The sequence below is a fragment of the Mustela putorius genome, unplaced genomic scaffold (assembly GCF_011764305.1).
Source record: "Mustela putorius furo isolate JIRA1106 unplaced genomic scaffold, ASM1176430v1.1 tig00003834_pilon_pilon_pilon, whole genome shotgun sequence".
In the NCBI taxonomy this organism is placed as follows: Eukaryota; Metazoa; Chordata; class Mammalia; order Carnivora; family Mustelidae; genus Mustela; species Mustela putorius.
In genome coordinates, this window is record NW_025421987.1 from 130,404,786 (window position 1) to 130,476,874 (window position 72,089).

The 72,089-nt window shown below is 41.1% G+C and overlaps 1 protein-coding gene across 1 annotated transcript; it reads right to left on the reverse strand.

Moving 5' to 3' along the window:
* Window positions 1–23,162: 23,162 nt before the first annotated feature.
* Window positions 23,163–55,259, reverse strand: ABHD5 (abhydrolase domain containing 5, lysophosphatidic acid acyltransferase). The gene is made up of 7 exons (XM_004774156.3): window positions 54,941–55,259; window positions 42,381–42,466; window positions 39,954–40,326; window positions 30,090–30,244; window positions 27,813–27,924; window positions 25,157–25,343; window positions 23,163–24,616 (listed from the first exon to the last, which is right to left on the reverse strand). Exons 1-7 carry the CDS (start codon window positions 54,985–54,987, stop codon window positions 24,527–24,529), a joined length of 1,050 nt encoding a protein of 349 aa, XP_004774213.2. The 5' UTR covers window positions 54,988–55,259; the 3' UTR covers window positions 23,163–24,526.
* Between the last annotated feature and the right edge of the window lie 16,830 nt (window positions 55,260–72,089).

Here is a 72,089-nt window from a genome sequence, read left to right on the forward strand (position 1 = left end):
CACACACCCCCATGCCTTCCCTTCAGAAGAGAGAAAACCAAAGCCAAAACCAGCAGTAAAAGACGGGGAGGCCCCTGCCTCGTTTTTCTGTGCTAAAAACAAAAGTAATGTGGAGAAAACTTGACCTTGAATGAGAAGCTGAGTTCCCTCAGCTCCAACCACAGCCTCCTTCTCTGCAAGGATGGTCTTCACTGTCCGGAGATGTATTCTGGTTCTGCAAAGGCTCAGGATGGGCTGGCCATGTCCATGTTTGGCCCCAACAGTTAAGCCTTTATGCGCCTGACTGGCTCAGGTGCCAAGTGCAGGCTGTGACCTTGGACCAGGTAGATGCGAGGTGCTCCTGCCAGAGATAGCAAGCCGCACGGCAATCCTTCATGTCTGCCACCCACCCAGCAACGCTCTGAAGCCCTGTGAATGGCTGAAGTTCTCAGCAGGGCTTTATTCGCCTCTCCAAACCAAGAAGGCTGAAACACGCACTTCACCATTTCCAGCTCTGCGGCCTGAACTCGTTCCCTTATTTCTGACTCTAAGCCTCTAATTCCTTTTTTATAAAATGGAGTGTGAGAACTCCATGAGCTCAGGACTTGGGAACACTGAACAGATGTGGGTATCTTTGTCCCCTTCTGCCCCCGTCCCCACCTTCCAGGAGATGGCAAACCCTCTTCTCCTTCATTCTCTACACCACACATTATTCACCCTCATTTCTCTCTCTCTTCCCCAGGGGTCAGGTTCCTGTCAGTGCTGTTGGCTGAAGGGACTCTTTCAACGCATCTGTCCACTTCCAAAATTCCAGGATCAAGGTATCTAAAAGAACAACGGCCACCCCCCACCTCGGCTACTCCCTGCTTTCCCACTTAAAGTCTCAATGGTGTCCTGGAGCTCCTAGCTGCCTTAGCTCCCCTTTGCTGATGTCCAAGTGACCATAAGGTTAATAATAACTTAAAGCAACAGAAATCCACTGTTCTGGAGTTCAGAAGTCCAAAATGGGCCTCTCTGAACTAAGATCAAAGTGCCCACCAGGCTACACTCTTTTCCCTGAGGCTCAAGTGGAGAGTCAATCTCCTGACGTTTTCCTGCTTTCCTCAGCCCATGGCCTCCTCCTATCTTCAACACCAGCAATGTCCAATCAAGTGCTTTGCACCTTCACATCCCTGTGACTTTGCCTCTCCTGCCTCCTCCCTTTTCCACATTTAAAGACCCTTGTGATTACACTGGGCCCGCCTGGATACTCTTCCTACACTAAGGTCGGCTGATTGGCGACCGAAATCCCTCCTCATCATGGACACAAATTAAGGCACTGTCATCTCTGGGGGCAGCATTACTGTGTCCGTTGCACAGGCCCAGGTCAGAAAGCCCGATGGGGTCTTCTCCGCACAGTACAGCTGGAGGAACTTTCAAAACATGAGGCAGTCAGCCATCCCTTGGCTGCCCTTGTCCGCTGATATTAAGGAAAGGATCTTGAACCAAATCCCCCAGGCCTGGACTGTCTGGCCCCTGCTTTCCCCTTTAGCTTCATCTTGGGCCTCTCTCCTCTCCTTTCCCTCCTCTGACCTACAAGCTTCAAATAGTCCCTCAGCCCCCCACCCCAGCTCTGTCCTGACACCTGGTCTTCGCAAGTGCTGTTCACTCTGAGCGAACTGTCCTTCTCTTTCCAATCCTTGTGTTGCGTGTCCTCAGCTTCTAGGATGTGGCCTAAAGGTCACTTCCTCAGGGCTTCACCCCCCTATGAGGCTGTCCACCTCTCCACCCTTGCATTTACCATGATTTGTTCAACAGCTACTCAGGTGAAAACTGCCATGGGAACAGTGTGGACGGCAGAAGGACACCCCTTCCCCAAGGATGTCCACGTCCAAACCCCCAGAACCCGTGAATGCAGTCCCTTGCTGCCAAAGGGGCTTTGCAGGTATGATCAAGTTAAGGCTCTTGAGATGGGGAGATTAGCCGAGATTAGCCAAGTGGGCCCAATGTCTTCACAAGGACCCTCACAAGAAGGCCACAGAAAGCCAAGGGTCAGATGGAGGAGCTGGGGGGAGAGAACTGGAGGTGGGCATGATATGTGCTCTGAAGGTGGAGGAAGGGGCTTGAATGTGGGGACACAGACAGCCTCTGAAGTTGAGGAAGGCCTTCGGAAGAAGCCAGCCCTGTGGACGCCTGGATTCTAGACTTCTGACCCCCAGAACTATCAGACGGTAAGTTGTGTGGTTTTAGGCCACCAGTCTGTGTTAGCCGTTTGTAGGCACCTGACCCAAACAGGCGCTGAGTCTCTGTCTACTCGACATGGTATCGCGCGAGGCCGGGACAGAGCTTCCCACGTAGTAAAGGCGTCCTGTATAGTACAGAGGAATGAAGAGCGAACCTGGCAGGAACTGGCTCCCAAAGAAAATGTCCAGCGTTCAGAGGTCATGGCCCCCAGCCGCTCACGGCCCTTCCCGTGTCTGCTTCCTCTCCAGGCTGCACCCAAAGGAAGCAAGGCAGAAAACCATTCCTTAGACCTCACAGGCGAACAACCATGAAAGGAAGACCAGGAGGACGTGCCGTAGCTTTGGGAAAGATCAGGACAGGCTGCCTCTTCCACTGCTGTCCAGCCTGACAGGGCCACATCCTGTAGCTGTAAGCCTCTGGTAAGGAAGCCAAGGAAGAGGCTCTCCTGAGGGAGCAGACTGTCCCAGGTCACTTAGTCATAGGAACAGGGAGAGCATCCAGGGCCTCTGACTGATGGGGAGGTGAGAGGGGGGCATAGCGCCCTACGATGTACATGGTCCTGGGGAGGGGCCAGGCCAGGCTGCCTAGACTGGGCACCCCGCACCCCCAGCTCCTTCGCATCCCCGCATCCCACCCTGCCCCCCCACCACCCCCCGCCGCTTGGCTGGGTGCCCAAATGAATGGAGCTCACAGCCAGAACCTTGACAGCTTCTCATGTTTGGAAAGCAGGGAAGCAACAAAGGAGGAGTGAGTGTAGCAGGAGGCCGTGGGTGGAGAGAATGAACCGCCCGTGGGGGGGGGGGGCAGTGGTGAGGTTAAGGAGGGAATCCAAACATATCCACAGTGTTTATGTCCTCAAAAATAAATGAATCTGAATATGGCAAAATGCTAACGTTCATTGAATCTGACAAAGTACTGCTCTCTGATATGTATTCATAAAGGAGTCCCACAAATTCTCTATCACATACACACTGCTTTTTAAAGAGCCTGACTGCCCACCCTTTCTCCTTTTCTTCCCATCATTAAATCATTTTCTGTGTATGTAGAATTTATAGAATTACAGTACGTAGTCTTAGTGCTTTTTAAAAATTCAATGAGTTTTCTTATCAATTTAATTATTTCAACACATTGTTCGAGTTAATTAACTTTCACTGAGTTGATTTACTTTTAAATCAAAAAAGGTTTTTAAGCTCAACAAAAAAGATTTTTAGAAGTCAACATAAAAATGTATGTTTATTGTTGAAATTGTAGTTTTAAAAACATTTATCTGCATTTTCCAATCACTGGACCAGCCACTACCCAGACGTAAACTCTTTTCAGATTTCGTATATTTCCTTTTGATTGCATTTAAGTACAAGGGGAAATATGTGATTGACACAGGTTTGTCTTCTTTTTTTCCCCTTAGCTTTGCACCATAAGCATTTTATCATATTACCAAGAACTTTTTCTAAGCATCATTGTAATGGGTCCTCAACATTCCTTAAGGTATATATACCATAAATTGTGCACCCCTCCCCACCAGCACTTAGAATATTCTGGTGTTTCCCTGTAGTGCTGAGGCCAACATCTCTGTGTGAATTTTTGACCCACAGTGTGTTTGTTTCCTCAGGGCATTTTCTAGAATTGGAGTTACCAGGTGAAAGTGTGACACACAGTGTGTGCGTCAAGCTCTTGGCACAAGCTGCCAAATCCCCACTGCAAAGGATGTGACCCAGCAATGTGGCCATTAGAGAATATCTGCATGCCAGTCAGCATAGCAAGAATTTCGGAAACCTATCTCGCTGTTGTAATTTGCTTTTCTTTCATCATGAGCTAGCTTGAACATTCTTTTGCTTAACTGCATGGAGCGTTTTCCTGATTGGCTCACGCTCTCCCCGGAATCTGTGCCCGTGCCCTGCCTGCATGCGCACGCCCTTTATCTATGAAGGACAGCATCCCTTTGTCTACTTGGTCCTTGAAAACCATTTTGTCCCAGTCTGCATTAGCTTCTGCTTCAGGTAAGCCGAGTCTTCAATTCTAGAGTGGCAGCTCGTCCTGTGACCTCAGTTCTGGGATGGGTCCAGAGGTCTCGGACCTTCCAGTTTTCCCAGCGTTCTCTGGAGGACAGGAGTAATGACTGTTCTGTGTGTCACATGTTAGGGCTGAAATCAGAAGAGACTTATTTCTTTGGGAGCTTTTAACTTCTGAATTCAACTTCTTAATGGTTATAGGACTATCCAACCATTAAAGAAGTTCGATTTGCTATTTAAAAGCTCCCAGAAAGACATCTCTAGGCCCATGGTTACACTGGAGAAGTCTACCAAACACTGAACAGTTCTAGAGCTTTTTTAAATGTTCTGCCTGAGTGATTTTCTAGATCTAATCCTTTCTCTGTTACTACAAATTTTCATTTTAACCCAAAATGTATTTCTAGTTTGTATGTCTAGTTATGTATTTTTCTTCAATATTGTCCACTAGAATATGGGCTGCATGCTTCTTAATCACCATGTTCACTTTATATTTTAGCATATTTTCTATTCCTCCAATGGAAGCTTCAATTCTCTTTCCTTTCTCTATATATTTCTGACTTTGCTGATAGAATTTTAAACATGTGCTGAGAGAAATGAAGCCTGCCTTGTACCAACTGCCTCTGAGAGTAGTGTGAGGTGGGCTCTTTGGATTTTCATTGGCATAAAAATAAAAGCAGCAGGGCGCCTGGGTGGTTCAGTGGGTTAAGCCTCTGTCTTCGGCTCAGGTCATGATCCCAGGGCTCTTGGATTGAGCCCTGCATCAAGCTCTGCTTGGCAGAGAGCCTGCTTCCCCTCTCTCTCTGCCTGCTGCTCTGCCTAGTTGTGATCCCTCTCTCTTTGTCAAATAAATAAATAAAATCTTTAAAAAAAAAAAAAAAAGGGCAGCAAAAAACCATAGGGGGAAAAATCAGTTTCCTGCTTTGTCATCTCTACTCCGTACAAAGGTTGGTTTCCCTTACTTGCTCTCTGTGGCCATGGAGGGGCGTGCTGTTGGTGCTATGATGAAACATGGCACTAGGGCCCCTTGGAGGCAGGAACCAGGTCCTAACCCCGAGCTCCTTGTCTCCCTCTTCCAGACTGTAGCACAGTCAGACAGAAAGGTCAAAACAGCAGGACAGCTAGGAAACTGTTTGGGGCAGTCACTTCAGTTCTGTTCTAGGGCCAGCAGAAATCTCAAGAAGTCCCCTCTGCCAGAATTCCAAAAACCAGGCTGTATGTCCAGTGCACCGAGGAAGCTTGTTAAATACAGACTCCTGGCCTCCATGCTGAGGGAGCCTGATTCTGTAGGCTGGGCCTCAGAAGTATTAACAAGAACCCCAAGGTTATTCTGCTAGGTGACCAGTTTTGGAAAGCTTCATTGCAGGGCCTTCCTCGGCCTCCACAAAGCTGTCCACCTATACACGTCTCAGAACCCATGAGAGGGCTTCTTTCTTTGGAGATCTTTTCTAGAAAACCAGTTTGGGGTTTTTCCTCCTGGTGTGATCAGTTCATAAACTTTCCTAATTCCCCTTCAGCTCCTGAGTACACAGCTGGTGCCTGAGCGGGACACCCACAGGACCTAGAGTCAAAGCAAGAGATGAGAAGTCTGCTTGAGTTTAATTTCTGGGCAAGCAGTATGAATGGTATCGCCATATAATGTGTCCCCAGCTCCACAGTCAAGATCAGGATTTTAAAAGCAGCAGGTGGAGAGGCTGTTGTTCTCACCAGAACCAGGCCTGTGAGTCTCCTCAGGTGATACTCATGGCCCTGCTGAGCAGGCTAGCCCCTCTCAAAGCAGCAGACTTATGCATCTCCCACCAGGACCTCCTTGCTCTACTGACCGCTCCCTATCTGGCTCCAAATCCATTTCTTTCGCCTTTTCTCATTCATCCCCAAGTCCTGAGCACCACATCCACATGTCAGGATCTGCTGGGCAAATGCCCACATCCAGAGCAGAGCTCCTCATGATGGTCTTTGCCCACAGCCGGAGCTTGTCAGACAAACACGTTTTCCATCTTGCGTATCCAGTCCTGGCCAAATGCGCTCAAAGCAGCACCTGCTTCAATCCCTTTCTTGCATTTTGTCCTGCTCTTGATCTGCAGGAGCAGCTACTGCTGAGAGAGGCCAAAGGTGAAGTCAGCTTGACACGGCATCACTGCATCACTGTGTGCCCAACTGCCCTGGGGGTGCAGGAATGGAATTCAGAGGAATCAAGGACTTAGATCTTAGTTCTGGCAGATCTTGTACCTTGTTAGTCCGTCCTCAGATGTGTGCCTCAGCCTCATGAGGGTTTTCCTTCTGTAATACTGATCAAGCCACTCCCTGCTTCCACACTGGAGCAGAGCCCCCATGAGTGCTGTGAAGTGGGAGGGCCACAGTCCATGAAATCAGGTCACCAGGTGTCTCTGCTTTCCTCACACTCTGGACAATAGGACTTCACATGATCCTTCATTCTCTCTCTCTCTCTTTTTAAAAAAAGATTTATTTATTTATTTGACAGAGAGAGAGCAGGAGTAGGCAGAGTGGCAGGCAGAGGGAGAGGGGGAAGTAGGTTTCCTGATGAGCAGAGAGTCCAATGCAGGGCTTGTTCCAGGACCCTGAGATCATGCCGGAGCCGAAGGCAGATGCTTAACTGACTGAGCCACCCAGGTGCTCTGATCCTGCATTCTCTTGACAACTACTGGGAATCTGATTTTCTTTTTTCTTTTTTACGATTTTATTTATTTGACAGAGAGAGACAAAGCGAGAGGGAACACCAGCAGGGGGAGTGAGAGAGGGAGAAGCAGGCTTCCCGCCAAGCAGGGAGCTGGATGCAGGGCTCATTCCCAGGACCCCAGGATCTTGACCAGAGCCAAAGGCAGACGCTTAACAACTGAGCCACCCAGGTGCCCGGAACCTGATTTTCGTGGAGGGCATTACCTTTGGGCAGGTTAAGTGGCTCTCCCAATTTCTTCTCCAAGGTCCTTCTACTTTCTGTCCCTCCCACCCCAACAAGGAGCAGGGTGATGCTGTCCAAGGCCTAGCGCTTAACCATTCCCAGTGTAGGATGTCTAGATTGTAAGGCTTGTTTTCTTTTTATCTTACCCTCAGTACTATCATGTACAATTGTCAGGCTGTGCACTGCACAACACCGCAGGATGCCATTTACACAGACTAAGGTGAATGACTTGCTAACCCTAATCATTCACACTTCTTGTCTCACCCAGATACCTCCTGATCCGTCTATGCAATGTGCCTCTAAGTCAGGGGTTGGCAAACTTTGGCCCACAGACTGGCTGTCTGGTTTTGTAATATCGTATTGGCACACAGCCATACCCATTCATTTACATATTATTGTCTATGACTACTTTTGCACTGAAAGGGCAGAGTCAAGTAGTTCTGGCAGAGACCATATTACCCACATTAAAAAAAAAAAAAAAAAAGAAAAAAAAATACTATCTGGCCCTTTACTGAAAGTGTGTGCCAATCCCTGTTCCAAATGGAAGGTGGATCTTTATTCTTTCACCCAGTTGTCCAAAGCCTCCAGCTGTAGCCCCCAGCAGAGGGCCTCCCCAGCACTCTAAAATCACCAAAAGGTTCAGACACACCAAGATTTGTCCATAGGCTCTTATCTCTCATTGTGCAAATCATTTAGCCTCTCAGGGCCCTGTCTGGTCTGTGGGTGCAGTGTGAGTGGGATCTATGAGACCTTCAGCCAGTTCTTAAGCCCATTTTACATGTGAAGAACCAGAGTCTGGGAGGTGATTTCTCACTGAGGTTGAGAGGGTCAGGTGAGATGGGTCACGAAAATGTTTGTGGGATGCAGCTGTCACCCATTCATCATCAATCTTCTTAGTTTCCTTTCCTTGTCTTTTCTCCCACGCCCAAAGCTCCCCCCCCCCTCAAAACCCTTCATGTTCCATATGAGAATGCAGCCAGAAATCCCTGATGGGCTCAGGAGGTGAACGGGACGTTTCTAACAGATGCTTAGTGTCCTGGGTTAGGGTCTGGAGGTCATAGTTAGGAACACCAGATATCATTCTGGAGATCTTCACACCTCTGAAGGAGTGCCCACACCAGGTGGCCCTATTCCCCAACTCCGGGTCCTGCCTCCTTCAGCCCATGTCACCCTTGTTTAGATGATCCCCTGTCCATGTGGGCCCTCAGGGAGCATTAGCCAGGAGAGGTCTCCACCTGAGGGTCGCCCCGCTGTCTGTGCTGGCCGTAGCTGAGGGCCTGCACTGAAATTCCAATCCAGAGATGGCTCAGGGCTGAGTGAAGAGAGAGGACTTTTGTTCTCTGGCTCAACATCTTCAATACCTGTATGGCTCCCATCGCTCATTCTGAAAAATCCAGAAGGAGTCCCTCCAAGCTTTCCTTGACCACTCAGTGGCAGGGGAATAAGGAGACACAAAATAAGTCAAGTGGGCTGAGAACCACAGAGGAGTCTGGGTGTGGGCAAAGCAGCAGGGAGAAGGCCATGTTTCATTACTGAACTATGAATCTCAGCACTCAGGATCGCAAGTAAATGAAGCTCTGCTCTGTTCTTATGGGCCCAAGAGGACTGTTACCAGCTCGTGTCCCCTCCCAGACACCGAGAAAGGCAGTGTAGCTGAGCCAAGGAAATCTATAGAAAGAGAATTGCCTCCATCAAGTTTCCCAACCTGTGGACCATGACTGGTGATGACAAAGAGAAAGGTCAGAGCCCACTGAGGATGCCCCCAAGGGCTGGCACCTGCCATCTAGACATACCTGCCAAGATGAACTCTTACAGGGCTCCTTTCCCCTGGCCCTAATCTCCGTCATGCTGACACAGGAGCCAGGGCAGTCTGGAGCCCAGGGCCACCAGACTTTTCCTTGTACTCTTTCTCCCTTCTCTCATTTATGCCCCCACCTCTTCTCTCCTACAATCAAGCCTCTTATAAACATTCCAGGCCCCCTTTTAGAAATTCAATTTTGTTCAATAATTATTGAGTACCCACCCTGAGCAAGGATGAGCAGCTCTAGTTAGAGGTGCCATCATCAACACAAATGTAAATTGTCTATAAACTAAAGACTACTCATTTATTTAAATATACCTAGTGCTTTAGTGAAAAGCTTCCTGTCCCTTTTTATATCTCACCATTCCCCATTTTCCTGATGACATACACCCTCAAGTAGGTTTAGGAAATCCCACAACCCTGAGTGCTCCCATTTAAGGTAACTTTCTCGGATCAGAAGTAGATCTCTAGTAACAGAGCCTGAGACAAGAATTCTGTTTTGGGTTTAAGGAAGTTCTCAGGAGAGAGAGGAAAGCAGATGGAATGGGGGAAGAAGGTGAGTACGAATGTGGTTCCCACGGGAACTCAGATCCGTGAATTGTACCACAGACTTAGTCCCACATGGAGGCGGGTGAGGGGTGCGGGTTTCTGCACCCCTGTGCCAGTCAGTCACTGGGTGCGACAGTGTAGCCTTCCAAGCAAGGACAGTCCTGTTTGGCCCAGGGCAAATATCCAGAGAAGGAGCTAGTTATGAGGTACTAGTGGCCGCCCTCCTGATGATTGGGTGTGGATGCCCAGCCCAGTAAAGAGGATCTGGGTGGAACACTACAGCACCCAATTGGGCTCACCCCCGAGAGAGCTCTCCGTGGAGTGACAAATCCCTGAATGGATAAGAAAGATTTTTTCATCTCAACCTCTCATTCCACAAACAAGAGAGCTATGGTACAGAAAGGGAGGGTGACTTGCCAGGGCAACTCAGCTCACCTGTGGTAGAGCTGAGGCAAGAATCTAGACTTCCTGACATGGCTTCATAGGGCGAGCACTGGCCTATTCTCGTGCCAAGAACAAAACAGTTACAGTGTTAATGAGTCAATTCTCCATAATGTCATCTAAAAGGCATCAACTGAGGGAGTGAACATAAAGCAGTCACCACCCTTTGCACACAGTATTTTAAAATTTATGGCGGTGTTGTTGTGGAAAAGTGTGTACATATCCCAAAATATGTTTTCCTCCCTGAGTAAAGGACGTTTAAAAGGAAGTGCTATATTTGTTCAAGTTTCTTGGAGAGAAACGTGATTCAAATGTAAATGGCTGTGAAGGGCAGGACTAGGACAATGGTCCAGATGTGAAAGGCAAACACAAGGGTATGCTGTGGAAAATTTTGTTCTTGAATGTTTAAGCTTTTATTTTTTTATATGGCATGACTTGAAATTTTGACCTTAATACAGAAAACTGCCATGTCAGTTTTATAATGCAAATTTAAAACAACCTATTCATGATGCCAGACTCTGTTTTCTCAAGACTGCTTTCATTTGCAGCAAATTGATACATTCATTCAACAAATAGTGACTGTATGATTTCATTTGAAACCATGTGCTGATATTTTGGAGCAAGACATTTACTCTGTCAACTTCAGGGAGAATAGGCAACGCTTTTTGTAAACCAAGTGTATCACCAAGTTTCCGATATCCGACAGACCTGATTATGAATACATGCAGTGACAGACAAGCTCAGAGTTGTCCTGGTGACCTCTGTTGCCTTTGCGTGATCTTCTCCCCTGAATGTGGATGAGATATGTGACTCCTTTAACCAATAGAACCTGGCAAAGCTGATGAGATGTTCCCTCTCTGGTTATAGTACACAAATGTAACTTCTGTTTTGCTGGTAGATTTGATTGCCTTCTTAGCTTATAAGCTTTGATGATAGGAGTGACCATACTGGGCAGGTTTATATGGCAAAGAAATGAGGGTGGCCTTAGCTGCCAGCCACTTGGGAACAGAGGCCCTCCATCCATCAAGCTCTATGGAACTGAATCCTCCCCAAAGTAATCATGTGAGCTCGGAAAGCTGGTCCTTTCCCATTCAAGCCTTCAGATGAGGGCACCACCCTGGCAGCCATGACAGTAGACTTGGGAAGGATCCTGAGCCAGAGGACCCATGACACCATGCCTAGATTCCTGATCCACAAGCTGTGAGATAATAAATGTGTGTTGCTTTAAGCCACTAATTTTGTGGTTATTTGTTACACAGCAGTAGGTGTGCAAGGCATTTGCTGAGGAAAATGCCAACAGAAGGGAGAGAGCTAGAGGAGGTAGGGTGGAGCTGACTTGTGTGAAAGGAGAGGAAAAAGAAAGAAGTTGGGCAAGAGGGTCACAGACAACAGAGCAGCTCCAGGAAAGTTTCTGGCAGTGGCCAGGGAGTGACCACTGAGGGAGACCTTCATCGGACAGGGACACCTGGCTTTTGAGCACCACTGCACTCAGTCACTGGCTGGGGCTACCTGGGATAGATGTGGCCTTGAGGGAAACGCAGATGGGTCTAAGGGGAGGCGCCTGAGGCTATAAGCTCCAGCGGCACCTTCCATGGTCACCTCACCCTTTTCTGAGAAGTGAGGCCACTTCCTGCAGCCACTCCTCTCAACTCCTCTCCATTCTTCAGCATGTGCCCAGTCACCAGCTGCAGAGTCTCAATCTCAGCACGCTGTATACACCATCACAGTGCTCCTAGGAATTTCAATTATGTACATATATACAAATCAATGCCTTTTAAGCTGCTCCCCTCCCCAACTTTAAGTGCAATGAGGTCAAGGAGTTCATTCATTCTGTTCATTTTATTCAGTTCACTGCCTGGCTCCCACAAATGCACAACACTTACTTTTGAATGAATGAATAAAGATCACAATTTGGGTGCCTGTGTGGCTCAGTTGGTTAAGTGTCTGCCTTGGGCTCAGGGCATAATCCCAGGGTCCTGGGACACAGCCTCAAATCGGGCTCCTTGTTCAACAGGGAGTCTGCTTCTCCCTTTCTCTCGGCCCCTTCCCCTCCCCCCGCTCATGCTTGCACATGCTCTTGCTCTTAAATAAATAAATAAATAAATAAATAAAATCTTTTTAGAAAAGGATTCACAATTTGTTTTGGTTTTGTTTTCTCTTATAAATTGCAGATACCTGAATTTAAACCCCATTGTTTTAGAGTATTTGTTTTTTCCTAGTTTTGATTTTGTATTATTTGAGAGTCTGTCTTTTTAATTGAGGGCAAAATAATTTCATATTGCTGGTATAACAAATTACCACAAAGTCAGTGGTTGAAAATAGCACAGATTTGTTATCTTACAGTTCTGGAGGTCCAGAGTCCAAAATGGGTCTCCCTGGGTAAAAATCAAGGTGTGTTCTTCCAGCTGCAGTAGGTGAGAATCCATTTCTTTGCCATTCCCAGCTTCTGGAAGCTGCCTGCTTTCCTTAACTTGGGTCACCTTTCATCATCAAAGCCAGCAATGGCTGATCAAGTCTTGCTTTCATTGCATCACGATGACCCTGACTCTTCTGCCATTGTTGCCATCCTCAAATTCTTAATATATGTTTTAATTGGAGCCTCCACATTTTCATTTTATACTGAGCCCCACAAATTACATGTCGTATTACCTGGGCTTTTGCATGTTCGAAAGTATTGTTATTTTGCTTTCACTCTTAATGATAGTAAACTGGGTATAGAATTCCAGGTTCAAAGTTTTTTTCCCTCAGAACTTCGTAGATAGCTCACACTGGAAGATGAACACCTGGGTGCCAGTCTGACTGTTGAAACTGTGTGTATTATCTCCCTCTAGAAACTTGTAGAATTCTCTCTTTATTCTCAGCCAAGGATCCTTGGCATCTTTAAGAGGTTGAAATTTCACTAGGTGATGTCTACATTTCACTTTTCCCCCCCACTATTGCTTCTCACCACCTGGGGGTACCTCAAGGACATTCATGTCAAAAATGGACTATTTTCTATTTTTTATTCTCTACTAAAATAAAATTTTTTTTAGGTCTCTCTCTCTCTCTCTGGAATGTCAATTAGATGGAAGATAGATCTGGGAAATCCAACATTCATGTCTCTCATCAGCTGTCTCTCCTATTTTCTCTCTTTGTCAGGAGGTTTCTTTGATTTTGCCTCCCAGTTACATCTCCGGGTAAGGCTTCTTCCACTGGCCAAGAGCAGCTCTCAGGAGAAAGGTCAATGTGAACCACCAGCACCAACACCAGCAGCAGCTAATTCCAGGAAAGTCCCGTAAATACCAACAGCATCTGCTCCAAGGAGTAAACTCTCCATAAAAGAAGTGTACCTTCCCACTGTTACAAGAATTAAATAATGTTGCAAACCTCATTGCACGCAACTAGTGTTCCATTAGTGTTTTTTCTTATGAAAGATGGATAATATTTAAACATAGCTTTTTAAGGTTTTGGTTCAAATGCTTTGCCTGCTTCAGCTTTCCGGATGGCCCCCACCCCCAGGCCAGCTGCAACTCCTTTCTTTGTAGCAATGCCTTTACCTTACAGTGTAATTAACAGAAGTACACAAAGAAACAAGACTCCCAAAGGGCTATGACCCCATGGGGAAGAGTCCACCCCTGACTCACTTCCTTGACTGGAGTCTCTGAGGCATTGGGTACAGAGCTGGCCTGTACTGTTATGACATTTATTTGAGCACCTTCTATCATAGAGCAACTTGTAATCATTCTGAAAAAGGTTATTTCAGCCTTGCTAAGGTGCTGGTAGCTTTGTGAGATCTGGGTCAAAACTTAGCTAGGCAACCAAGTTATTACTTTGCCACATCTGTAGTTTCTATAAAGATCCTGTCTGCTCTACACCATGGCAGACCAACCCTATGCTATCATTTATAATATCTGGCTAACTTTGTAGAAGGAAGACTTTGAATGACAAGAACTCTAAAGGGGATGAGACTACTTTGAGTCCAGTGTCCCTGCGGACCACTCATTAGCTATGTGATCTTGGGCAAGTCACTTCCTCTCTCCGAGCTTCATTTCCCTCCTTTGTAAAATGGGAATGGTTTTTGGAGATACCTTCTATGTGTGCTTTGCCCCATTCCCCACCCTGCACAACTACCTACTATCCTTAGGATCAAAGTCAAGTGTTCCTGAGATACACAGAGTGGGGAGTAAGAATGGAATAAATATCAGCTTCTTCCTTGCTGCTCCCTGCTGCTCAGGCTGTCTCCCAGGAACCAGGAAACCCTCGCCTTCATGTGCAGTTTGGCCACCGGCAGATTACCAAGAGCACTTGGGAACTGTGGTGAGGTGGCCAGCCGCTTGAATGCTGAGAGAGGGTCTCTACACCTTCCCACACCCAGGGCTTCGTTTGCAAGCCTCAGTGGTGGCTATTGTGAGTGCTCAGGCTTTCCTCCTCATCTTCTGGGTTCTCAGCAGTGGACACCTGACTTCATGGCTGGCTCCAGTCCCCACGGGCCAAAGATTAATGAATGATGAGGTAGCTGTCAGTGCACCAACTCATACATCACAGGACTGTGATTGTCAGGATTACAGACCCTGCTTCCTCAGTGTCAGCATAGTAAATATAACCCCTTATTAGTTCAGGTCGTTATTTTCAAGCTCCTTTGTTATCAGCCATTGGACAGTGGGCATAATGGAGGGAATGTGTCAGGAGCATCACCTTTTAAGGTTTGTATGGGTTAGTTTTAGGGAATCATGGAGTTTCCATCAGCAATGCAGAAGATGAAAAGCATTCATCCCTCAAGTTTTTTGCTGATTTCCAGATGAATAAGACTTCACTAATCTTATCCTATAGTCAGATAGGGGTTCTGAGTAACGCAGAATATTGCAGTACTTTACCAACTAAAGTTGCTGGAAGCTTCCTGATTTATGAGGACTTGGCATTTCTCAAGCTTTTACCATTTTGCTTTTGTTGGCTTAGTAAAAATTTACAGCACTAGGGGTATTAGATTACAATGAACCAGCATGGCTCCAACCATAAATACGAGAAATAAATTCCAGAGAGGGCAGAGGCCTTAGGAACAGTGCACTGGGAAAGTGTTGCAAGTCTCTGGAGCCATTGGTAGGCCGGGTAAGCAAGGCCTGTGAGGCCAGTTAAAGCTAAAGATAGATGGGCCAGGGGAAAAAAATAGAAAAGCTTTAGAGAGATGAGACAGAACTGGTGGCTTCCAGACGGGATATTGACTGCAAACTATATTTGGTTTTCATCTCAGCTAAGTGTAGAGCCTCATTCTCTAAAAGCAGTGCAAATACCACACCACTCTTCCTGCCTTGGCTAATTCTTATTTACATTTTTCCAGTAAAGAGAAACATCCACAGATTGCTAGATGTGGCCACAACAGGCTGATTGTGAGTAAAGGAAGTACAGAAATAACATGTGAGTGTGTCTTACAGCAAAACAAGCCTCCACCTAGCCAAGTCTCAAGCTTGTACAAAAAGAGCCCTGGAAAACAGGAGTCCCGCTTCCAGGACAGCTGGGGAACACCCTACCGGGGCCCAGCCCACCTGCTGACAGCAGCTGTCCATGTGACAGTGTGAAGCAAATACCACACGAAAGCCCTGGACAACAAACAAAAGCAAGATGTAAAATGGAAGGGACTTGATGCTAGGAGTGGGAACAGCTTTTTCACAGCTCTTAGCCTTAAGAAGGCCATAACTCAGGGCCACAAGGTAGGGAGGAGCCCAGGGCTCTGGTAGAAAACCAGGAGTTCTTCTGGCTTCAAGAACCAGAGGACAGAGTTTGGGGCAAGCACAGCCACTGCAAAATGCGGGGAGTCCTGGAAAGGAGAGAGCCAGGCAGGGGTAACACAAAGTCTGAATATAATCTCTGCCCTGATTTCTGGCAGACTACAGCGAAGGATAAAATAATTGAACTGAGACCTCAGCTGCCACTGAGACACAGCAGTTGCAATTTGAGTCCAACCAAATTAACTGCCTGATGAACCAAACAAAAAATTGACATTTCTCTGTCAGATGTATTAAAGAGATGGGTTGGGGTGGAATGGGGGTGGGAGGGCTATTGAAAATGTAGATTCCCAGGCCCTACCCACAGATCTGCAGAATGAGAATCTCTTGGCTTTAGTGCCCCAACTCCATTTGCAACAAGCAGCCTGGATGACTCAGACACAGGAGTTTGAGACTCACTTCTTTAAGCCCTGGCAGAGTCCACACCTCATGCTCAGATTCGGCCAAAACAGGCTGCAGTATCTCTTTGGCTGTCAAGGAGATGTGTTAGCTGCCTACGTCTTTGGTGCTGGCCACATGAAGCTGAGAGGTCATTCTGAAGCATAGAGGAGATGCCTCACCCTTAAGATCATCCCTGGAAATGTTTTGCTATTGAAGAGGGCCACAGAGAGTCCCTCAGCCGCCTCCTGTGGGTTAGTGCGAGGCCTCCTTCCTCTGCCATCTTTGACTCCCCATATCCCCTCACGCGGGTAGCCCCCAACCCCACTTCACGGAAAGAAGCTCTTTCTTTTCTTTTCTTTCTTTCTTCTCCTCCCTCCCTTCCTTCCTTCCTCTCTTCCTTCCTTCCTTCGATTTTATTTGACCCAGCCAGAGAGGAAACAGAAGCAGGGAGAGTGGGAGAGGGAGAAGCAGGGAGCAGGGAGCTGAGCAGGGAGCCTGATCCAGGGCTCAGTCCCAGGACCCTGGGATCATGACCTGAGCCAAAGGCAGACACTTAAACGCCTGAGCCACCCAGGCGCCCCGAAGAAGGTTTTTCAAGTCTTGCATAGATACATGTTAAAGGTCTGCTGGTGTTTTCATAAATCAGCAGACAAATAGCAAGCTACTTGGCACGGGAAGGTGAAATATCAGTCACTGGTGTCTGGCATCCTGGTCTCCACATTTCATAGTTTCCATTGCTGTATGTTCCCATTTAAACCATTCACAGATAAAAACTAAGAAATGCCTTGTAATCAACATGACAAACACAGCAGTAATGTTTACAAGGCACTTATCCCCCCACCTGGTCATTATGACTAACATGTCTGATCTTACCAAGGAAAAAATGGGTCTGGTCATTTAGCTCTCCATACCTGTCTGCTCAAGTGTCCAGTGTCATATGATGTGGTAAACCTGACTTGGAACTCTAAGCCTTCACATCTGTCAGCCTTGACCCCTCTGTCAAGACGAATGCTTTCTTTTTAATAAAGAAAAAAGTACACATTGGTTATTTTAAATTTTCAATTAGTGGGCACTTCATGGGGAACTTTAAAGCCTTAAGTGAGCATACAGAATTTTTTTTTTTTTTAAGATTTCATTCATTTATTTGAGAGAGAGAGTGAGCGAGAGAAAGAGCATGGGAGGGGAGGCAGGGCAGCAAGCAGAGGGAGAAGCAGGGCCCCCTTGCCCACTGAGCAGGGAGCCCCAACTCTGGGTTGGATCCCAGGACTCCAGGATCATGACCTGAGCCAAAGGCAGATGCTTAACCAACTGAGTCACTCAGGCACCCCCAGAATTGTTTTTAAAGATTAAAATATATAGTAGAATAAAATTCCTTACTCATTCATTTAGAAAACTACTCGCTAAGAATGGTTTTCAATTTTAAATCTGGGAGCTGATCTAATTAAGTGATCCTAAAGCCAGGCTATAGCCAGAAAACAGACAAATACATTTTAATCCCTTCTAATTTAACATAAAAATAGGAGAGAAATGGGGGTGCATAGGAGATGGGGAGAGAGAGAAAGGTAGAGCTTAACAGACATAAAGATACAGAGATATTCTAATTCAGGTGCCCCTTGTAACGAGTTTAAGCAAAATTAAACAAATGAAGAGGACAGTTTCATGTTGTGACTGTGATTCTCTTTATAACATAGACCAATTCTGACTTTATAACTCAATTTTTGATAATTAAATTACTGAGGCTTACAGTCTTCCAAACTGAACACCTGTCCCTCTTTCCCCAGCCTGAGACTGTACATCCTCACAGATAGACCCTTTAGTTATTGTCTTACATATTTGGTATTAAAAACAAACTAAGGTTTGTTTTTTTCTATTTATATATTTTTACCAAAACATAATGAATGCACAGGATCCAAAATTTACAAGAACATATAAAACAGACTTACTCTTCTTCAAATCTAACCACTGCTAACAAACTCATGCACATATTTATCCTCCCCAAAATGTCCACTTATATGAGCAAGAAACTATATCTTTATGTGACTTCAGAGACACACTATTTTATAAGTATGTGTATATTTATGTGTGAAAATATATGTATGTGTGTGATATATATGTATATCTCATGTACATACTATTTTGAATTTTTTTCATTTTATTATTTTGAAAATTTTCCAGTCATTTATAGATTTAAAGATCTACCTCATATTTTTTCAGCTTCATTATTATTGTTGGCATATAAATAAGTTTAAGGTATACAATGTGGGGTGCCTGGGTGGCTCAGTCATTAAGGTCTGCCTTCAGCTCAGGTCATGATCCCAGAGTCCTGGGATCGAGCCCCACTTTGGGCTTTCTGCTCAGCAGGAAGCCTACTTCTCCCTCTCCCACTCCTCCTGCTTGTGTTCCTTCTCTCACTGTGTTTCTCTGTGTCAAATAAATAAATACAATCTTTAGGGGGAAAAAATGTATACAATGTGATGATTTGATACACCTAAATATTGAGATCCACCTCATTTTTAAGGCTGCATAATATTCCAGTGTATGGATGACCTGGAATTTAATCATATATGGGGCTCCAGACTTCTAATATTACAAAGTTGCAATGAAAATCTTGTAGATGTTTTTGCACATCAGTCCTGGTGTATTTGTGAGATTGAAAACTGGAAACAAATTGCTGTGTCAGATAGCATTTATAATTTTACCATATAAATTACAGGTCAAAGGGTAATAGCTTTGGGGCGCCTGGTTGGATGAGTGGGTTAAAACATTTGCCTTCGGCTCAGGTCATGATCCCAGGGTCCTGGGATCGAGCCCCACATCAGGCTCTCTGCTCTGCAGGGAGCCTACTTCCCTTCCTCTCTGCCTGCGTCTCTACTTGTAATCTCTGTCAAATAAATAAATAAAATCTTTTAAAGAAAAAAAGGGTAATAGCTTTTACAGTCCTACCAATAGTATATGAGAGTTGTTATTCGCCCTTAGTTTTGCTAATATATCATCCCAACCATTCTCTCCTGCAGCCCCATCTTCCCTCTATCTCTGCTGGGTTATTCATCAGGTTCCCCCTCCAACTATTACCACTTGTCTGTTCTTTCTTCAAAAATGTCTCTACTGGCAGCCTCCAATCTTTCCGCATTCTCTTCCATCCTTAAATTCCTATTATGTAAATTCCTTTTTTTAAAAAAGATTTTATTTATTCATTTGATAGAGACAGATACAGAGAGAATGGGAACACAACACAGGGGGAGTGGAAGAGGGAGAAGCAGGCTCCCTCCTGAGCAGAGAGGCCAATGCAGGGGGTGGGGGGAAAGTGGATCCCAGGACTGTGGGATCATGACCTCAGCTGAAGGTAGACGCTAGACGCTTAACGTTAATGACTGAGCCACCCAGGCACCCCTATTTTGTAAATTCTTAAGTGTGCATAAAAATAGATAATAAACCCCTACATAAGCCTCCATGTATCTGTCCCTCAGCTTCAACATAATATTTTGCTCATTTTATTTATTTCCTGCTTCTCTTTTTCCTAGAAATCCCTAAATCCCAGTCATAATTTCAACCATAAATACTTGAGTGTATCTCTAATAGATAGGGTTTTTAAAAAACCAACAAACATAGCCATACCATTATTTCACCCAATAAAATTAGTAATTCTTCAATATCACCTGACATCCAATCTATCTTAAATTTTTCTGTATCAAAAAAAGTCTAAAATGGTTTTGTTCAAATCAGGATCCAAACAAGTTCTTTAAGCTCCCCCAGTCTATAAGTCTCAACCGTCCACGGTCTTTATTTTACACCTTCAGTTGGTTGAAGAAACTGGGTTATTTGTCCTATGAAATTTCTTTTCTGAAATACACTTTCCTGTATTTGGTGCGCTGTTTAACATGTTCAGTATCCCATGTGCTTACAAGCAGATCATCGATATGGAGGGCTGATTTACATTCAGGTTCAGTTTTGTTTGTTTTGGCCAATAATTCATCAAAGTTGGTATTGGGTCCTTGATATTGCAACACATTGGAGGCATCAATCTCTGGCTGTTCCTTTTTTTAGTAACACTAGGTTTGCAGGTTATCAGTCTGAGTCATTCAACAAAATGTTTTCCATCAACTTTTCACCTAACACTTTTAGCAACCTAGATCCATTATTTCACTAGAAATGAATTTCTTAATCCTATCATTTCTCTGGCATTTAGCTAGGATTCTCAAGTGAAGAACTTTCCCTTATCGAGTTAACCTGATACAAAAAGAGGTCAGGATAAATGCTTTTTATTTTTTCGGTTAGGCATTTTCTTTTTTCTTTTTAAGGTTTATTTATTTGATTGAGAAAGAGCGAGCTCAAGCAGGGTGAGTAGCAGACAGAGGGAGAGGCAGGCTCCCAGTTGAGCAAGGAGCCTGACGTGGAGCTCAATCCCAGGACCCTGGGATCATGACCTGAGCTGAAGGCAGATGTTTAACCAACCCAAGCTACCTGAGCCACCCAGGCAACCCCTGGTCAGCCATTTTCAAAATAATGGTTTGGTGCCCTAGTAACCTCCAAAGGTGACCCAGTTTTCAACTATCATTACAACTTTGTGGATTTTTATGTATTTTGTATTTCAATCCACTTTTTTTTTTTAAGATATTTTATTTATTTGAGAGAGAGACAGTGAGAGAGAGCATGAGAGGCGAGGTCAGAGGGAAAAGCAGACTCCCCATGGAGCTGGGAGCCCTATGCTGGACTGGGATTGTGACAGGAGCTGAAGGCAGTTGCTTAACCAACTGAGGCACCCAGGCGCCTCCTCCACTATCCTTTCTGATGCTCAAATTGCTCCATCTTTAAGTTGGCTCCTGGGTCCAGTAATGAACTTACTCTCCTTGCTTCCTTGCTTTCAGACCAGACACAAATGGTCCAGCCTCATCTTATCCTTTCCCTGTCCCTTTAGTGGGACAGTCTTGGTACTAGGCTGGGCCTCACCACTGGGCTGTGATTGCATCAAGAACTTTCAGTGGAAAAAAACTATGTGATATATGTTTTCCAGAAAAAAAAAATAAATCACAGTATTTTAATGGTATTTACAATTTTAATATACAATTGCAGGGTTTTTATTTAGGTCTTGTATCTCTTTGTGCTGAAACTCTTGGTTTGTGATTTCCCTAACATAATATATGCTCTATCATTTAAAAATATGCAGTTTCAAAATGGTAGCACCAATATCACTGTTAAAAATAAAAATACTGAATGCAGTTTCAGATTTCTTTGTGATCCTTTCGTCTGTAGGAAACATAGGATACATTTCATTAGGAAACTGCCGACAAAATGCTTTGTTTTAAAGTCACTTGAAGAAATTCTATATGTCGTTTTACTTCCAGCTTGATACAGTTAACTTAGTTTTAAGAGGGTTTTTTCTTCTTCTTCAGTTATAGGAAACACAGAAAGGATCTAACCGTAAAAAGTATAAAACAAGATACAGATCTAGGTGCCATCACTATCCAGCTCCCTACCACCACTACAAAGGAAGTGACCTATTAGTTCTTGGTATAACATACTTTCCATTGCATTAAAAACAAAAGAAACAGATGCATATTTGTGTTTTTTTTTTAATTTGTCCCCTCCCTTCCTACACAATAGTTAGCATACCACAGATCCCATTCTTCACTTCCTCTACTCTAGAATATAGTCTACAGCAATCGTCCTCAATTCCTGCCACAGCTGTGTAGGATTCCATTGTAGGGAGTTTGTACCACAGGCTCCTCCATCAATCCCTCAGTAGAGATTTAGGTGGCCTCCAATCTTTAGTGGTTATAGTGCTGTAATGAAGATCTTTGGGCATACACCATCTCAGATTTTTGCCAATGTGTCTCAGATAGATTCTTAGGAGTGAGACTGCCCAGATAAAGAACAAACTCCTATTTAATTTTACTAGTTATTAACAAATTCCATCCACAGGAATTTATACTTTTCAGAGTGCCTATTCCACTGTGTCAGCAACATTGTATTGTGTAACTTGGATTTTCCCCACCTGATTAGGTAAGAAATGGTGATGTCTTGGTAGTTTAAATTCGCCCTTCCCTTATTAGGCACACCCTCCTGTGTTAAAGGGCATTTGCATTTTATTTTCTGCGAACTATCTGTTCATATCTTTTTGCCTATTTTTCTTGCAGTTTCGGAAACAGACATCACACTAAGGACCTCATGAACCCAAAATAGCCCCTGTATGGAGGTCAGCGCAGTGAAGAGCAGCCTCCCCTGCCAAAGCCAACAAGCGTTACTGCATACCCACCCACTGGATCCATGGTCCTATGGTAACTAGTATAAACTGACTGGGCTATACCAAAAACTCAAGAAAATATACAGCAGCTGACTTGTTTAACTATCACAGTAAAATTTATTCTGTAAAATAAAGTTGAAGTACGGTATGTACAATTTAGCAAAGATCAAATACTATAATAGAATTTTTTAGGGAAACATTTAGCACCCCCTGTATTTTTAGGAATTTAAGGATTGTGACCTTCTCAGCTAGCTCAATATTCACAAATTACATATTCTATAACCTAAGGGAAAATTTAACTTTTAAAATGAATTATGACAATATTTCTTAAACATAGTTGGTAGGAAAGTAAGTTCCACTTGACATTTGGGTACAATTTTCCTGAATCACTTCGCACATCTGTGGTCAGAAACTCCATTTACTAAGTGAACTAGTAACTTCCTTCCAAGAGCTGAGACCAAGTTTCCTTTGCAGAAACTTTCCTGTACAAGTGAAAACTGTCACCCAATTAAGAGAGACTGGAGAGTGTGTCAAAAATACAAAAATATTACCCAAATTATTTGTACCACTTGAAGGCTTGTAGCTAGCCCTCTAAGATACTAAATAAAAAGTACAGGCTACTTTTGTTTGTTAGGTAGAGGAATATGAACCTGTCTTGGCACTCAAGTTACCTTTTGCAGTAACCTAGTTAAGGTGCCAAGTGAGACAGACTGTTAACTGGGAAGCTGTTGTGCTTCAGTATAATTTGCCTATTCCTTTGTAGGGAAGACAATGTCGATGTTTATGGCAGTTAATCCACAGTGATACAACCTTACATTTCCTAACTACAGATTTCCTAATTAACCATTTAAAACACCAACAATCAAAACCACTCAACCTTTATTTGCATATAAACAGTTCACTCTTTTTATTTACATAACCACCTTTCTCCTAGACAAGCAATGTTAGCCAACATAAGGCAAAGATGCCTTGTTGATGACAATCCTATTCAATTTTCTTTTTTGGAGGGTCTTCTCAGCAGCCAGTTATCACATGGCAATTTTCACAGTTTCCAAGAAGTTTTCTTCATTTTAAAACATGAAAGTGTTACACCTGATGGTAGTTATTGTCAAATAGTTCAATCAACCTTATATAGCTTTTATAATATAACTTCAAGTATGTGTATTATTTAACCAACACAAACCTCAAAAACAAAAACCAAACAACCAAACACTATCCCATTTCTGGTGCCATGAGACATAAGAGCACCACCTATTTTTCTGTTTTAGTGGTTAAAAATGGAATCCAGTTTTAGCACCCATCTACAGGAGTCAGAGGTTAATGACAATATATGATTGGCTTACTGGAAGGTAGCAGTTTTAATATCCCCTCAGAAGGTCATTTGTTTCTTATGCTGCATCCTGGCTCATGGAAAAGAACAGTATTAATGGGGAGGGATGGGAAATGACACACTTCTAGTTAAGGCTGTTTAGTACTTAAATCACTTAAAAACTAATGTCATATTTCCCTGAAGTATAGAATTATATCACATATAAAATATCTTAAGGAATTATGTGGTTGCAGATACATCAGTATAGACCACACTTAAAATGTTAAATGTGGCTTAAATATAGAACAGAGGAAAATCAGAAAAATTAATACTAGTGATCGAAGTCCCATCTTTTTAGCCAAAACGGTATTTCATTACTCCATTTCAAAAATGAAGTGAAAGATTCTAAACAAGTGATAACTCTTCACATTAAAAACACACAAAACTGCAATTAACTATATCAGTTATTAGACATGGTAAATAGAAGCAAAGAAAATAAAGTGCACCATTACAATATATAAAATTATAGACCCAGTAATCACCTTTTAAAATTGGTAATATAGACTGAAATATAAAAAGTACCTGTCAAAGCAAAGTTAGATAGAAATGAAAAAAAATTCAGTTGAAAAATTATAATTTTTCAGTAGAGCAGAGGGGCAAATAACCTTTTATTAAAGCTATTAGATTTGTAGACTCTTGAATATTTCGATTTTGCATAGGAGAAAGGAAAGCCATTCTTCTAGAAGGCACTAACTGGTTTAAATGTGCAAGCAACTTCATAAAGAAAATATGTGCGAAGTATAGTCAAGAAGACTGCTGGTTTTGTTGTTTTATTCCCTACTCTGCATGGGAGACTGCACAGTATTGCTGAGGAATTCTATCAGTCAGCAGGCTCTCCCATATCCTCTTCGGTGTTCTCAGTCCACAGTGTCACAGATCTCCTTTACTTTCTGGTTGAAGTCTTCTGGTTGATCTGCATACACATAATGCCCTGCTCCAAGAATGGCCTGAGAAAGGAAAATGAGTCCAAAGGTCAGTGAGCAAAAGCACTTAATAAAACACATAAGCAAAGACATTTAGCAATGAAAGAGAGAACAGCTACACAGAAATAAAACATAAAAGAATGAGCAACTTCCATGTATTTCCATCAAATACACAATCTGAGAAAAGAAAAATCTATTGGACCTTACTAAAATTTTATATGCAAAAAAAAATTCCAAACTGACCACTAATGACGGGGCCAGCAAATCAAAATGAATGAAGTGAGAACATGCTGCCTTGTGAGGTGGGAGTTGGATAGGTGCCACGGGCATGTCCCACTCCCACCTTGGAGATACCACAGCTCTAAGGACAGGCACGGCCAGTCTGCACATGAAAACGTGTGTGGGTCAAACCCTGTCCCTCATCACAAGTGACAAAAGGTCCTGATGGAAGCTGGAAGTCTAGCTCAGATCTGAAAGCATGTGAAAGTGAAACCTCACTGAAAGCAAACATAACACAGTAGGATTCACCTACAACGGAAAGCCCAAACTAAGCCACACACTTACTATTGTCTTCACATATGAATGTGGTCGTAAAGACTGGATGCTGTTGCCAGAATTGCCGTCTATGCAGGATCGGGCGCCATAGATCACCGAAACTGGAATGTCAGGGTGCATTTTACCAATTCGCTGGAGCATTGGCCTTTTTGCCCATCCATAAGGAATAGTCATATTTTTGAATGCTGTCTCACCACTTAAAGAAAAGGAAAACAACACACATATGACTTTGAGGGATGAGTATGAACTGCACCCCCACCCCCATGAAAAACACTCATGTTTAGCTTCTCCCCCATTTAGGAAAAACCTCAGTCTGAATAGAAAATAATATACTAGGAAGTATAAGAAACAACTCCCACAGAAGATACATGCTTTTGTTTGATAAACAAGGATTCTGAACTCTAGTGGATTAAAAGTCACCCTCTTCTAAATCAAACATGCAACCCTATCATTAAACTGCCTGTGGGGAGAGCTAAAAAAAATTTTTTTTCCTACTGTAACTTGTTTCAAATGTAGAAGGTAACTTTTCAACATGTGCATGGCACCAGGTTTTTACCTGTTATAGTTAAAAAACCAGTACCAAAATAAGAAATGTGGAATGTGTATTTATATTTTTAATTTTCTACATAGAAAGACATTTAATGTTTAAAAAAACCTTTCTACCTAGGGAGAGACTATGTCTCCTGGAGCTAACCCATTCTTAGAGACAGCAAAAGATTCAACTAGGAACATGCCTGTCGTGTGCCAACTAACCAATCCTGAGCCATGCCTCTTCTGTACCGCCCACACATCCAGGAGGGATTTCCTCTGCCTTAACCAGCCCAGGGCCAGGCACCAGGCAATGAGACCACCTCTATATCTCCTAGAGCCCACTGCAATGATTCAACTACCCCATCCTAAACTGTCTGCTACACCCCTCCTTGCCTTTCCTGAAGAACCCAATGAAAGTTCTGGCCTCAACTTTCCCTTTTACTGTTTTCTGCCACCTGACCAAAATCTGCTGCTTCCCTGAAACCCTCATGGCATTAAGTGACACTCCCCTCCCCCCGCCCAGGACCCGTGAGTATAATAAATTTGCTTTCTTGAGCCTTTGTATCTTTTTCCTTTGCCCACACTTGACTGATCATCACATGAAAGAGCACACAGCACTTTGCAAACTCCCAGGATAGAGTTGCTGTCACTTCTGTTTCCTTGCAGTACTAGGCACAACTCTGAACTGTCTGTTATGAAGAATTCAAGTTCTACCACAAGAAAGACAACAAACCAGCACTACACAGACACACATAATCCTGAAATGTAAGTGAATAAAGTATGAAGCCCAAGCAGTAAACCAGATGATGTACCTGGAGCTCAGCACTAAAAACTGTTGGAACAAGTCAGTAGCGTGTGAAGTCCTTATCCACCAGATCCAATGGCCTAGTGAGCCACAAAATGTCAGTCTCTTCAGGACCCCAAAACCTCTCCAAGCTTCCTTCACTCTTGGCGGAGAACCTCTAACCTGCTTTATTAAAAAGACTAAGGCAATCGTTCTACCACAACAGCTGCCACAGCCTCGACCCTTTAATAAAGCAGGTGTGCATGTCCTATGCCAAAACTGAGGGAGGCTGGCTCTTCACCTAGCCTCTCCACCTTGTACCCGAGCCTCCACTTGGAAAGGCTGAGGTACCACTTCCAGGTCCTGGAAGTATGGCCCATGGCCCACCTACACTAGAGTCATCTAAAGCATTAAAATCATAATCTGAAGCATAAAAATCAGCCCAGGATCACCGAATCAGTCTCAGAACAGGGCTTGGGAATCACATATTTGACAACCCCAGCAATCCTGGTACATCATGAAGCAATGAGAAATGGAACTCTCCTCTGCCTACACTGTGCCTGACCCTCTCCCTAGCAACTCCAGGGTCTTGTCTTCCAGGCTCCTTCTAGGTCCCCACTATCTTCAGGCTGTTTTCTCCACTGTTGTCTTATATCTTATGTCCATAAGTCATATATTTTAAAAAATAGGAATCACCTCTCTCTGTTTGGCTCTCCCTCTCCCTGTGGCTACCATGTTCACAGGCTCTTCCTCCTTCTTTCTCCCCTCTTCTAATCACTGTCAAAATACCTGCAAAACCCTCCTCCCAGTCTTCAGCCTCACTTACTCTTCACCCATGTAGCTGTGTTTGTCATGCTGATCCAGGATCATTAAAAAGTGCTCACCAAAAGAGGAGGGCAGTCATCACGTGAACTGGAACCATGCTGACTGGCATCTCCCATGCACTTGGGGAGACTTAATACCCTTTCGAACAGCAAAAGTTTAAGAGATCCACGGTACAGGAAACATCGACTTTTGCACTTCAGTCGCCCTTTTTTGGTAAAGTATGCATACTCAATTTGGAAATGCTTGAAATTCTTCTTTTCCTCTCAACTCCAGCTACCTCCTAGAGGTACCTAGGACCAAAGCTTCCTTAACTTAACCATAAGCACTTTGGCGGAAGACATCCTGCTTAGTCTCTCATTGGCATCCAGTACAGTGTTTTACATACTAGGCACTCCATGCATAAATAAGTAAATTAGAAGTATTAGTCAGTTAACTACTGATAAAAATCTCCTAGAGTCCTCCCATGTTTTCAAAGAAGAAAAGTATAAAACATCAACATAGTAAATTCAGAATCCTCACCCTTACCTTGGAGTCTGCACATTACAGTGGTAGATGTACTCTGTCACCGTGTCATCTTCAAACATTGACGAATACTTCCGTTTGAAATCAGGCCTTAAACGCTGCACTAGACTTAAACCTAAGTAAGAGGAAACAAATGTTTTAAATTATAGTTAAATGACAGACTAATAGAGAAAGGTTTTGTGTTTGCTTATAGAATGTATGTTATATGCATACAAATCTACACATATTCAAGTGTATACTTTAGGTAGAAAAGAGCACATTCTGCAGTCATCATGTGAACTGGAACCATGCTGACTGGCATCTCCCATGCACTTGGGGAGACTTAATACCCTTTCGAACAGCAAAAGTTTCTAAGAAGATCTACGGTACAGGAAACATCTACTTTTCAACTTCAGTCACCCTCAAGTTCTTCAAGTTCCCTAAGAATTAAAATAAGAGATAAGGAGTATTCCATATTGCCTTACAGAAGTGCTTCAGGAGCCCAAAACACACAAGTTAATTTTCTAAAACTTGTTTTTGTAGGAAAATAAATTCTATTAAACATGGCAGGCGAATAGAGCAGCTCAAGTTCACTTTTTAATTTGTATTTCTCCCATACTTATAACACATTAATATCCAAATGAAGCAAACTGGAATATACAAGTCTTTCTGTGCAAAAATAAATCCAGGGTTTCTGCTTGGGACATTGCCAATTCTCCCAGCTAAGGAAGTCCACCCCTGAGGTGAGAGATAGGGACATCCTTTCCCCAGAGGAAAAAGGATGAAGAGTAGAAGCCTCCATCTGGTCATTATTTTCCCTCCTGGGGCCCCAGGGGCTAGTCAGTTTCCCTTTCTGCTATCACTGCCCATTATTCTAGCAAAGTCTTACTTCTTTCCTGGCTCTCTTTCCTGCCTCTGAAGGAACTGTACAGCTCCACAGAAAATTCTTATGACGTGGTTGATTTTCTAAATCATGTCCCACCCTGACAACACACAAGCAGTAGTGGGAGACAAGGCATGGCATGAGAGGGCCCTTCGTAGGCATCCTCCCTCCCTTGTCTCCTAGTTTCTTTTCATATTTTACTCTTCCCATAATTGCTCCCTGTGTAACTGTAATCAAGCACAATTCATTTACATTTCAGGACTGCACAGACTAAATGAAGTTCTTAAATAGTCCATCAAAGGAGGACCAAGTACCTGAGAGAAGTGACTCTACTCAGGAGGGGTGAGTGGTTGAGGGTGGGAAAGAACGGCTATCTGTCAGAGCACTGAAGGAGTGTGGTGTGGTCGCCCATCCAATCCCTGGGCAGTACCATGGCTCTCCTTATCCCAGATGGAGGCAGTAGGACAGAATAGCCAGAGGAGACCATTTTCCATTCATTCCTTTCTTCTTGCTCAGAGTGCTGCTTTGTGGGATGGGGCTTCCTGCCATAGCAGCCATCAAACACCATGAGGAAAAAGGTCAAGAGAATCATGGTTGCAGGTCCAAACCCCAATGTCAATGAGCCAGCTACTAGAACAAATACTAAAACCACCTGCCTCCATCCTGCTTGTTAAGGCAATAATGAAAGGCCCTATGGTTTAAACCACTTACGTGTTCAGCTACTTGAAGTTAAAAGGACTCACTGATACAAGTTATAAGAGGGACAGTGGAGGTCCAGACCACCATCACTGGTAACAATGAGGGAAAGGAGAGTCCCTGGGCTTTGGCATGGAAACAGAGCAGCTGAGAGTCAAATGAAATTAAATCAGACACTAAACACTGGTACTTCAAAATGTGACCAGAAACACAAATCAGGAGTCCCCAAAATCTCTGTGGAAAAGGATGATTTTATCTTCTTAACACTCTGACATTATGGGGCAAGAAGGGAATCTGATCATGTGATCATACCTGTTATCTCCACAGGCAATCATGTCAGGCTCTGTGATCTGCCAGCTGGGTATCATCAACTAGCCAAAGGCTCTCTAACGTCACCAACAGGTCAACATGCAGCACTTCTCCCCATGCCCTGGGTTGACTAACCCCAGGGCTGCATTTCCTACCTTCTCAGTTTTGCCAATTACCTATAATATTTACAACATAAAGACTCCTCTTTGAGATGATCCTGGTTTCATTATTTTTATGAATGGGCTGATATTTTTTAGGGGAGGAAAAAAAGTAATTCAGTAATTCAGAGGAGGAGGAGAAAAAGATTCAGCTTGTTTTTTAAGATTTTGACTAACAATGGTGATCAGTATATACTCCTCTACTGCCAATCTGTAAACATTTTGCCTTTCTAGGACACAAATATAAGCACTCACCAAAGGGTCCTGCAATCCTGAGGCCAGCTAAAGGATTAAAGGGAGTCAGTGCCGCTCCCAAGGCTCTGATCCACACTGGGATTGGTCTGTCTTGATCAGCAAGGTCTGGTCGCTCAGGAAAACCCCAAGGCTCCACCAAAATGAGATGATTAACCCTGTTGGAGGAAGAACATATACATAATTTCATTTGGCAAACTCATCCTAGGACTCTAAAGAATTAACATGATTTATAGAGCAAAGGTAGAAAAAAAACGCCTTCCAAAATTTCACATTAAAGAGAAGATCAGTGGCTGACCAGTTATATCATGTTATTACATGTAAACTTTCAGATTTGGTAGGACTTGAGAGGTGGATGGTAGGAGGAGAGCTTCATTTTTCACATATGCAAATGTGGATAAAAAAGGGTATGTGGAAGGGCACATAACTGTGTGGTTACTCTTGAGGAATGGTATTCATTGTTGAAGCCACCCCCGGCAGATGATACAGATCACTGACAACTCAAAAAAGCCCAGTGTCTCCATGCAGCACAAGGTTGACACTGCAGAAATGACTGAAGAGTAATATCACACTTATAAAATAGCTTTAGACACCAACAACAGTTCTCTCCTGTAAGCCAATCATTCTAAAAACGTTAGGCATTAGCACTTTAGGTGGGTTCAAAAGGACTTTTAAGGGAACTTTTCACAAACACAGAGCTAATGTATAATGTGGCAGAAATTTCTCCTAGTTCGGTGAACATGAGCACATGGGTAGGGCTACCCAGAGTATCATGATATACTGACCTCAGATTCTATTCCTAACCCTTTGTTAATTTTCTTCTTTACTGACCAAAGACATAGAAAATTTTCAGCGAAATCTCATATAAAATTGTTTTGTATCACTAATAGTTCTAATTTTTCCATCTTCTGAAAACCTCTTCCTGCTAAGGGAAAACCAAAACTATCAGCAATACTTCCATGTGCCTGCATCACGGTATTTATGTCATTACGATTCTAAATAAAGCATAAAGGTCTTCATGACACAAATAATATTCAACTATAACCAAAACAGCCATCAAATGCCAGAAAAAACTTTCCAAGGATGAACGGACAGTGCTTTCCAAAGTCATAACTGAAACCAGAACATGGGCACAGACGGCTATTATTCCCAAAACAAAATGTTTTATTATTTTTGCCACCACAGACAAAGATGAGTTAGTAATGAGTCCTTCGCTTTGACTGCATTTTCTCAAACAGAAAGCTTTAGAGCATGGACCTAGTGCACAGAGCTCCAAGGGCCCAATCTTTCATCTCGTAGATGAGAAGGAAGGCTGAGATGCTCTATGTGATCTGCTCCAAGACATGCAGAAGTAGGGAGTCCCCAAAATCTCTGACTCCCGTATACTAACTGATGCCAACAAGTCACTGGGTAGAAGGCTCTATCCCAAGAATAGACCAAGCAACATAAGATAACCTATCAGTAATGGTAAAGCTTAACTTTTATCAACTCTAGGCCAGTCCTAACCCTACTCAAGATTTCAAAGCATCTGTAGAATGTAACTACCAATCTGTATGGAGATATGTGATAAGTGAGATTCCCATATACTTAAGAGTGTCTTCACTCTTAAAAGTTTTAGGAGAATATTTTCTAATAGTGCATGGGAAGGGGGATGGAAAGGAGTTTATTTTTTAATGGCAGAGACTAACTGATAATGAATTCTCCCTAAATTCCTGTTACCACAGTCTACAGTGAGATCTGGAGGAGGGGAAGGGGAAGGGAAAGCACGCCAGAAGTCTGGGTGGAATTAATGAAACAGTCACCTAGTTGAAAGCAGCAAAGATTTCTGATATATCTAAACATACTTTACCCTGAAAGATAATTAAATTTTGTTACAAATTTATTTTGATATCCAGCTCAGTTTGCTCTCAGCTCTTATCTGCTTATCAAAGAAGGGAGAGGACAAAGGAAACATGAAGGAGGTTAAGTCTCATCTATCTCTAGCTAAGTGATTGTTGGTTCCACCTTCGTTTTAGCTTGCCTTGTTTGATATGGATCTTCAAAATAGTGCCCCTAGATGAAAATACCAGTTTAACAAATCATGCAAAGTTTATATAGTAAAGATTACTTTAAAAAAAAATTTTTTTTTAAGATTTATTTGACACAGAGAGAGTAGGCAGAAAGGCAGGCAGAGAGAGAGGAGGAAGCAGGCTCCCTGCTGAGCAGAGTCTGATGCAGGCTCAATCCCAGGACCCTGGGATCATGACCCAAGCTGAAGGCAGAGGCTTTAACCCACCGAGCCACCCAGGACCCTGGGATCATGACCCGAGCTGAAGGCAGAGGCTTTAACCCACTGAGCCACCCAGGTGCCCTAAGAAAATGCCTTTTTTTTTTTAAAAGGAAGTGAACTGACCCAACAATTTCTCGATCTGTCTTCAGCTTAGCATGGTGCTTAGTACATAGTAGGTGTTCAGTAAACATATGGAGTATTGTGTTTTTCCCAGGTTTCCTTTCAGTCCCTGTCTATAAGAATATACAAATTTTATAAACTATATCCATAGGGGCGCCTGGGTGGCTCAGTGGGTTAAGCATCTGACTTCAGCTCAGGTCATGATTTCAGGGTCCTGGAATCCAGCCTCATGTTGTGCTCCTCACTCAATGGGGAGTCTGCTTGTCCCCTGCTCATATTCTCTCTGTCAAATTAAAAAACAAAAACAAAAACAAAAACCCAAAACTACATTCATAGAATAATCTAGGATTTAGTCCAATCTGGATTTTTCTGGTCCCCAGATGACATTATAACACCATTATTTCTTATAGGAATCTTGCAGGTCACTACCTACTAGTGGGTAGGAAAATTTACTCAGAGTCAGTCTGCAGTCTTTTTAGTTGTATAATTTGAAACAGAAAAGTATGTAACAAGCCTTCCATGACACTTTTATTTCAGACACACACATATATAATTCTTATTGAGGGGTTATAGTCTAAAAAGTCTGAAAATACTTTTTTAAAAGCTCTGCAAAATTTTCTAAACTGGAATTATAAATCATTTGCATCATTACATGTAAAAGACCTCAGAAAATAACTGTTGCTTATTTTGGTTTTAAGACTCATTAAAAAGATAGACCATATGAGCACTTAGGTTGTGGCTACTGAATAATAAATATCTAGTAAATGTTAGCTAGTTATACTAGCAAAACTAGGAAGACTACCAGAGAAGACTTTTTTCAAAGAGCATGGGAAGACTCACATGGAGCTGGAACCATGTGAGCAGTGAGTAATTTAATTTTTATTCTTCAGGAAAGCCTGATCATAGGTTTTGGCTCACAGGTTATAATGTTGCACCAGACCAAGTTCTCAGGCTATCTTCTCACCAACTCTTCTAGTGAAAAGATTATCTCCTCATCTGATATAATTTAATTTGTTTTAATGTATATCTAAACAATTATAGTAATCTAGATCTAACCCTCTAATATTCCATAGCAGGTAGCCTGATGGGATTGTTAGTTCATACCCAGGGGTAAGGAAGGGTCTAGCCAGACAGCACACTTGAGTCATCCTATCAGACATCTTTGTCAAGAAACACGAGACTGATTCAAACTACAAAGGGGCACGTGGGTAGCTCAGTGACTTAAAGACTCTGCCTTCAGCTCAGGTCATGATTCCAGGGTCCTGGGATAGAGCCCCACATTGGGCTCTCTGCTCAGCAGGGAGCCTGCTTCCTCCTCTGTCTCTGCCTGCCTCTCTGCCTACTTGTGATAAATAAAATATTTTTTAAAAATCCAACTACAGGAAAAACAAAGAATTGGCAGAGCAGAAAAAAGAGAAGCTCATCAGCTTCTAAACACTTAAAGAGGCATTCCTCTTCAGGTTAGTCATCAGAGCAAGTCTTGAATTTAAAGATGGTGAGCGGTGAGCAGATTACAGCCTAAAGGGCAAAGCAGTGGCTAACATCTGCTCCAAAATGCAGGGATAACTGAGTCTGAATGCTAACAAGCATATATTATATAAACCTGACTTTCATGAGCTTTAAAGTCAGGCACCAGGCAGAAATAATACAACAAGAACACTCAGGCTCAGATCCAAAATGCACACGAGAATCTATAGGACACACTTACACAACAAGGAAAGGAACGAGGAGAAGGAACAGGAAGAACTCTAGTCAGTGTACAGGCAAGGCATTCTCAAAATAAATTTAGCCCCAGGTATTTCCCATTGGCTCTGAGCCTCTGGGGGGAGAATGCAGCAGGCCCAGAGAACAAACAAAAGATCAACTTCAGGTCAACTACAGCAGCCTTTCTTCCAGAGGGAGGAGGACAGGAAACACTCAGCCCACTCTGTACAGTCAGGAAATAGAGCCAGGCAAGGCTGCAAGGTCTGATGATCTCAAAGTCATTTTGTGCAGAAGTAAAGACCAGTTTGTAACCCTTCTATTGTATCTATTCTCTTTGCTAAACACTTTCTAAGTTAATAAAAGTTACTATAGTCTCCTTTTCCTTAGTTTATAACACGGTGTTTATGGTGTCCTGAGCAGCAGGGGCCAGAAGGAAAGGAAAATTAGCAGCACAAAGTAGTACACACCCAAGGAAAGGAGATAGCATATTGGGCTATTCCTATTGGTTTGGTCTACTCTCTCCCCAGGCCCACATTAAGGGACCAGACATGAAGGGATCAGGCAGAATGGCAGCCCACAACACCTCACACCACGAGTGGCCCTGCTGCTTGGACACAGCACATTAATTCATAAGTGAAACTACAATGGCATCTCTATTATACATCACAGTAAGAGAACTGAGATGAACAAAGGTCATTTGAAGGGATGGAACATGGGAATCAGGCTGGGGCCCAACCTACAAACCAGTTCCTAACTTCTCTGCTCACCAGCCACATGGCCTTTCCTGAATGGCTCAGATGTCTACACAGCAATTTCTGTCCCCATTGCATAGAATGTTCTCCTGCTACTTCCCTTTGATACTCAACTTCAGCTTACATGGCACTTCTTTAAGGTACCACATTGAGCCAGGTTCTCATCAAGAGTTCTCACAGACCTGTCCACTCCCCTTCACAACCCTCAACAGCTTCCTACTCTTCGGGTGGTTAAGTTGTGTCTCTTCCCCAGCATACCTTAAGCCTTCTAAACACAAACAGTCACTCGACATTCTTTAAACACAACCGACCTACAGGAATATAATGTTAATGTTAGAGGATTTTAGTCATCACCAATATTTCAATGGAGGAATTATCCAGTTGCTTTTACATAAAGCATCACAGTTGCTGAATGATCAGTTTCCAACCATATCAAGAATCAGGAAAATATGTGACTACTGCCACAAGTTATGCCATAAAACCACTTCTGTGGATAGAGGCATTCTGCTGCTCATAAAGATGAAGCACCCAGGCTGACCTAATGTACCAAAAATTAGGGGAAAAAAAAACTACCCATTCTCTAGCAAAGAATGCTTCCTAAACAAGTATATTAATCTAGTAAACTAGGCACTTTCATTCTTCTCCTCAAACTGTCCTATAAAAATAAACAAGGAAAAGGGGCACTTGGGTGGTTTAGTTGGTTAAGCCTCTGACTCTTTGGCTCAGGTCATGATCTCAGGGTTGTGGGATCAACCCTGGTGTCAGGCTCTGCACTCAGTTGGGAGTGTACTTGACAGTCTCTCTCCCTATCCCTTTGCCTCCCCTCACTCCTGTGCACTCTCATACTTTCTCTCTCTCTCAAATAAATAAATCTTAAAAAAAAAAAAATCAAAAAAACAAAAACAACAACAACAACAACAAGGAATAAAAGAATGGGGCTGCCCATAAAATGAGGACAGAAATAGCTCTGGACTAAGTAAAAAAAAAAGTTTTGTGGGGCACTTGGGTGGTTCAGTGGGTTAAAGCCCAGTCTGTCTTCAGCTCAGGTCATGATCTCGGGGTGCTGGGATCCAGCCCCCCATCAGGCTCTCTGCTCAGCAGGGAGCCTGCTTCCTTTCCTCTCTCTCTGTCTGCCTCTCTGCCTACTTGTGATCTCTGTCAAATGAATAAATAAAATCTTTAAGAAAAAAAAAAAAGTTGTGTGGGTTTTTTTTTCCCTGCATGCATAGAAACAGTAATTAAGTAGAATTAAAGAATTAAGGAGAAATTGTTTTACTTCAGAAAGAAAAATAAAAGGAAAGAATATATTTGATATACCTGAGGAGGCAAAGAATGAAGTAGCTCTCTTAAAGTCCATTAGGAGAAAAAAAGAGACAAGGAAAAAGGCACAGTGAGTGAAGGAAATTAAATGAATCTCATTTGGGCTCCTGGATGGCTCAGGGGGTTAAAGCCTCTGCCTTCGGCTCAGGTCATGATCCCGGGGTCCTGGGATCGAGCCCCATATCGACCTCTTGCTCAGCGGGGAGCCTGCTTCCTCCTCTCTCTCTCTCTGCCTGCCTCTCTGCCTACTTGTGATCTCTGTCAAATAAATAAATAAAATCTTTGAAAAAAAAATAAAATAAGAAAAAATAAATGAATCTTCTCATCCTTCTCCCTGCAAAATCTTTCAGAAAAGCAGAGATTTACTTTAATCTCATGACAGCACAATAAAAATGTGCCAGTGGGGAAGGCTATGCACATGTAGAGGCAGGAATTATTTGGGAAACGTCTGTACCTCCCTCTAAATTTTGTTGTAAACTTAACACTGCTCTTTAAAAAAAAAAAAAAAAAGTCTTTTTAGAAAAGCTGGATCACAGCAATTGCACTACTGGGTATTTACCCTAAAGATACAAACATAGTGATCCGAAGGGGCATGTGCACCCAAATGTTTATAGCAGCAATGTCCACAATAGCCAAACTATGGAAAGAACCTAGATGTCCATCAACAGATGAATGGATAAAGAAGATGTGTATATATACACAATGGAATACTATGCAGCCATCAAAAGAAATGAAATCTTGCCATTTGCGACAACATGGATGGAACTAGAGCGTATCATGCTTAGCGAAATAAGTCAAGTGGAGAAAGACAACTATCATATGATCTCCGATATGAGGAAGTGGTAATGCAACATGGGGGCTTAAGGGGGTAGGAGAAAAATAAATGAAACAAGATGGGATTGGGAGGGAGACAAACCATAAGTGGCTCTTAATCTCACAAAACAAACTGAGGGTTGCTGGGGGATGGGGGTTGGCAGAAGGGGGGTGGGGTTATGGATATTGGGGAGGGTATGTGCTTTGGTGAGTGCTATGAAGTGTGTAAACCTGGCGATTCACAGACCTGTACCCCTGGGGATAAAAATATATTATATGTTTATAAAAAATTAAAAATTTTAAAAAAATAAATAAAATAAAATTTTTAAAAAAGTGAAATTACCAACAAAAAGCACAGAAAAAAAGAAAGAAAGAAAAGCTGGATCAAGTGAGTTAGGTAAGAGACATTTAGAGCACATAGCTCCATCCTCAGTTAATATTGTCAAAAGATAAACTAGGCATACTGAAAATTTTAAGAGTATATTTGAGCAAAAATCAATTTGAATATAGCAATGCCATACCTGAGTGGTTGGATGTGCTCCACTAAGAAGGGCAGAATAAAGACTTACATAGAAAAGGTGTGGAAGCAAAGAAACTATCTGATTGGCTTAAAGCCCAGTAGGCTATTTGTGATTGGTTGTTCCTAGGTTTTAATTTCATAACCTTGGGCTCCATTGCTCAGTGGTTAGAGCACTGGTCTTGTAATTTCATAACCTTGAAGTACTTACAGGCTTAGATTTTGGTTTGCTTATAGAGCCACCTCAGTCTGATGGCTTCCTTGTTTCATTCATTTAACACTAGGCACGTACTATGTGCCAACCACAGTCATCTGACTGAATTTCACTCAGGATTTGGGATCTTGAAAATCCAGAGAATCTCACTATTTTGAAACAAACTTGTGTTTAATAATGTAAGTTATGGGGGTGCCTGGGTGGCTCAGAGGGTTAAGGCCTCTGCCTTCGGCTCGCGTCATGGTCCCAGGGTCCTGGGATCGAGCCCCACGTCTGGCTCTCTGCTCAGTGGGGACCCTGCTTCCTCCTCTCTCTCTCTCTCTCCCTGCCTGCCTCTCTGCCTATTTGTGATCTCTGTCTGTCAAATAAATAAATTAAATCTTAAGGAATGAAATTAAAAATAATAATAATAATAATAATATAAGTTATGCAGTAAAGAACACAGGCTTCAATTCAATATCCACCACAATCTATATAGTTCTTCAAAAAATTCAGCCAATTTAAACATGCTAATTATTTCAAGCATTCTCATATTTATCTATTTACTAATACTTAGTGATTCTTGTTCCCGATATAGTACTTTAGTTTTATTTCCTAGCATTAGGTACAAGCATTCAAAAACCATTTTCTAAAATGTAGTAATCCCAATGCAGGGATCATTGGCTTTGCTTTAGACACCTGTTCTGCCCACCATGTTGTTAAAACTATTTTACTATTCTCTTTCATAGATTATTTCAAAGTGTTTCATTCTCTTCTGAATCACTGATTTCTTCAGAGCACTTCATAACTGCAAATGAAAACTTCACCAACTGACAATAAATAGCCATGAAAGGTCAGGATTCTAAGACTTAGGGGTTTCATGGCCAGACTCTAACCCATATAGTCCTGTATCACCCTGCCAAAGAATAAATACCACAAGATAGACATAATAAACTCCTGATAAGAAACAAAGAAAGCCCAACCAACCCCGACCCCAATGGCCCTGTTATCTTATGCCAGAAAGGTATCCATTTCATCTTCTCTTACTTTCCATTGGGAATAGAACACAATAAAAGACAGTAAACCCTAAAAGCCAACTAGAAAAAATTTGGATTTCTTTTGAGAGAAGGGGTCTGCCAAGTGACAAGACTACACCATCTACCACACACAGAACTACAAACTCTCCAGAAAAACCAAGTGTTAATGCTTAAGTTGAGATAAAGAATCTACAGAGAAAAAGTCGGCTCTTCTAGGGGAAGAAAACCTCAGTTACACAGGGCTGCTGCTCTGCACTTCAACAAACCTGGAGTTATGCAATGGGGCAGCTTCATAGGTACATACGTATAGTCTGAAAATAACCATCATCTCATTTCTTATTCAGACTTCAATGTCAAAGTTGGTTGCAATTTTGGATTTAAAAATTAGTCCAATGGAAAAATATGTTGGAAACATAAAATTTTGATTTTTTGTTTCTTTCTAAAAGTTAAGCAAAAAAAAAAAGCTTTCATTCTATTTTCTTAGCACAAATGACCTCCAATCAGAGTTGAAATAAATAATAGGATATAGTATGAGAAAATAAGGTAAAGATGGGAGATATTACAAGATTCTGAAGCAAAATTCTGAAGTCATTAATTCAATTACTTCGAAAAATAATTTTGTAGCCATAAAGGTAGGGCACAGCATAATAAAAGCCCTGTCAGATATAACTTGCAGATATATTTTCTGTACTTTATAAGTGAGAAAACTAAAGCTTCAAGGTTGAAGGATTTGCTCTAAGCCCAAAGATAGCACTGGCATGCAGGGCTTCTAATTTCTCACCTTTGCATTTGTCTTAGAGCTTATTATAACCTGGAAAAGTTAGGCAAAGACTGCTCAATCCACAGGTCTAATGATAACAATAATAATAAACAATACCACCAAAACAGTTTTTACTTGTGGCTTAAATTGTAAACATTCTAAGTTTGGCAAATAGAAAGTCCTTTCTCAAGCCTTCTACCAATGTGTAGCATGTGTAACAGGAAAACCCTGACATCATTATATTGGCTACTAAATCGGCCATTGGTTGCGGCTATTTGACCTCCTTTAAGAGAATCTGTCTTGTAAGGCTCAGACAACAACCACCAAGGACAAGAACTAGAGACTAGCACTTGGGTGCCTCCCTTCTGTCAGTTTCACTTACCTTGATGGGTACTTCAGTGAGTAAGCAGCAGCCAAGAACCCACCCAAGTTGTGTCCAAGCAAAATCATTTTGTCCAGTCCTAGGGCACATCTCCACTCTTCAATGGATTCCACAAACTGATTCTCCACTTCTTCCGCATCGCTGTCAAACCTGGGCCTACTACTTCGTCCAAAGCCCAACAGGTCAAAAGCATAGACGGGTCTACCGGTGCAAAGATCTCCAAAATTCAGTGCCCAGAGTCCAAGTCCACCTCCAAAACCATGGAGGAGGACAAGTGGAGTCTTATTTGAAATATTATGAGATAACTTCAGTGTCCATATTTTATTTCCATTAGATATACGAACAGGTTCTTTTTTGTATGTGCAGGGGACACCTAATGAAAACATAAAAAAGAAATTCTGATTAGCTTCACTACTTCTGAGAAGGGGAATATTTTAAAGGAAATCAGAAATAATCTAGAAATTATCTGGTATCCATTCATATGATTTTAGCCTTTATTAGCTCATTCCTTAAAAAAAGCTTACATCTTATTCAAGCAAGTAATTCTCAATTACCATATATTTCACCTAAGTAGGAAGTTCTATCTCAGATAACTCTCAAGTACCTGTGGCCAAGGTCTTTTGGCAAGTCATGTTAGCTCTTTTCACATCCATCAAATAAGGGTTTTGCACTCTTAGAACTAGAGAGGAACTCAATGCTCACGGGACACATTATTTGAAGGTCTCTAACTTTGGAGACAATATCAAAATAATACCTTGAATTTGTCTAACAGCTGAAGAGTAATCACTGAAGATTGAAGTCAGACTCACTTTTCCCTAAAAAGTAACCATGAATTTAAGGATGGACTAGCAGTATCTGCACTGAACACCTAACTGAAATCCTGAGTCACTTCAAAGTTTAGTAGGAAAGAGGTGACAGGGTATGACAGGAAGTCCTGGCATGAGGTACCAGGTAGTGTGGGTTCAAGTCCAACAATCTCCCTGGAAAATAGAAATAATCGCAATTTTGTAGATAAAAACCTTTATTTGTTTTCAGTGGTGTAGGACTCAAACAAATTTTGCTGTGAACAAAATTTCACAATTAGCACCATTGCTTAAAAGTATACCAAGAGGCACCTGGGTGGCTCAGTGGGTTAAGCCTCTGCCTTCAGCTCAGGTCATGATCTTAGGGTCCTGGGATTGAGCCCCGCATTGGGCTCTCTGCTCAGCAGAGAGCCTGCTTCCTTCTCTCTGCCTACTTGTGATCTCTCTCTCTGTCAAATAAATAAATAAAATCTTAAAAAAAAAAAAAAAAAGTATACCCAAAGATGCCAGGATAGCCCCGACAGTACAAGTTTGGGTAAATTTCACTGCTCATAAGAAATTTTGTAAAAAGGTTTCCACACCATTAAAATGCACAATTTAAAAAAATCCTAGGAAGCTAAAACCAGAGGGAACCCTAAGGATCATCCTACCTCTTCATTTTACAGATAACAAATGGGAAACTGAGAAAGTGACTTACCCAAGGTGCTGACATCATCTGGTTGCATATCTGGGCCTGGACCAAGTTATCTTGTTCTACTCCAGTATGTGCTCCATTCCACAAAGCTACCTATTCTGGAACACCTAGAGCCTATTATCAGATTGTAGTCAGGGGCCTTTGGGGATTCCCTGAGACCCTTTCAGGCGGTTTATGAGGTCAAAACTAAGATACCTTTTCACTCTCATTCTTTGATGGGTATGCAGTAGAGTTTTACAGAGATCACTAGATGTGACTACCAACAGCCTGAATGCAGAAGCAGGTATGAGAATCCAGCCGTCTTATATTAAGCCAGAAATCAAAGAGATTTGCAAACAATGCTACTTTTCTTACTGTATTTCTATTTGAAAAGTAGTTATTTTTAGAAAACATCTTATTTATTTTAACCTATAATGGGTTCCTATTACTTTCAAATGAATAAATTAACATACTTCAAATAATTCAGTTTTAATTTCTAATTGGTAAAGAGTCATGGCTATAACTGATAAACAAATCTCCTTAAGGCCCTTACTAATTTAAGAGTATAACAGGGACCAGAAGTTTAAGAACCCCTGCCTTCCAACACTTCTGTACTTGTTGATGACATGGAAAAGGGGAAAAAGCACTTTTTTTTTTTAAAGATTTTATTTATTTATTTGACAGAAATCACAAGTAGACAGAGAGGCAGGCAGAGAGAGAGAGGGAAGCAGGCTCCCTGCTGAGCAGAGAGGCCGATACGGGACTCGATCCCAGGACCCTGAGATCATGACCTGAGCTGAAGGCAGAGGCTTAACCCACTGAGCCACCCAGGCGCCCCAGGGAAAAAGCACTTTTGCCAACAAACTAACACACCACAGAATCTTATCTCCAATTTCTGGGCAATGTGATCTTAACAAACAGCTCAGGCAACTTACAAAAAGAAAACCTTACATTTTAAAATTTTCTCTTCAGCTTCTTTAAGGTGTGATGTAGATGTAGGGCACCACGTGGGAAGCCAACCAGTTAGCCATCCTGACCTAGGGCATCAAAAAGAAAATACAAAGACATAAGTTAATGCTCTTCTCAACTTCCAACTGTTACATTTGAAGAAAAGCAAAATACGAAACTTACTCTCTATGTGATGGTGAAGCTATCTACATCTGGCAGAATCCACCTAATACATACAAAGTATTGTGGTAAAGTACTGGGGAACAGACATTCAACTTCAGCCTGTGAACCTACAAGTAGATATCAAAATCCACATTTATGGATAATCAGACTCCAAGTAATCAAGCAGAAATTAAAAAAAAAAAAAAATAGGCAGAACAAAAAAAGGCATTCATCCCAACCTACTTTAAGAAAGCCTCTTACCAGGGTGGAAATGCAGAAAAGGTAAAGACCATGAGTGGGTTCACTTAAATGGAAGGCTCACAAGCAGGTATAAAATTTTAAAGTTGAGAGAAGATAAATCTTATTAAAAAGGAAATTGGTTTGGGTTTTTTTTTTTTAAAGCTTCAAAGTTCATGGTTCAGAGTGGGAATGCACCCCTAATACAAATGCAGAAGTTTGACCTATGTATAACTTGCCTAGAGTGACTGGGTTAACTGTTAGTGAACATCTCTGGGATCCAACAAATAGTAGATGAAAAGAATGACCAAGGCCTTTGGCAGAAGATAGTTTAAAAAAGAGAACAAGGAATCAAGCTTGAGGCAATGAGCAAAGAAAGGTATGGGAACGGGATGCTGGAACAGACAGGTTTTGCTCATAGCCAGCCAAGGATAGGATAAGCATATAACTCCTGGCCTGGTGGCAGCAGACTACAGGCTTATCCTAACAATCTGGGTTCATGTGGAGCTCCAGCACTTATCTGACAGCAAGGGCCTTAGCACCTGACCAAGAGTATTTAAAGTGAAAGCTTTCTGATGAAAGAGAAAATCAGAGGAGGAAGAAAGACAAACTACTATAGGTTTCAGATGTGAGGTATGGCCTTGACCCACTTTGGCAACAGGGATGGAGACAAGAGAATAAGGCCAAGGAATATTTAAAAATCAACCAGGCTAAAAGATACAAACTTACAACTAGACAAGGAGTAAGTTCTGGAGATCCAGAGCACAGCATGATTATGGTCAATAACACTGTATACTTCAAAACTAAGAGACTAGATCTTAAATGTTCTCACCACAAAAAAGAAATGGTAATTACATGATGTGATAGAGGTGTTAGCTAAATCATAACCATACTGCAGCATATAACAAGTATATATAAATGTATCAAATCAACATGGTTGTATGCCTTCAACTTATACAATGTTATATGAAAGGGGACAGGATCTAATGGAGGAAACAACTATAATTACATGATGGAATTAATTCATTCCACAAGTATTTATTGGGCACTTACTGTCATTCGGGACATCAGTTATCAAACAGAGGTAAGAGTAATTAGTTCTTCTTGAGAGCATCAGGGAGTTGTTTTTGAGCTAGATCTACATAAAATGAATGGGATTATTTCAAAAGGTAGAGTGGCAGTTCAGCCATCCCCAGTGAAGGAAAGGGCAGGAGCACATGCACATAAGGAAATTCATAATGTATGTTCTGAGATAACAGACACATTGTTTCTAATGGCTGTTCTAAAAATTACCACAAACTTCATAGCAACAGAAATTTATTAAGGGCCACACTCCCAATAGAGGCTCTGGGGAAAATCTATTCCTTGCCCTTTTATTGGTTCTGGTGACTGCTGGTATTCTTTATCTGTGGCAGGGTCACTCCAGTTATCTGTGTCCATTACCACATTGTCTTCTGTATGACTTCTCCTCTCCTGCCTGTTTGCAATCTCCCTCTGTCTCTCACTTATAGAATCACTAGTGCTTGCATTTAGGGCCCACCCAGATAACCCAGGATCATCTCACAGTTTCTTATTTTTTTTTTAGATTTTATTTATTTAAGAGAGAGAGAACATGAGAGGGAAGAGGTTAGAGGGAGAAGCAGAGTCCCTGCTGAGCAGGGACCATCCCCCCACACACAATGTGGGGCTTGATCCCAGGACTCCAGGATCATGACCTGAGCTGAAGGCAGTTGCTTAACCAACTGAGCCATCCAGGTGCCCCCATCTCAGTTTCTAATTCAATTGGTTAAACTGGAAGTTTGCAAAATCTCTGCCATGTAAAGTAACACTCTGGGCACCTGGGTGGCTCAGTTGGTTGAGCTTTCAGGTTGGGTCATGATCTCAGGGTCCTGGATCAAGCCCCGTGCCAGGATCCCTGCTAGGCAAGGAGGTTGCTTCTCCCTTTCCCACCCCCTTTGCTTATGTTTCCTCTCTTGCTAGGTCTCTCTCTGTCAAATAAATAGATAAAATCTTTAAAAAAAAAAAAAAAAACCCAAAACAAACACAGGTTCTAAGGACTAGAAAATGGACTCAGCTTTGGAAACTATTATCTTTGGGGATGACTACCACAAATATGAATCATGGAGTGTGTTCCAAGATAAAATATTTAAACATCCAACAAATGGTAATTGACATTATACTGATGACAACAAAACAATTCACTAAAATTATATGGCATTAATTAGTAATTCCTAAAAAAAGAGTTTTAACTAAGGTTCAGAAGTACTTTGGAAATAGAGGGGCACCTGGGTGGCTCAGTGGGTTAAGCTTCTGCTTTTGGCTCAGGTCATGATCTCAGGGTCCTGGGATCGAGCCCTGGCATCTATTGGGCTCCCTGCATCCCCTTCCCCAACCTCTGCCTACTTGTGATCTGTCAAATAAATAAATAAAATATTTTTTAAAAAAGTACTTCAGAAATAGAAATTGACATAGAGTTGTCATTTTGCCTGACTCCTTACTTCAAAGGTAAGGCTACTTCTAGCTGACCTTCAATAGGAATCTCAGCCCTATTCTAACCTTTTACTTGACACTCTAAGTATCCTTTTTGTCTCTGTTTTCTAGCTATACAATATTCCCTATTCTCTCACTTCCTGGTGCTGAATATCCTTGGAATATGCATCTCCCCTTCTCTTCATGATCCATTATACCTCTCACCAACCTCGGATTAGATTTCACTCCCCCTTCCCAATATACCCAAACTGGATTAGATCAGGATAGCAGGATATCACCCAATTCTCAAGATCGATTCTCTTTTCAAGTTGTATTACAACATTCTTATTTACTCACCAATATCCTTACCCAACTGTATGATCCTTAACAGTAAGAACTCTGTGTTCACCAATGCATATTATTATACATTGATGTTATAAATGAAGTTTTTGCTTCATCTGAATGTACTGGCTACAATGAGTTACAAGTGGATCACTTGAGTATTAAGAGAATCTTCTGGGATGATAGTGACATTCTTTATCTTAACAGGTGATTGGATTATATAATTCAGCAAATGAACACTTAAAATTTAAGCATTTCATCATAATACAATTTTATGCTAAAAAAGAAAAAAGTAAAACAGGTTGGATTTGATAACTGGTTGGATAGAAAAAAAGTGTAATAGAGGATTCCTAGGTTTCTGAGTCAGTAATAACCATAGAAAATACATAAATAAGAATAGGTGTGAGTAGAGAACTGTGCTAAGTTTGGATGGGTGGCTCTAACAACCAGCTTTTCTAAGCTTTGTAGGCTCATCCTACATTTGCCTGCTTATAGAACTTCTCTGGGCATTAGGTAGAAGAGCTGCTTGATAAGTGTTTTGCAGAATGATTAAGTCATTCACAATACAGGGTATTCTCAATCCAAGTCACTCACATTTTGTAGATCTGAAAGGGTTTAAAAAAGTGCTGTGAAGTGTGTAAGCCTGGTGATTCACAGACCTGTACCCCAGGGGATAAAAATATATGTTTATAAAAAATAAAAAATTAAAAAAAAAAAAAAAAAAAAAAAAAAAAAAAAAAAAGAAAATGTAAAAGTTTAAAATAAAAAAAAAAAAAAAAAATGTTAAGCACCAGATCCAAGAGTATCAAGGTAGTAAGGAAATGATATAAGTAGAGATTTAAATCCAATTCCAAGTGACATCAAAGACCTTTTTTCTCAGGTGACTACTTTCCTTAAAATATGTGAGGGGCTATCATGACCTACAGGATAAAGTCACAGGACAAAGTCACATTCTAATTTAGGCCTGCATGGAAAAAAAGATACATAATAGCCTGCATTATAACCAGGCTCCATTCCAAGTGTTCTCTGTGTTAGTTTCAAACATTCTACATTAACAAGATCAGAGTTTACTACCCCAGGCATCCCCCACAAATGTTTCATATAACTTATTATCAAGGTAAAAACATAATAGAAACAAACATTATTAGTAGTCTATTTGTAAATATATAAAGCTATAAATTATCAAGGAAAAACAATTCAAGGTTTTAGCAATGAGTTTTTCAATCATTCAACAATTGTTTAAAATTGTTCAAAAATTGTTTAAAAAATTGTTAAAAAAAAAACACTGTTAACAAGCAGTTAAAAGAATCTCATGATCTTTAGAGCTTAAAATTTAAAAAGTAAACATTATTAAGTTGAAGCTGTTTTGTCATTGACCAGGAATGGTCATCGAAGTCTATGTTAGGTCACAAAAATATGAGCTAGTACCAAGAGGAAGTTACTTACAACTCAGTCTCATCAGTTTTCTTAAATAGCCCTCAAATCATAGCACAGTTCTTTGCCAGAGAGAATCAGAGGTCAGTACCCCCCCCCCAAAAAAAAATCAAAACAAAACAAAAAGTCAAATGAACTATAGTCTACTATTGCTCCAACTGCCATCAGGTTGGGGCAAAGAAAACACAAATGCAATCTTCATTTCAGTCTTTAAAAAAAAATTACATTTTCTGAATACCTACTAAGTACAGGTCCTCAAGTTTAAAACGTTATATAACAGCCTGCAATAGGAATTATGCCTACCCTCCTCACAAAACCAATTTTCAAAGGATAGGATATCTTGTCCACTCATTTTTGCCTCCTAGTGATAGGCTTAGAGCAAAGAGAAAATGCAAAATAATGTTTTTATGTTTGCAAGCCTAGTGCATTACACTAAAAATCAGGGCTCTACAACCACAAGAGCCACTAACCCTCTTCAGGTTTTCTCAGCAACTTTTTCATCAAAGCAGATAATTGTTTTTAAGTGGAGTTTTTCTGAAGTATATTTAAACTGAAAAAATCCATAAACAAAGAATAGTAAAATATTTTATTTTCACTCAATGGAATTGTAGAGATTCCTCTCTTCTCCTAAGCCTTGATAATATTTCTGTCTAATCACCTTTGCCTAAACCAGATAAAATGTTTTAGAGAAACTGTCTTCTACTTCTTTCTTAGAGATACTCTATCTAATTGAGTCCCACACACATAACTGGCTCAAGGAAACATTTTTAAATAGTGAAAGGAAAGCTGCAGTCTATCTTTTTTGTTCTTCACTTGATTACCCTTTGTTCTCAAATTCCCACCGTTGAGCTTGCAACATCTATTGCTTCAACCCTCCAAAACACCCATTCAGCCTCATCTCCTGTCTTCCAGGTAATTAAACTTGTCTTCAAAGAGACCCTCTGCCCCTTCCACAAAATCTCCTATGTCCTCCGGTGTTGTTCTAGGCTTAATGTGCGGAAGACTGAAACTAAGAACCCAAGACTGAAGCTTGTCAGATATCCAGCCATTCTTCTAAGGTCACAAAATCTAAAGTAAAAATTAAGTTCATGTGGCCCAGCTATAAAACAGTAAACAAGGAAACAAAACAGTAAACAAAATACAGGGCTTCCTCCTCACAGCTTTGAAACATAAACAGAAAAGCAAAACTCAATTTCCCTCTTTTATTTAAACAGATAATCAATAAACACCATCATCCACTACTGAAGCCCTAACTTGGGAAGCAACCCAAATGTCAATGGCAATATAAAGAAAAAGCCATTCACCATAGGGACTACATCTGTTTAAGACAACAGAAGACGTATCAAAAAGTGCACCAAAAGGTTTTCTACGCAGACACATCAGCTGAGCACTTAACTCTCAGCAAGGCTGAGGATCTAAGCCCTAAAGCATCTATTAAAAAAAATAAAAAAGGTACAAGGAATCTTGCTTTATAACTCTGTAATAAATATAAAGAAAGAATCTTTTTAGTGAGCAGACTTCCAAGTTAAAAGAAAAAAAAAAAACCTTGAAAGACTACACTAGAGGTGGCATTCTAAGGAAAGACAAAAAAAGATGTGCTCAACATTAACAGAATTTATTAACTTAAGAATCTGATTTTAAACATCCTGAGTTCGAGCGATAAAACACTGAATTTTTTCTCTTAACTTTCTACCTAATCTTTTTTTTTTTTTAAAGGATTTTATTTATTTATCATAGAGAGAGAGAACAAGCAGGGGGAGCGGCAGGCAGCCCTCTGAACAAGGAATACAACACGGGTCCTGGTCCCATGACCCCAGAATCATGACCTGAGCCAATCTTTTTTTAAATGGCCTCCATCTTTATACTCGTACTATCAAGACAGAAAAGTTATTACTGCTCTCTATCCTACTTACCTAATCTTTATTTTTTTTTTTTTTTTTTTTTTTAATAACATTGTACTCAGGTGCCTGGGTGGCTCAGTCCTTAAGCATCTGCCTTTGGCTCAGGTCATGATCCCAGGGTCCTAGGATCCAGCCCCACATTGCGTTCCCTGCTCAACAGGAAGCCTGCTTCTCCTTCTCACACTCCTCCGGCTTGTTATGTTCCCCTTCTCTCTCTCTGTAAAATAAATAAGTAAAGTCTTTAAAATAATAAATAAATAAAATAAAATAGCATTGTACTTATACCCTACTTCCATCAACATTTAAGTTTCCTTGTAATCCCTGTTTTGTTCTCTTAGACATAGCTGACTATCTATAGTATTACCAAACCTGAATTGCACAATCTATAAATATTGTGAAACAGGTTTCAAAGATTTCTGAAGAAAATATACAAAAGTCTGGCCAATTTCCACACACTGTTGGCCACTTAAATAACATTTCTAATTAGGTTATAAGTAAAGAGGATTTCATTATATTACAATTTTTTTTTAAATGGCCTCCATCTCTATACTCGTACTATCAAGACAGAAAAGTTATTACTGCTCTCTATCCTACTCTAAGTATAGTAGTCTCTCTCATTTAGAGAAACTATGAGGTTTTGTTTCTTTTGTAAAAATCCAAATTGAAGAGAGGTATGAATATCCATATTCTTCTGAAATAATTCCTCAACCAATGAATGATTAACAACTTTCAAACAAGACATTACAACACTTTTGCAAATAAGGGCCTTTCCTGGGTAATGGGAAATCCTATCATGCCCTTTCATTTTAAATAAATAATAGCTCACATGATTTGAATTATCACTAACCATTAGGTCAGTCAAGCCCTCTAATATACTATAACACACTAATTCACATTCTTTAACTTTTTACCCCTATATTTCTAACCTGTAACTATGAAAGACCCAGAGTTGGAGAATCAGTATTTTAGACACAGTTATGTGCTGGTGATATTTTCTCCCCAGTCGTCTCCTACCTTCTCTCATACAGTAAACAAACCATCCTGGAGTCAGACACAGCACCAAACACATTTAAAAGAAAACTACAGGTGTACTTTTAGATTTACACTGCTTAACAAATCCAAGTGGCATTTCATGTTACTTCTACAGTAAGTTTATCTACTAGATAAAAACTAAAAATCCCAAGTCTCAAACTGAATAATAACTTCTAATAAAATCATCTTTCCACATAATTCTTTACGATTCACAATCAGGAATGAGGAATTATAGAACAAAGAGGTTAGACTAAAAACCTAACAATATAATATTTCTGAATGGCTATTACAAATAAGTCAAATCCTTAAGGACTCCATTCAGAGTCATCTGTAATTCTCAAATGTATTATCCAGTGTTGTTTTTATTAAGTGGACTGGGACTTTACATTTGTTTAAGTTCTTCCTCACAAGCCTGAAATCTCCATTTGCTGGCATTTTGAAGAACAGGCAAAACAAAGAAGTATGAGTTGTTTCACCCAAGATCAAGAAGTAGAATATTACTAACCTCCCAATATAACTTAAGCTTATGATCTTAGTTGTTGTCCTCGTCACATTCAAACTTTGAATTCTTATTGAGTGTATCAAAGAACATCTTTTGATGTTCTTTGAATATCTTAGGGTGAAAAATATCAGGTTATAAAGCTGCAAAATATATAATAACTAGGTTTTTTATCTTAATGTTTGTGTCAGCATAAATTTACCATATTGAACTGTTTAATTCAATAAACATTTATTGAAGTTTACTATTTATGAAACCCATTCAGGCTTTACCAGACATTTGAGTAAGACAAAAGCTTTGACCCCAATGGGCTGACAAAACAAGTAACTACACTACAAAACATGGTATAAGTGCCATAAAGAAAACTTAGGAAAATACTATAGGCCTTCAGAGAAGGGAGATCACAATCTGTTTTGGGTCAAAGAAAACCATGTGAATCAAGATAAGGGAAAAAAGATGAGCAAAGAACATGTTTGGGAAACAATGAAAGTTGGCCAGAGCCCAGGGCACAGAGAGGAAATAAAACTCCAAAGGCAGATAAGAGCCAAGCTGCCTACAAAGGGCTTTAAGTCAGGCTGAGCATCTGTAATAAAGCCACTGTGTGTAGCTGCCAAAAACAAGACTGTGCCTCTTAGGGAGAGAAAAGTAACTGATGAAATAAGCTATGCTGAAAGCATAGGAACTTTGGGTTCCTATGTTATTTATGTTATTTTAAATGGGTTATTAAAGTCTGCTATAGGAGTATCTGGGTGGCTCAGTTGGTTAAGCATTTACCTTTGGCTCAGGTCATAATCTCATGGTCCTGGGATGGAGCCCCACACTGGGCTCCCTGCTTCTCTGGCTCCAGCTCCCCCTACTTGCGCTCTAGCACACACTCTCTCTCTCAGAGAAATAAAATCTTGAAAAATAAATAAATAAATAAAGCCTGTTATAAACCAGAAAAGGGAATATGTAGGGTCAGAACGAGGTGATTTCCAGGAGACACTGGAAATGGAAAGCTGATGTACTTAGAATCTACTGGACTTGGTAGATTTGGTATTCAGGGCCATGAAGATGGAGGTGGGCAGTGAAAAATCAGGCCACAGTTCTGAACCCAGATAACCAGAAGAATATAAGCACCCTAATGAAAATAGCTAAGGGCAAAAACTGGACTCTTTGTATTGTTTAGTTCAGGGGAAGAAAGTGAAAATGACATCCAAGTCTGCACGTTTTACATTTGAGGAATAAAGTGCAAACATCTGGCACACAATTAGAAACATCACCGGATTTCTGAAAAGGGCTCCATCATGAGAATAAGATTTTAGTTCTCTCCACAGAAAAGATGCTTCAAAGAGTATAAGTGAAGAAGACAAAATATGAAAACACAGATGAAAGAAGAAGTAGAATCTTGGAGAATTGTGACATTTAAAGAATGAAAAAATAAGAAAACCTAATAAAAGTGACTATTGATCTGAGGCTAAGGCATGAAGCAAAATGTCTTAAGAGCTATAATGTCTGGTAAGAATTTCAATAAGGAGAAGCTAACTTTACAGTGTCAAATACTGAAAAAACCCAAGGAAGAGAAGTACCCAGAAAAAAAAAATATTGAGAACTGCACTGATTCTTAAGAAGTTGGGAAGCAAGGATTTGGGAAGGAGAGATGGCAAAAAGAGAGTCATTGATCTTAGCGGTCTTTTAAAAATGGCAAAATCCAGGGGCGCCTGGGTGGCTCAGTGGGTTAAAGCCTCTGCCTTCGCCTCAGGTCCTGATTAGAACCAAGCCCCACGTCGGGCTCTCTGCTCAGCAGAAAGCCTGTTTCCTTCTCTCTCTCTGCCTACCTCTCTGCCTACTTGTGATCTCTGTCACATAAATAAATAAAATCTTTAAAAAAAAGGCAAAATCCACTATCTTATCTCCAAGGCAAAGGACTGTAGTCAAATTCTAATGTAAATCCAGTAGGTGGCTGGTAAACCCACTGGAGAAGGGGAGAAAAAAAAACCTTTACTTGTAGAATCTTATGATATCAATATAAATATAATATAGTATCTATATCAAATACTACCACCATGGCTAGTTTCAAGCTGCTAGAGTTGGCAAAATTCTTGAAAGTTTAGCAATGGTTGCTAGTACAAGCCAACTCCAACACACCAATAGGAACCACCTATTTTACTATCTGCTCTGCAGCTGAGCAATTCTGTCACAGCTTTCCTCTAAACTCAACAGATCATTCAACTTAATCCTTCTTTGGGACAACCTTGCAGCAATTCACACAAGTCTTCCCTACTCTTGTCACATTTAGCTTTCTCAACTGTCTTGCAACGAAAAGGGTTAGATGTTGAAAGCCAAACGGCTTCCAGGCATGCCTGTCTTCACTGAGAAAATCACAAAGAAAAAAACAAGATTCATATGTGCCCAAAAGCCTTCCTCAGCGGTTTTATAATTGTTTCCTTTGTTAATGTCAATTCCCCATCTAAACCTGAAGTGTCTTAAAGATCAAGAACTTGATACAAGACCTATTTTCTCACAACCTCTAATGGCTCTTGGCATAATTCCAGTTGATTAACCAAATTTAAAAAAAAAAAAAAAAAAGCTCTGTATCAATGCAAGGATTAAGTAACAGTGTTAAAAGAGTAAGCAAAAGAGACAAGAACCAAACATCCCTCATGAGTCCCAGTTCTACCAAGAAGGACTCGTGATATGGCAGAGGATATTAAACTAAAGCTAGACATCTGGGGAGCTCCAATTCAGCTCTGCCACTCACTAGTGGGCTCCTGGTAGCCCTTTCAGTTGCCATTGCAAATGAAAAATGGACAGAAATACTCTGCACACAGGGTTGATCTTAGGTTTAATACAAACACATTTAGGCAACACCTCGGAGGACAGGTACTTGCTCGTCTTCTTGATACAGTTCAAAAGACTACACTAGTATGCACACTGGATATTGCTTAAGTACACTGCCAAGAGTACCAAGGATGCCCACCTCTGTCATGGGACTATGGCTGCTCAGCTGCTAAAGATATTTTATAGTCTGTCCTCAATGACCTGGGGACATCACCCCATCCACAAATTCCTTTCTCAGTCATGCCCTGGACTCCCAGGCCCTACAAAAATGTGGTGACCAAAAAGACCACCTAAAAGCAGTTTCAGAAAGATAAAAAAGTGTTATGACAAACTAGGTGGGAACAAGCTACCAGTTAAGTTCCTACTTGTGTCCACATGAGGACATTCCCCATCTTACCTCAACAAGGAAGTTTATCAACAAACCAAAACAATGGACCCATTCATAATGAAAACAAACTTCAAAGGAAGAACCTAGTTTCTAGTATTTCGAAACTATCATCTCACCCCTTCTCCCTATCTTTCCAAATACAACTGTCTTCATAGTACTCCATATTACCTTTATCATTTAGGTTATGTTTCATATGCAAGTTTCTCCAGACATCTTAAGTAGAATTATCAAAATATTAAACATATATACAGAAACATAAAAGTTTAATTTCCAAAGGAAATGACAAGCCTTGAGAAACATGGCAATAATATTCATAATTGAATTTTTCCACTAATTGTTACCTGTCTACTGACAAGGGCACGAAGTTTCTAGCTACAGTTGGAAGAGAATAATTTAAATTTAGTATGTCTGTGTATCAAAAAGTTTCACGTTGGACATCTGTCCTCCAAATTCCATAAAGTTTTCTACATATACATGTGTTCTGAGGCGCAAACACACCCACTTCTCTGGTAACACCACAACACTTAGAAACAAAGGAAGATCGCTGAAAGATTATTAATGCTGAACCTGCTGTCCACATAGTGTTAACATTCATTCTACTAAGTTTCTATAAATTAAACGCTTTCTGAAACCCAAAGTTGTATACCCATGCCCTCAAACCTCTTTTCCTCTCGCTACACTTCTCCTCTCCCCGACACCCCCCAATCTCCTGCACTTTCCAGGACGATTTTGGGTTCTCCATCTCCTGCAGCCCAGGGGAAGCGCCACCCCTTCCCCCAGGCTCGGGAGGTTCTGCCCTGGCGGCGCATTCGTTCTCGTTCCGGGCTGGACGGAGAACAGGGCGCACCTGCAGCCAGAAGCCGCGCTCCGAAATGCACGAATGACTGAGCCGTTTCCCCTGGCTCGAGGCAGGTGTGAGGACGGCCGGTCACCGCCTGCCAGCTGTCCTGGGGCACGCGGGTCCGAGGAGTCCCCGGATGACGAGCCGGGGGCGGGTGCCGGGCCACCCTTGCCGCCCAGCCGCGGAGACGCTTACACAACATCACCGCGGCCCCTCCGCGCGGAGGTCCTGCGGCGCGGCCGGGTAGGATTCACACCCTTCCCACGCCCGGCAGGGACAGAGCCAGGCCGGGGCGTCCTCGGGGCGCAGCGCGGTCTCACGCCGGGCCGGACGACAGAGAGGGCAGGCCGGGGTACGATCCTCGGCTACGCCGCCCGGCCCGACCTGGGCCCCTGTGGAAGGAGCGATCCTGAACCCCGAAGTCGTGGCCGCACTCACCTCTCGCAGGTGTCCGCCGAGTCCACTTCCTCCTCCTCCGCCGCCATGGCCGCCGTCACCGCGCGAGCGCCGTACCGCGCCTCCAAGCCGGCTGACAGGCCGACTGGGACAGCGAGAGCCTCCGCCGCCCTTAAGGCCACCGCCGCCCGCGCATGCGTTGCCCTCCCACTTGCACGACAGGGCCGCGCGGCCGCGCGCGCGCGTGCCCAGCACTCTCCACCCACATTCACCAGCTGCGCGTGCGCCCTAATGTCTGGCGCGATCCCGTGTGGGCGCTGGGTGGGGCTGTCAACCCTGGAACCGGTAAGATCCACCTGGAAATGTTAGGTAGCAAGTGGCTTCAGTAATACCCGTGTTAATGCATCAAACGCTAATATTAACTCAGTGCTGGACACGAGGCAGGCATTCTGGAAGTACCCTGGGACCTCCGCTGGAGGAGTTAAGATAGTATCCGATAGACGCTGCATTGGCGAACTGGACTGCAGCAGTGGAGAGAACTCTGGCCTTCCGCCAGCCAGTCCCTCCAGGTGGGTAGCCTAGGGGAAAAGGTGGCTCAAGACTCTAAAGTCAGTATTCACTGATGTGCTGGGGTTATAATAGTGGCCAGAACCAGCAACTGCCGTTAGCCTCACGCGGTATATATATTGGAGGGATGTAAAGTCAGTGTTTAGGTTAACTTAGAGTTCTTGAGAGGGATTTACTAACATAAATGTCAACAGTCTTGACCCGTTTTCAAGTCTTTTAGCCATCAGATACTGCCTAGTTTTGTAATTATACCTCTCCCTACAACAGGGGCCAAAGGCAGGCTACTTTAGCATATTGACTATTTTAAATAAAAGTTATTTAAGAGAAGCTATGTAGAAAGGACACTCAGACCCTCCTCTGTCCCCTGAAAACAGGAAATAAATCTCCATGTGGTGGGTACCCTCTGTGCACCAGGATGTACATAAAGAGACAGCCTTATCGCCAGAGATGGGAAATTTAGAGCCAAGAAGGCTTTATAAACAACCCTATCTACTTTTTACTAATTTACAACCCCAGCCCAAATTCGGCTTAGAATTCCTTACTAATTGAAGCTTTCGAAGCTAAGTTTTCTGTATCCTGTCAATTCTTCACAGATATATTGTCACTTTGTCTGAAAAGCATAAAAACTGCCTACCTTGGTCATTTCTTTAGGTCTCAGTTTCATTATTAGGCCTCTGTATACATGTAGTAAACCACTGGATTTTTTTCTTCTGTTAATCTGTCTCATATAAATTTAAGTCCAGTTGGAAGACCTTGAAGGTAGAGAAGAGTTTTTCCCTTCCCTTCACTATTATTCATCCATTCTTATCTACTATGTCCACTATGAGTCCACTATGTTTTAGTAGCTGAAAAACAATGTACTAAAAAGGTCTGAGACCAGCTCTCTCAAAGTTCCAGGACAACCTGGTGCTATTTCTAAATCTCCTAAATCTTCTAAATAGTGACCTACCATCCAATTACCTTGAATGAGAGTGCTTATTTTGAAAAGTCATCAGGACTTACTTTGACTCTCCAGTCGGATAGTCAGGTTGTGACACTTTTAAGGCAAGTACATGGTCTGCTCTGCAGGCCCGGGCTGTGGAGTCCAAAAAACTAAATGCAGCTGTTATATCATCAAAGCTAAGTGTACCACACAGATTGATGATTGGTGCCCTGCTGGTTCCAAGGTCGGCTTTAATCCCAAGAAGGATTTTTTCTAGGGAAAGTGTCATCGTAGGGATCTGGGCCTTTATCAGAAGTCTGTGAATCAGAATGAGGCTGAAACATGGAGGGTTTTCTAGGGCTTCAATGGCTTGACTGACCTATAAATGGTTATAAAGTGCTGTAACTAAACAAATTGAGAAAGTAAGTATAGTAGGGAGATAATAAAGACATGGGATGGGGCACCTGGGTGGCCCAGTTGGTTAAACATCCAACTCTTGATGTTGGCTCATGTCATGATCTCAAGGCATGAGACCAAGCCCTATGTTGGGCTCTATTCTCAGTGTGGGATTTGCCTGAGATTCTCTCTCTTCCTTTCACTCTGCCCTTCTCCCCACCCTGCCTACCCACTCTGTGTGCAGGACCTCTCTCTTTCTTGCTCAATCTCTAAAATAAATAAATAAATAAAATGAAGAAGAAGGAGAAGGAAGGGGAAGGAGAGGGGGAGGAAAAGGGATAGTAAGGAAAAATGATACTTGGATCAAGGGAAGGGCCCAGACACCAACTGTATGACCTTGGGGGGAAAAATCACATGATGAGGGCTTCTCCGAGTCTAATCTGCATGCAGACTTCTTGGGGATATTGCTAAGTTGCAGATTCCAATTCTGTGGGTCTGGTATGGGACCTAATTATTAATTAATAGAGACTCTCTATTTCTAATCAGCTCCCAGTGATGCCTGTGGTCTTACACATCACCCCCCCCTTTTAAAAAAAGATTTTATTTTTTGACAGAGAGAGGGAACACAAGCAGGAGGCGTGGAAGAGGGAGAACAGGCTTCCCACAGAGCAGGGAGCATGATGTGGGGCTCAATTCCAGGATCCAAGGATCATGACTGAGCCACCCAGGCATCCTTGCACACCACCCTTTAAATAACAAAGCTCTAGCACAACCGCTGGAACTTTATGCAATGATGAAAATTATCTAAATCCCACTGTTCAGTAAATTAGCCATGAGTCATATAGAGCATTTGAAATGTGTCTAGTGTGACTGAATTTTTTAATCTTAATTAATTTATTTTAATTAACTTGAACTTAAAAATCCACATGTGGGGGCACCTGGGTGGCTCCGTGGGTTAAAGCCGCTGCCTTCAGCTCAGGTCATGATCCCAGGGTCCTGGGATCGAGCCCCACATCAGGCTCTCTGCTTAGGAGGGAGCCTGCTTCCTCCTCTCTCTCTCTGCCTGCCTCTCTACCTAGTTGTGATCTCTGTCTGTCAATTAAATATATAAAATCTTAAAAAAAATAAAAAAATAAAAATCCACATGTGGTTAATGGTTACCATGTTGGACAAGAAGGTTTCGATCATCTACTCCTCAGCTATAAAAATGAGAATTTGAAACTGGATTCCTTCTGGTGTTCTGTGGTTCCAAGTTGTTTTCAAGATTGTATGGAAGGAAGGGTTTGATGAGAGGGCTGATGTTATGATGTTAAAATTTGTAGTAAAGGCCTGGGAATTAAGAGCTCTACCACAGTAGGGTGGGGAAAGAGGGGTATTGTCCCTTAAGGGCTGGATTCTAGAACTCCTAGTAGAATTGCTCTCCAGAGACACAAGGCTCTGACTAGTCAATGAATATCAATTGAACTCTTGAGAAGCAGATAAAAGGCCTCCTTTGGCAAGATTCAAATGCTAGGCCATAAAGGAAAGAAGTGAGTAATACTACCACATCAAAATATAAAACCTCTGTGTGAAAAAAGACACAATAGAACAAAATGCAAAAATTTGAAACAGACCTAGATTTAATAATTTCAATATATAAAGAAAAATTAAATAATAAAAAAGTAGAAAATAGAGTTTAAAAATCCTCCTCAAAAGAGAAAACTCTCAAGCCATAAATAGGCACAAAATGCTTATACTCACCTGTGATCAAGGAAATGGAAATTCAAACCATGATGACATAAATGAAAAGAGTTCATGATACTAGGTATTGGCAAGAACCTGGAACAATGGGGAATACATTTACCCAGTACACGGGAGTGCAAGTTGATATAGCCATTTGGAAAATGATTTGGAAGTTACCTATCTGAAAATGTAAAATTAACTCTCTGACCCAGCAACTTAATTTCTGGGAATCAATCCTTTCTCATGTGCACATAAAGATATATAAAATGATGTTTCCTTCAGTTACTCTAATAGAAGGAAAGAAAAGAAACAAAATTAGTAAGAATGCCCATGATTAAATAAATTCTGGTACCCCCATAATATGAAATTCCATGACAGCACTAATTTGGAAAGCTCTCCAGAGCATATTGATATGTAGAAAAAGCAAATCCATGGAATATGAGTCAAAAGTTGGTACTTTGAGATTAATACAATTGATAAACTCCTAGCTAATTAATGAAGAAAAAAAAAGCATGAATGAAGACTATCAATTTTGGAAAAGAGGATATAATCACAGATCTTACCAACATTAGGATGATAATGAGGCAATATTACAAATAGCTTTATGCCAATGAATTTGAAAACATAGATAAAGTAGGCAAGATATTTAGAGAACATAACTTGCCAAAAACTGACAAGATAAAAATAAGAAACTGGGGGACACCTGGGTGGCTCAGTTGGTAAAGCGGCTGCCTTCAGCTCTGGTCGTGATCCCAGCATCCTGGGATCTAGTCCCACATCGGGCTCCTTGCTCAGCAGGGAGCCTGCTTCTCTCTCAGTCTCTTCCTGCCACTCTGTCTGCATGTGCTCGCTCGCTCTCTCTCTGACAAATAAATAAATAAAATCTTTAAAAAAAAAAAAAAGAAACTTGAACATCTCAATATTTACTTTTTAAAACTTGACCTTTTTAAAAACTTAATTTGTAAAAACTTCCTACAAAGAAGTTTTTCAAATAACTGAATAATCACCCCCATGGTAGAGTAAGATAGTCATAAATTCTTTACTGCTTCTCACATTGAAAATTGGAGTCTTGTTTTCTCTCCCCTTCAGTCTGAGCTGTGATTTGTTTTGACTACTAAAATGTGGCAGAAATGATTCTGTAATTTCCAAGACTGGAACTTAAGGGATCCATAGCTTCAATATTTACCAATTCTTATAATTCCTATTGAAAGTCTGATATCCCAAGCTCTGCTGGCCATGTGGAGAGAACCAGACTTCTGAGATTTCCAGCCCACTCTCCACTGAATACAGCTGAATGAATGACACAAACTGACACCATGTGGATTAAAGCATATATCCAGATGAGCTTAAATTCCTGATTCAGAGGATGGTGAAAACAAAATGGTGATTGTTTTAAGCCACCGTATTTTGAAATTTTAATTTCCCTGATGAGTAGTGATGCTGAAATCTTTTCACATGCTTATTTGCCATTTACAAATGGCAATGGCAATGAAATGCTTTCAGTGAGCTTTTCAATGAAATGTCTGTTCATGTCTCTTGCACATTTTCTAACTACTGAGTTTTAAGAACTATTCATGTTCTCTAGATACTAGTTTTTTGTCAGTTTATGGTCTGAAAATATTTTCTCCCATAGGCAGCTTATATTCTCATCCTCTTCACAGGGACTTTTGCAGAACAAAGTTTTTATTTTTTTATTTTTAAAGATTTTTTTTATTTCTTCATGTAACAGAGAGAGAGAGGCAGGCAGAGAGAGAGGGGGAAGCAGACTCCCCGCAGTGCAGAGAGCACAATGTGGGGCTCGATCCCAGGACCCCGAGATCATGACCTGAGCCGAAGGCAGAGGATTAACCCACTGAGCCACCCAGGCGCCCCCTTCAGAACAAAGTTTTTGATCTAATGAAATCCAATGTATTGATTTTTCAATGGGCTTATGCTTTGATGTTGTCTAAGAACTCTTTGCCTAACCTGAGGTCCCAAAGATTTTCTCCTTTGTCCTTTTCTAAAAGTTGTATGGTTTTCATGTTACATTAAGTCCATGATTCATTTTGAGTTAATGTTTGCATAAAGTAAGAGATTTCAGTCAGGGTGTTGTTTGTTTATGGTCTATGGCTATCTAATTTCTCCAGCACCATTTGTTGAAATTACAAATAGTTTTGATACATTGTTCAGTAGCCTTTTGTGCTCTTACAAAGGAAGGATGATGTGTGAACTATGGTAGATATTTATGGGGTAAGGAGATTTGGGCGGGGGGGGGGGGGGGGGGGGGGGGGGGGCGGGCAGACATGAAGTTGTGCTCAAATCTTCCTTTAGGGAAGGGCTTATTCCCTTAACTGCTGTGAGATTTTCAATGGAACAGCCTTTGGCCCCTTCAGGGAACACCTCACCTACAAAGATCCATCTCACCAACGTCATGCCCTTTGGAGGAAAACTCACACCTAATAATGGCTGAAGGTTGGAATACAAAGGACCAAACATTTCCACCCAAAACGGGAGAATTCAGATGAGCCTTTATCACAGCTCAGCTTCTTCTCAGTCTCACCTTCACCCTTCTTCCCGTCAGTGTTGATCACAAGGGCATTCCCTGAACATTAAGCTCTCAGAGATTGCTTCCTACAGAGGCCAATCTGTGATACTTGTTTTCATTTGTATTTAATAAGCACTACCTTGGTGGTTTTTATACTATGATTATAGGACCAGTCATGACAGGAAAACTTGCGTCAGAAAGTCTACTCTCAACACGCACCATTGCAAATGAGGAATGGAAGCTGAAGGTAGGCAGAGGACAAATGTGAGTGGTAAGATTTGCACAGGCATGCATAAAGAAGAAAGAAAGATCACAAGTGAAATAGAGTGAGAACTGCAAGATGCTGTCCCCTCTTTTACCATGGCTCATAGTGATGCCAACACTGGGAAAGTAGATGGTAAATATCCAGAAGTACAGCAGGGCCAAATCTCCCATCAACACCTTCTTGAAGGTGGGAGGCAGAGAAGAGAGGGGAGAGGGGCTACCATTCAGTTTCCAGTCATGTCTCCTGCCACAGGAAATTTGAAGTCATGCTGATTTGGGAAGAGAATTTTAACAGTGTTCTTTTCCTTTACCTTCCATATCATTTGTTTATAATAGAAGAACCCTCAATTTTTATTTTCAGTAGCATCAGTGTCTCTTATTTATTTATTTATTTATTTGATAGAGAGAGAGAGATCACAAGTAGGCAGAAAGGCATGCAGACTGATAACTGGAGAAGCAGGCTCCCTGCTGAGCACAGAGCCTGAGGCGGGCCTCAATACCAGAACCCTGAGATCATAACCTGAGCTGAAGGCAGAGGCTTAACCCACTGAGCCACCCAGGTGCCCCAGCATCAGTGTTTCTTAAAACACTGATGGAAAATTTTTTTCTTACCATATTTCAGATCTTTTAACCTTTATTTTCCTTCTGGTTGTTTCTTATCAGCACATGCTGAAATAATAGGTATCCTCAGAAATCCGGAAAATATCCTCCAAAATGTTGACATTGAAAAGGTCAGTTGCCTTTCTGTGTTTGAACCCCTACAATGTAGTCATTATTTATGCCCCTGAACATTTTGTAGCAGGGGCAGGTTTACACAGTAACAGAAAGTGTTCATACCCATAATTCCCTCTGACATTAACGTTGGCTCTTGAATCGCTCCCTCACCACTTTGAAAATGCATCCCTTGGTTTAATACAGCTTATTGAATATCCATTCCACTTAGTCGGCACTCACAGCAGAAAACAAACAGCAACTGGTATCTGGGCTCTATTACATTTTCTGACAAGTGGGAAATATCTGTTTGGGATGCAATAAATACTTGGTTCTAAGTAATTCAGCAAATTGGCTTATTTAGCTTGAGCTCTGCAGGGAGGCACTGAGGGAACGATTCTTACCCATCATTGATTCCACATTGAAATATGTTGATTGTCCATGCCTGCAGCTGGAAGAATTTTGTGGTGGTATGAGTGAATGAGCAGTTAGTGGAAATGCTGTCCTAAGTCACTGTAAAACTAGCAGTAATCTTATTGCTTTCCTACCTTAGAGCCAGCTTTTATCACGAGAGTCAGTGGTTAAATATTCAGGAATTTTTGAGCTGGATATGAAACCTTGGAACTTTGAAATTGGGAAATATTTGTACCACAGAAATTAGCAGTTGAAATATGGGGTTTTTTGTTGTTGTTGTTGTTGTTTTGTTTTTAAAGCTCTGGTTAACCAGCACACAATTGCCTACTCTACCTTAATGTAGGAAAGTTACAAAGGATTGGCATGATGATTTCTCTCATGTGGAATTTAAGAAACAAAACAGATAAACATAGGGAAAGGAAGGGGAGAAAAAAACAAGACAAAATCAGAGAGGGAGACAAGCTGTTGTAGGAATGGGTTAGCATAAGTACAGCCATCTTAGCTTGGGCAGCCATCTCGGGCCCAAGGGCTGAACTTTCCCCTACTTCACTTTAGCTCCAGGGATGCCCACCCTGCTTCAGTAACAGGAATACCTAACCCTGTAAACACTTCCAGGAAAAACCGCTATACCTAACCCTGTAAACACTTCCAAGAAAGTACCTAACCCTGTAACCAGCCTGGCAACAGCTAATCAGCCTACTGCAGAAAAGTCTGAAACTTCTCTTCCCCCAGTCCCAAGCCTCTTCTAATGACCCATAAAAACCCCTGCCTTAACTAGCCTCGGGGTCCAAGTCCCTACTCTGCTGTGTGGGGTATACATGGGCCCAAGCTTAAGCTTGTCAAATAAACCTCACTGTGTGACTTGCATTATTGAGAGTGTTCTCTGTCTAATTGAGGGGTGGTCGACTCCATACCCAAACAGCTGTAAGAGACTCTTAACTCTAGGAAATAAACTGAGGGTTGCTGGAGGGGAGGTGAGTGGGGGATGGGGTAACTGGGTAATACATTAAGGAGGGCAAGTGATGGAATGAACACTGGATGTTGTATGCAACTGATGAATCATTAAACTCTACCTTCAAAACTAATAATATGCTTTGTGTTAATTAATCGACTTTAACTTTTAAAAAAGAAGATAGCAAGCAAAGAAGTGAAGGTTTCACAAGAAAATGAATAAACTCAAGTCAACTGAAAATACACAAAGAAACAGATGACAAGGATATAACAACTTTCTGTAATGGTACACAGGTATGCATGAACATATTTAAGCACTTCAAAGATAGAGATCTGATTATAAGATCAAGCAAGTGTGGTAAGGATTCATGAAAGTGAGTCTCAAGTAAGGCTTATTTTCTTTTCAGTTGAGGTATATACAGCATGGATCATAATAATTACCACAAAGTTAACTCCTCCACATTAGCACAATCCAGATGATTAAGGAAATTTTGCAGGAGAAAAAGGGACACTAGAAGAAAGCAATGGAGCAGGCAATGCAGGTAGGCATGCAAGAGAAGAAATCATGTGCAGCTCCATAACAGATAATTTGAGCTTGAAGAATATCAGTTGGACAACATAACCTGCTTGGGATTTTTATTTTGTTTTAATATTAAGATGCTGCAAATCAATGTATGAGAAGTTTTTTTTAGGTGTGCTGACGAATATGCAGTTAATAGCTAAATTTAGGGCTTTTCTTTGGGTAACTCTTCTCCTTTGAGATTTGATGATACTGCTTAGCTATCCTCCCCTCTGAGCATAGTCTCTGGCTGGCCCAGAGAGGGTGGTGGGTTGTTAAAAAGCTATCCTACCACCCACCCCCATTGTTCAGACACTCTCCTGGAGTTGTGTTTCTAGCAGTGGCGATAGATCTGCATCTATTGCGGGGCTGTTGAAAAGACTGATGTAGCTATCTACAAACTAGACAAGACTAGTTTTTTTGGCCTTCTACCAGCTAAAAGGGTAATTTAAAGCCATAAGGCAACTGTCACCAGCCAGAGGCCATATTCCCATTGCCAATCAGCCCATCCAAGCAGTGCTATAACCAGTAGATTAGAACAGCTGAGACCTCTGTTGTTAACTAAATTTGTGAAGCAGTCGTCTACATGGGCCTTTAATTTTAAGAATGCTGAATCCACTCTTTCTGCCAAGTTCCAGTTCTGAGGATTGGGTGGCTTATTTTTCACCCTAATGGGAAACTTGGAAATCCAATTGGTCCAGTCATAGAAACATTATGTAAAAAATACCACTAAAGTCTGCTGAAAAGTTTAGGCTCATACCCACAAATCTCCCAACCTATTAGGAAACTAGGAATGATCTCCAGATTTAGGCCCCAGAATTTCATTTAAAAATAAGAATATGCTTTGAGTATGTTAGTATGCTTTGAGTATGTTAGGAAACTAGGAATGATCTCCAGATTTAGGCCCCAGAATTTCATTTAAAAATAAGAATATGCTTTGAGTATGTTAGAATACTACTTAAGTATGATAGATACGTAGATGTAAAGATATGTAGCTCTAGCCTCTTTTTTCTCCTCCTCCTGAATATCTTGTCAGCATAACTGTAATTATCTTTATTTGGTTGAAAACAAATGAAAAGAAAGCAATTATCACTCTAGATAAACTATATAGAATCTCAGTTGAATTTAGGTACCTTATATAAATGTTTAACCATTTTAACAACTTACAGAATGATGACCAAGTTTAGTTTACAGTTGGATCTCCCAAATCTAGAATGAGATGTTTTCATCTTCATACAACTGCAAATCTTAATCTTTTCCTTTCTCATTGTTTGAATTATCACTGCAGTTTAGCCTTTACTCAAGTGGAAGATTTTTTTTCTTTTGAAAGAAGGAAAACAAAAAGACATTAAATATTTTCTTTTGAATTATTTTTCAGTGCTCAAAATACAGGTTTAATTCAAAACCAGTGCTCGCACTTTGAATAGCATACAAATCAGGATTTGAATTAAAAAACATTGAATATGTAGAAGAAATATTGTGTTGTTTTAAAGTTTCTTTAAAATATAAATGACTTAAAATTACATTAAAATAATTTTTTAAATGTATTGAAAACAAACAAACAAAAACCCCAGTTAAATATGTAACACTAAAAGCACATGCTAGGGCACCTAGGTGGCTCTGTGGTTTAAGTATCTGGCTTCAGCTCAGGTCATAATCCCAGGGTCCTAGGATCCAGCCACCCATGTTGGTCTCCTGCTCACAGAGAGTCTGCTTCTCCCTCTGCCTCCCACCCCCACTTGTTCTCTCAATCTCTCTCAAATAAATCTCCCCCAAATAAATAAATCTAAAAAAATTAAAAGCACATGCTAGAACCTATTTATAGTTGTATATTTAAACATTCCCCCAGTTGGGAAATATAAAAGTAAAAATTTCATATAGCAATGAGTCCCCTATCTTGCTCACAAAGAAACCATTTCCCAACTTTACTCATAATGATTTGAACAAAATAATAAACTATAAACTAGTTAATTCAATTATCAGAATTGGAGCTACAGTCAAATAGTAAATCCGAAATATTTTCCTAGTAACTCATACTCTGTTCCTGAGTAGAAGCAATGTGTTTTTATTTATTTATTTATTTTAAAGATTTTATTTATTTATTTGACAGACAGAGATTACAAGTAGGCAGAGAGGCAGGCAGAGAGAGGAGGAAGCAGGCTCCCTGCCGAGCAGAGAGCCAGATGTGGGGCTCGATCCCAGGACCCTGGGATCATGACCTGGGCCAAAGGCAGAGGCTTAACCCACTGAGCCACCCAGGCGCCCCAAGCAATGTGTTTTTAGAGAGGTGTTGATCGAAGGGAAGGTAAATGAAAAGGGAGGCAGTAGAGCAGTAAATAAAAAGAAGTTTACTGACTTTTCTGTAATAAACTGACTTCAGAATCACCATTCTGGAAGGCCAAGGTTTTTCTTTATAACAACAACAAAAAATACTGCCTCTTCTTCTTAAAGCTTTTTTTTTCTGGTAAAATACATATTCCGAAAGGTACACAAAACAAACAGCGATCCCCATGTTTTATTATAAAGTGAGCACTAATGTGTTTATCACCCAGGTCAAGAAATGGAACATTTCAATATCCCCAAGACCTCCCTCGTACGCCACTCAGTCATTACTCCAATTCTCTAAAGTTAACTCCTCTCTTAAGAACTAACACCATAGTTTAGTTTTGCCTGGTCTTAACTTTACATAAACAGATTCATAAAGAATGTGAACTATGGTGTCTGACTTTTTTCACAGAACATTCATCCATGTGATTGTAATTCCCTATAGATGTTCATGTCCACTGTCAAAAGATATCACAATGTATTGATCTGTGCAACTGCTCTTTCTTTGATGACTTGCTTTGTGACCTTAGAGCTGTTTGAATAGTTTACTCACTTATACAGCCTTTTGTGTGCCTTGGTGACCAATCTGTTCCCATGGGCTTGATGACCTATTCATTCCCATGGGCTTTAAAAATACACCTTTATTTAAGATATATTAGTTTTCATCGTTCAAGTTCTCAAAAGGGAATTTTTAAAGCTATATTTCCAAAATGATAATTCAAACATGAGAAAGGAAAATATTTCATATTATTTCCAAGGACTATTTAAATAGCAACAGTTGTGCGCTTTTACTTGGAAGGAAAGGGGAGTAGTAGGCAAAAGAGAAAGAAGAAAACTCAAAGTACAAATACAAAATACAAATACAAAATATTTATAATCCTAGAAAGTAACATCAGACTGCTCAGACTGGATACATATCTTATAGGAAAGAACTAAGGACTGTGTAATTTGTTGAAATCTTTAAATATTCCAACACAACAAATAAAAATAAAACTGCTTTTGAGAATGGGATTTGTGAGGACTGATACTCTCTGTATCACTTTGGTCCTTTGGCTTCAACCACAGTAACTCCCTTGAGCCACTTCAAGCAGGAAGAAATGAACCTGGGCGCCTGGGTGGCTCAGTTGGTTAACCGACTGCCTTCGGCTCAGGTCATGATCCTGGAGTCCTGGGATTGAGTCCCACATCAGGCTCCCTGCTGGGCAGGGAGTCTGCTTCTCCTGCTGACCTCTGTCTTCTTATGCTCTCTCTTTCTCTCTCATTCTCTCTCTCTCAAATAAATAAATAAAATCTTAAAAAAAAAAAAAAAAAAGAAAAGAAAAACAAACGAACCTGAAGGAACACAAGGGCAATATGGTACCTGGGAAGCTGGATAACGAGATCAGCATACAGTCCATCCCAGAGCCTGGAGAGAAAGATCCTCAGCAGCCACCTCAAAGCAAGAAGAATCTGGGCAATTGCTGCCAGTCAGATGGAATTAAACTAATTTTCAGTCTCTTTGTTCTTCAGCTCAAGATTTATATTCCAAGGAGGGAGCAAAGAATTGCTTTGATGTAAGTCAACTACTTTCTCTTTAGCTGGACAGAGGAGTAATGGATGGAGAACTTCAGTGATAGTCCCACAAGACTTTATGCAGTGATTGAAGGGTAATCATAACATTGGAAACTAATGAGCACATAGGAAAGAGAAATGGTTGCAGAGAAGCCACAAACCAGTAATATCTACTGTATTCTCCGATAACACAACTTCTGTTTGGTTCCAACATGGGCCAAAGGAAATTGAAGTCCCTGCTTTATGGATACAGTTTAGGAAAAGGACAATTTAGGTCATCATTGCCCCTACCTTCTTCAGGTTGGTGGATTGCTGAGATTATTGCTGTTCCTAGATTTTATTTCTGGGCATTTTTGGCCTGATTTTGAAAAATTAAGATAAAATAAAAACCAGAAGTTGAAAGAAGTCAGTGGAGCTTCTTGGAAAAGAGCAAGACTGGAGAAGGAACCCAGACTGTCACACTTCAGTGAATTGTATCGAATCATTCTCAGAACGAAAAGATTCATTTATTTTTGGAGAGGAGTATATTCCCTTCTAAGGTTTTATTTACAAAAATACTTATTTAAAAAAAATGGAAAGGAAAGCCCTGCCCTACAGCTTTAACTGTTACCTGCAAAGAATGAAAGCCCTTTCCTTTTATTGGAATCATTGTGTAACATTTACAAAAATGTCTCTCTGATCACTGAAAACTGGTAAAAGGAAAATGATTATTAGAATTTCTAATTTAAAAGAGAATTACATAGTCTGTGATCACTGTGCCTCATGGAATTAATCTGAAAAAAAAAAAAAAAGTCAGTGACCAAAGTAACATCCGTCATCCCTGCTGCTTCAGGCTGCAATTCATTTAATTCGTTTGCTAAGAGCAAACTTTTATTTGTGAGCATTGTGACATCCTTATGTCAGAAAAATCCAAGGGCTGTGTCCACGGAGTGAGAAGTCAGAGATCGGGCGAGTTTTTTTCCATCAGGGCAGTGCAAATATTGTTTATGGCAGGCATCCACCCCAAGGAGTGGGGACAGGAACATGCCTGTTCCAGCAGTGGGAATTCCATGAACACGATCATCTGTCCTCCCTAATCCCTCTTCTGGCTCTTCCATACTCAGAATATGGGAAGAGAAGAATATAAGGAAGAAGGTAAAGAGCTTTCACCTGACTGGTATCACTTGTGTTACTAGTTCTCACTCAGCTGACATTGGCTGGCTGTCACACCTCCCATGGCAGTGAGCATCCCCGCTAGCTCTTTGATGAGAAGACTTGTAGTTTGTTGGGAGACCTCAACACAGGCGAGCTCCATTCCATCCTTTCCTGGTGTAGGTAATGGTAAATTGCAGTTGGAGATCAGTAAAAATAAAAATGTGATTCATTCCATTAAGCCTACCCATTCTATGATTTCTATCCCCATCCAAAAATCTGCAGTGTCTGCCCAAGATGTAATCGGGTGGAGGGGAGGATACTCAAACTGAGTATTTTAAAGACAGAGGAATAAAGTGAAGGCCCTTTACTATTTGTACTCCCCCTTTTGGGGGGTCGTGAAGAGGTAGAGTAACTTACATGTGGTCTATGATGTCAAGTTCCCCAACACCCTCTCAATCCAGCTCAAATGATAATGAAGTTTATAGGTATAGATTTAAGTCCAAAAGAAGAGGGGCTTCAGGGGCTGACTAAATCTGGTGGCTCTGGCTCCATTTTCTTGTAAGCCTCTCTTCTCTTCCCTTTCCTAGTGTCAGCTGTGTCATTAAAGACATGGGGATACTTGCAAAGGTCTGGGCTCCTATCTAGGTGTACCAAAGGCCAGGGAAAGACTGGTTACTTCTATAAGCTTCTAGAACTGCTAAAAGCCCCCTAGCAAGCTGTTCTCTGCATCTCATTGACCGGTATTGTCATGATTATCTATGAATCACATGTTAAACCAAGTTCTATCTGAGGGAATGGGATATTTTATTATCAACCTTTCCTGAGTACTGGGGTTCTTGGGATTCTAGGAATGAAGAGAGAACAGATGCTGGGTAGCAAAGTCCACTCTGATATCCCCCAAACAACTATAATGACTAATCTCTTACTGTTAGGCACTTAGGTTGTTTCTAATTTTTTGACAAAAGTTCACAAGGATATATAACCCTGTACATACTCTTTTGAATAACTTTTGCATTATTTCTTGGAATATAATTCCAGAAAGGGAATTGCTCAAAGTAGTAACATATTTCTAAGCATTTGATTTATATTGCCAAATTGCTTTCAGCCCCATTATTCCGAGTTACACACCCACCAGAAGTGTATGAAGATCTTATTTTCCCAAATATTCACCACCCATGGGTACTATACTTTTTAAAACTCTTCACCAATCCAGTGGGTGAGAGAGGCATTTCATTGTGCTTTAATTAGCATTTCTCTAACAACCAATAAATGTTAATATTTTTATATGTATTTGTTGGGTAGTTCTATTTCTTATCTTGTGAATTGTCTGTTCATATTCTTTATATTTCTGTTTAAGTATTGATAATTTTCTTATTGATATTAACTACTTTTTATATATTAAGGATATTATTAAAACTGTGTCTTGTGTAATAAATTTTATTAATAGTATTTTTGATAGAGAAATTATAAAAAAATTTACAATCAAGTATATAAATCATTTTTGTTATATTTTTTACCTTGGTAACATGCTCAGAAAGGCCTTCTTTGACTCTGACCACATAAATATCCAACTATATTTTTCAACTATTTAATCCTTAAGTAGTTTTATTGAGATATAATTCACAAACCATAAAATTCACCCATTTAAAGTGTAGTATTCATCGGTTTTTAATATATTCATGGAGTAGTACAACCATCACCATTACCTACTTGTAGAAGATTTTCATCACCACAAAATGATTACATTTAAATATGATTAATTTGGGATTAATTTTTTCACAGTTAGATAGAGGTCCAACTTCATTCTTTTCCTTGTGAATATCCAGTTGCCTGAGCACCATTTATTGAAAAGGCTATTCTTTCCCTATTGAATTGTCTTGGCATTCTTGTTGAAAACCAATTGACTATAAATGTATTAGTTATTTCTGGATTTTCAGTTCTATTCCATTGATGGAAATGTTTATTTTTCAGTACTATGCGTGCTCTCTCTTTCTCTCTCTCTTTTTTTTTTAAAGATTTTATTTATTTGACAGAGAGAGATCACGAGAGAGGGAACACAGCAGGGTGAGTGGGAGAAGGAAAAGCAGGCTTCCCTCAGCAGGGAGCCCTAGTAGGGCTTGATATTGGGGCTCAATTTGGGACTTGATCCCAGAACCCTGGAATCATGACCTGAGCCAAAGGCAGACACTTAATGACTGAGCCACCCAGGCACCCCAGTATTACACTCTCTTAATTACTGTATGTTTATAGGAAATTTGGAAATCAGGAAGTGTGAGCCTTCCAACTTTGTTCTTTCTCAAGAGAGCTGGCTGTTATGGATCCCTTACATTTCCATATGAATTTTCTCCTCTGCTACTCAGTTTCTGAAAAAAATAAAATAAAATAAAATGCCAGCATCTGGGACTCTGACTCAGATTACACCAAATCTATAGGTAAGTTTGGAGGATATTGTCATCTTAACAATATTAAGTATTCTGACCCACAGACATGGTATTTCTTCCCATAAATCTAGATTTTCTTTTAAAAGAAAGCTTGTCTTCTAAGAAAGGCCACCTTCCTTATCACTTCCAACTCCAGAGGAGTAGAACCAGAAGACAGAGATAAAGCAATCTTAACAGCAACCCGCCCAGGACTATGCTGTGCGAGGGAAGAATTGATTTGAGTCAGATATGACATTAAGTTTTGGACTGGACTGGAGTAAGTATGAATCACTAAAAGGTACTGGAACAAGATATCATCTGCCCTTGATATTGTTAAGATCAGGCAAGGAAGATCAGACACAGAATGGATGAAGCATGATTCGAAAAAGTTAAAAAAAATTGTTTTTCACATTTAAAACTCAATGGGTTAAGAGTCCAATAAACCTGTATGCACAAAGCTGAATAAGAGAAAAGCTCTGCTCTCAAGGAATTCATCATCTTGCCTGCACAAACTTTGCCAAGACTGCCCCTTTTACAGAACAAAATCCTTTGAAAAATGTTATGAATAGTGTTTTTATCTTAAACCTCATCCAAATTTCACATCCATTATTTCACCTAATTTATTGCCCTCCAAAAATACAACTCTTACTGTCAAACAGCTTTTGTACAAGGAAAAGAGTATTAGTTGAAAAGAACACATGCTTGCTGGCACATCAGAGGGACAAGAAATA

Coding starts and splice junctions, on each gene's coding strand:
- ABHD5 (XM_004774156.3), bottom strand. CDS start 54,987: ATGGCGGCGGAGGAGGAGGAAGTGGACTCGGCGGACACCTGCGAGAG. Junction 40,327..42,380: donor TGAAGAGAAAATTTTAAAAT/GTAAGGTTTTCT, acceptor TGTTTTCATTAG/GTGTCCCCTGCACATACAAA. Junction 30,245..39,953: donor TCACTGAAGTACCCATCAAG/GTAAGTGAAACT, acceptor TTCCTCCAACAG/GGTTAATCATCTCATTTTGG.